Source organism: Coloeus monedula (assembly GCF_965178545.1).
Source record: "Coloeus monedula genome assembly, chromosome: 19".
Classification (NCBI taxonomy): domain Eukaryota; kingdom Metazoa; phylum Chordata; class Aves; order Passeriformes; family Corvidae; genus Coloeus; species Coloeus monedula.
Window position 1 is genome coordinate 5746464 of NC_138799.1, and position 57638 is coordinate 5804101.

The 57638-nt window shown below is 58.6% G+C and overlaps 5 protein-coding genes across 5 annotated transcripts; 4 read left to right on the forward strand and 1 right to left on the reverse strand.

The window, feature by feature from the left end:
- Positions 1-1092: 1092 nt before the first annotated feature.
- Positions 1093-15433, reverse strand: RAB37 (RAB37, member RAS oncogene family; the record flags this gene model as incomplete). Its single annotated transcript, XM_082293904.1, has 10 exons — positions 1093-1198; positions 1308-1384; positions 1648-1704; positions 2434-2499; positions 2984-3036; positions 3121-3187; positions 3333-3374; positions 5382-5492; positions 9638-9748; positions 15374-15433. The coding sequence occupies 10 exons, from the start codon at positions 15431-15433 to the stop codon at positions 1093-1095; spliced, it is 750 nt and encodes a 249-aa protein (XP_082150030.1).
- Positions 15434-28056: 12623 nt separating this feature from the next.
- On the forward strand, positions 28057-29148 carry LOC309580309 (CMRF-35-like molecule 4; the record flags this gene model as incomplete). The annotated part of the gene is made up of 3 exons (XM_082294195.1): positions 28057-28096; positions 28209-28547; positions 28889-29148. The coding sequence occupies 3 exons, from the start codon at positions 28057-28059 to the stop codon at positions 29146-29148; spliced, it is 639 nt and encodes a 212-aa protein (XP_082150321.1).
- A 3188-nt stretch (positions 29149-32336) lies between these two features.
- Positions 32337-33430, forward strand: LOC309580310 (CMRF-35-like molecule 4; the record flags this gene model as incomplete). The annotated part of the gene is made up of 3 exons (XM_082294196.1): positions 32337-32376; positions 32489-32827; positions 33171-33430. 3 exons carry the CDS (start codon positions 32337-32339, stop codon positions 33428-33430), a joined length of 639 nt encoding a protein of 212 aa, XP_082150322.1.
- A 337-nt stretch (positions 33431-33767) lies between these two features.
- LOC309580311 (uncharacterized protein) lies at positions 33768-37965 on the forward strand (the record flags this gene model as incomplete). The annotated part of the gene is made up of 7 exons (XM_082294197.1): positions 33768-33807; positions 33920-34258; positions 35006-35141; positions 36162-36268; positions 36848-36900; positions 37416-37550; positions 37831-37965. The coding sequence occupies 7 exons, from the start codon at positions 33768-33770 to the stop codon at positions 37963-37965; spliced, it is 945 nt and encodes a 314-aa protein (XP_082150323.1).
- Positions 37966-41953: 3988 nt separating this feature from the next.
- On the forward strand, positions 41954-54504 carry XYLT2 (xylosyltransferase 2; the record flags this gene model as incomplete). The annotated part of the gene is made up of 11 exons (XM_082294325.1): positions 41954-42088; positions 47002-47473; positions 47925-48100; positions 48409-48611; positions 49014-49094; positions 49247-49463; positions 49854-50030; positions 50855-51117; positions 51217-51412; positions 51837-52170; positions 52538-54504. 11 exons carry the CDS (start codon positions 41954-41956, stop codon positions 52858-52860), a joined length of 2577 nt encoding a protein of 858 aa, XP_082150451.1. The 3' UTR covers positions 52861-54504.
- Positions 54505-57638: the final 3134 nt, after the last annotated feature.

The following is a 57638-nucleotide window of genomic DNA, read 5'->3' on the forward strand; positions in this document are numbered from 1 at the left end:
CCACCAGGGATGTCCCTGAGCCCCACCAGTGCCCAACGGAGCAGTGTTTGCTACTGAAGGCTCTCAGGCATCTATCTGCTCTCCAGAAAGTGGGTTCCAGCTGCTATTTGCCAGCAGCAGGAAGGCAGAGTTGTATTACATGGGCAGTGATAGGAGACAAACCCAGCCTGGTCTGGGAGGTGGCAGGGCTGGAGCATCACCCCAGGTGATGCCACCATGAACATCTCCTGCACGAGCCTGGAGATGGTTTAGTCTGGAGGGACTGAAAAGAAAAAGGCTTTTCTTGTTAAAAAAAAAAAAAAAATTCTTTAATTCCTCTGGCTACAATGTGGGGGAAGGAAAGTTTTTCCAAATTGCTGTGTGTACCAGAAGTGCCCCAAGCATCACTCGGATGCTCCCAGAGGAATTTTACTTCTCACACCAGCTGTGTGGGCAGGGAGCAGGTTTGGCTGGACCCTTCCCCATCCCAGCCCTTCCCTCGAGCAGAGACGGGATACAATGGGGACATCACTGCCTTCGTGGTGGCAGGAGGATAAAAGCCAATGGCAGCAACTGCAGAAATGAGGAGCCACAGCCGAGCGTGGGCATCGGGGTGTGGGGGAGCCCAGGGGCAGAGCTGAGGTTCCTTGGAGGGAAGCCAGAGCCTGGCAGCACCAGGGACACAGAGGCTGGATCAGGCCCTTCCAGTTGGACAACAGCAGTGCTGTGAGCAGGGATAGCTGCAGGGGAGGACAGGACTGGGGGCTGCAAGGGGGCTCATCCATGGCACAGCCCCTCCAGTCACTCCAAGGGTCCCTCAGTGAGGTGTTTGTGTCCTGCACCCTGCTCATGTGATGGAAGTGATGGATCACCACAGCTCGCTGGCCAGGCTGGTAGTCACCACACCATAGTGATTCCCACAGGTCTGCAGGCCAGCAGGATCTGAATCCTGGCACCAGGACAAGGGCCCTCCTCATGCACTCTGCTCCACTGTACCGTCCCGTCCACCTTGGCTTGTCAGAGCATGGTTCCCTCCAGTGCTTGAGGGCAGGATTGGGCCCCACTCTGCTTCCTGCCTGGGCCCCCAGGCCTGCCAGCTCCTCTGGGCCACCCTCAGGAGAAGGCACAGCAGCTGGACTTCTTCTTCTGTGACTCGATGTAATCATGGATCTGGAAGCGGGGCTCATCCAGCGGCTGCACCGCGCGCTGCTTCAGCTCCCTGGAGTGGTGGGGCTGTGTTACTCCCTGTCACACTGTGCTGGTGTGTGGGAGGTGGTGGGGCTGCAGGGGACACTCCCTTGCTCAGTCTCCTGGCCCCAGGTACTCACTTGGCAATGGCGAGGAAGGCCAGCTCCACGTTCATGCCTGTCTTGGCACTCGTCTCCATGAAAGGCACCCCGTACTCCTGCAAGGGCAGCACGGCCCCATCAGTGGCCATCCCCAAAATGCCCTCGGGGCCCTCTGAATCATCCCTGTAGCCTGGCCAAGGCTTGAGGGTCATCCCCTTGCCTTGCCCCAGGTTTTGCATGCAAGTGACTGCCATGCTGCCTCTTTAAGAGCCTGGCAGGTCTGGGCACCCAGAGGGGATGGCACGGCTGCATGGGAACCCTGAGTGACATGAAATTGTCTGGGGATACCAAAGTCAGGTTAGACCCTGGCACAACTCACCCTGGCCAGCGATGCTCCATCCTCCGTCCTCACAGCCCTCTCACTGCTCACATCAGCCTGCCAAGGGAAGGAAAAGGTCACCACATACCATGCCAGCTGGCACCTGGGGGCATCTGGCAAGCCAGCAGTGTGGAATTCTCAGGGGGCTGACAGGAATGAGAGGCATCACAGATCCAGAAGTATCCACTGCCCAGAGAATCTGGGATGTGTGGAGCAGCTGGGACCTGGTGGCATTGAGGATGTCAGGGGGCATCTGCGGCCACTGAGGACCTGGGGCAGCACCTGAGGGCATCCAGGACTCAGGGAGGCTCTGGTACCCTGCTGGGCATCGAGTACGCAGCATCATCCAGGATCCAGGGGACATCCAGTCCCAGGGGAAAATCCAGTATCCAGCTGGGCACTGGGCACCCAGCAGCATCTAGCACCCCTGGAGAGAATCTGGGACCCTGTTGGGCCTCCAGGGCTTGGGGTTACCTGAGGTCCAGGGGTGCATCCAGGCTTGGGTGGGCGCCCGAGAGCCAGTAGCATCCCATACCGAAGCATCCCATACGAGGACCATCCCGGACCTGAAGCCTCAGCCTGGTGCTGCCACCCGCTGGCTACCGGGCATACTGCCCTCCCCGACCCCCCAAACCCCTGGGATCACCTCTGGCCTTGGCTGAGCCCAGAAAGCAGCAGAGCCCGGCCGAGGGTGCAGGCAGAGCCCCATCCTTGCACAGCCATGGGGATGGCAAGGGCACGGCATAGCACAGCAAACCCCAGGGTGGAGGGGGACCCTGCACGCACCTTATTGCCCAGCAACATGATGACCACGTCCTTCTGGGCGTACTCATGGATCTCTGTCAGCCAGGCCTGTAGGGCAGCAGGACAGTGTCGGGGTGAGGGGTACTCCTGTCCCTCCCAACTCAGCCCTCAACCCCTAAGTACCCCCCTCCCTTCCCTCTAAGCCTTCACACCCCCTCAGCACCCCCATCTCTCCCCCACGAGGACAGAGATGATGACTTTTTTTTGGCGCAGGAATTATTCCAGCATCACAGACAAGCAGCCCTAAAAACGCCCTGTCTCCTGGCTACAGCCCAAGCCGTAGTTCACATCCTTCCCAAACCACGTTTTCTCCCTCAGGCATTCACCGTGTTCTTAAACAAAACTCACCCAGCCATGCAGCACCCAGCCAGGCGCCCTGGGATGAGCTCCCAGCTGGCTGGGTCTGGCCAGAACAGCCAGTGCTTACAGGTAAAACAGGCTCCCAACTGCCCCAAACACCCAGCCAGCCAAGTAGGGCACCCACGACCCCAGTCCCTGGGGAGAAACACTCCCAACCCACGGTGGGACTCACACGGATGTTGTCAAAGGACATCTTGCTGGTGATATCATAGAGCAGGAGCAGGGCTGGAGGGAAGAGGCAGAGGCATTTCTACACTGCAGGGATGTGCTCTGGATGGCCCCCCCATCCCCACCGGACCCCAAACCCACCTTGGGCATCCCGGTAGTAGGCGTGAGTGACGCTGCGGAAACGTTCCTGTCCTGCTGTGTCCCAGATCTGCCGAGAAACCACCTGGTGAGAGCAGGGAGAGGAACCTCCCCAAGCTGGGCGTGCTCCTGTGGCTCCCAGCCCTGCTGGACCACCATGCCCAGCCTGAGGTGGCTTTCCATCTGGAAGTTTCTTCCCCCCTCCCAAAGCTCACCTGCAACTTCACTTTCACACCATCCACAGCCACCACTTTGTTCTGCAGAAGACAAGGAGAGCACATTCATCAGCCCAAAGCATGTCCTGGTGCATGTGCCAGCCAGCCCTGGCACAGAGCTGGCATTCCACAGCCCCTCAGCTTCTCTCCCCAGGCCAGTGGGATGAAGCCAGGCTGCCCGTGGGGCTGGACACTGAAGCCTCATTGCTTCAAACAATGATCCTGCTTGCTTAGCAGCTACAGGGACACCCCAGAGCAGCAACCCCTCGAGTCAGGGTGAAGAGCAGAATCAGTGGAGACGAGATCCCAGCCTGCCTTGTGCCCGGTGCCTCGTTCACCTCCTACAGCCAGTGTCCCTGTCCTGGGGCTCCCGAGTCCCCTAACGAGTCAGTTAATGATGCTGGCTGTCCAGCGAACCCCGGGAACACCGACCTGCTCTGACTCCTGCCGGGAAGCTCCGGGATTGCAGCAGGGAAGTTTGGCAGAGCTGGGGAAGCAGGGAGGTCTGGGTGAACCGCACATAAATTTGCATATATTAATAACAGCTTGGTGTGCTTTTATGCTTGCTCTCCAAAAAGCCCTGATCTTTCTGACGGGACTCTTCAGCTCCATGTGCTGAGGAACCACTGCTGCACTAAAATTTAGCCTGTTTGCAGTAATTTAAGGGCTTTGGATGCTACAAACTGCCTGGGCAACACGCACTGGGTTATGCTGGGTGTCCCACTCGGGTTTCCTTGCTGGTGGAGCCTTGTTTGGTTCTTAAAGGTGGCTGTAAACATTGAGCTGGGGGAGTTGCATGTAGCACACAGCCATATCCAGCATGGCAGGAGGAAATCTCCTGGGTCAGGATGGTTTGCAGCTAGGCTGGGCTGGAACCAGGAAAGGAAGGAGGCATTTCCAACTGAGCTGGGAAGGCAGCTATTGAGGCTTAAGCAATCGCTGTTCTCATCTTGGAAGCGCAGGGGCTTCTCTCCAGAGGCCAGAAGAAAGAAAAGCAAAAAGTACAGAAAAGCTATTTTAAGACTCTTAAAGAATCATACTCAGAGTCTGGAAAGAGAAGACCCCTATAAATAATTTGGTTGCCTGGAATTGTTTGAAATGGAAATTCAGCCCATGTGGAGATGACAGCATTTGAGCAAATGGGCTGGATAAAACAAAAACGTGCCCTAGGAGACTCTGGAGATTACCTAGAGCAGTGAGCCATGAGCTGCTGCAGGGGATGCTTGCACGAGGCAGAGCCGGTACCTACGGGCTGGCAACACCTCTGGCGACACCGGCACTGAGCCCAGCAGTGGGACACAGCAGATTTTCCTTCTTTCATGACTTTATCATAAGGACAGGCCTCAGGGCCCCTTCAAACCAAACCAAGCTCTCTCTCTCTCTCTCTGCCAGCCCCCACTCACCAAGCCCCCAGTTCCACCAAAAGCCAAACGCAGCCAGGGCAGCAAAAGTGGCAGAAAACTGGAGCAGCTGCAGCTGTGGGGGCAGAGGAAGCACTGACCGCACTTGACACGTGTCAGTGGCTGTGGGCAGAGCCCTGCCTGGGGACACCCCCGTGACTTCCTGCCTGCTCTGCCTTGTGCTGCGAACAGCTGTGCCTCCCTGGACACCCTGCAGCTGAAATTTGGTGAGCAGAGAGCAGCATGGGGGTTTAAACAGGATCTGGTAACCCTAACGACTTCTCAGCAGCCCATTTCAGCCCTTTCAAGGCATGAAATTACAGCAACCAGTGTTTGTATCCCCCCAGCTGTTGGCTTTGGACTGCGTGGTGGAGCGTGCTGGCTGCCCACCACACACCCCCAGCCCATGAACACAGCTGGGATGGGCTAAACCCAGGCTGTTTGCTGATTTAAAGGCAAGAAGTGACAGTACCAGTGGGCCCTTCTGTCTTCCACACCAGGGAGGGGTGGAAGGGTTCCAGCAAGCACCTGCGGCTGGTTGGCAGATAACTGGGGGTACAGAAACGCCCTGTTCCCGCTCCCCAGCACCCCATCCTGGCCAAGGTGGGGGTCGAGGGAGGCGAGGGGCTGGCAGCCGTGGTGGTCTCACCCGGAAATCTATGCCCACGGTGGCTATGAACGTCCCGGAGAGAAAGGCCCCGTCTTTGAACTGGAGCAGGAAGCAGGTTTTCCCCACGCCCGAGTCTCCAAGTAACATCACCTGCAAGATGGGCGCAGGGAGAGGTGTCAGCAGGATGGGGAGGGAGCAGCACCCCTGACTGGTGCTGAGCCCTCCCTAGTTCCTTCTCTCCCTTCCTTTCTTTCCCCAGGGCTGGTCCTGATGAGTCTGGGAAGCCCCGTGGGAGCTGGGTGTGGGATGGGACCCCTGACGGTGCAGCCAAGTGGTGCCCCAGAACAGGAGAGCAGGCCCCAGACACGAAAGAGAAGGAGAGATGGTGTGAAAGCAGGTACTGCAGCAAGAAGAGATATCTCCTGGCCAGCCCCTGGCCATCTCCCAGCCCAGGAGGCTCCTGGAGAACCAACCACAGCTCCCAAATACGTGGAGCCACCTCCACCCAAGCTTTGCCTCTGACCCGGGTGTGCCCAGCCCGAGGGCTGCTGCATGGCTTGGGCAAACCCTGCATGTCCGGGACTCTCTCCCTGTCGGTGCCTGCTGCAGACACCAAAGCAAACACGGTGCCTTTCCCCTCCTGCTAAGCAAACAGGATCAGCCCAGGCACTCCGGCCACTCTGGCACTGCCAGACCCAGGCAGGGAGCAGCCAGGACCAGTGCTGGGCTCCATAAGCACAGCCTTTCCTGATGCTGTGCTCTTCCTGCCTACCTGCAGCAACCTGTTCCTGCCCAGCAATCATTAACCTGACTGCGTCTGGCTCCTGATGAAAAGAGCAGTGAGCAGGACTTCAGCAGGAAGCTCCATGCCTGCATGCCCACCTTGCCAGGATGCTGGAGTTTGCAAAGCAAATCCCCGCAGCCCCGCTGCCTCTGGGGCAGGCAAACACAGCGGGCCATGGCCACGTTCCACAGGGATGGCACAGCAAATGCCAGAGCTGGTGGCTGGAAATGCTCTGCCACCACTTGGCTGATCAAATCCTTCCCCAGGACTTATGGGGAGCTGGGAACACTGGGAACACTGGGAGCACTCAGTTCTGCCTCCACCTCAATCTAGACCAAGCTAAAAACTGGTTTTCTCCCTCAAACTCAGAAACTGCCCTCCACTGAGAGGAGTCAGAGGGGGGAACGATAAAGGCAAAGGAATAAAAGCAGTTTAGGGATGGTGGAAGCATGCAGGACCACTTTGGAGCTGGCTCAGCAAGGCAGCAGGAGGTGTCGGGGCTGACACCATCAGTGCTGGGCTCAGCCTGGGGCTGCATATTAAATATTGGGAGTAAAGGTTTCATCAATCCTGTGCCTCCGCTGAGCTGCTGAGGAAGGTCCTTCCTGGGGCAACCCTTGCCCGGGCTGGGATGGCGAAGAGGGGGTCACTCAGCAAGGAGGGCTCCCCCCTGCCCCGAGGCCTGGCAGGGATGCAGACATTCACAAGCAGCGTGCTGCAGTGTGGGTGAAGGGGGACCCCGGGCTGGATCCGGGGCTCAGACGCTGCTCCCTCCTTGGAGCCCTTGTGGTGCTGTGATGGGCTGGATGGGGTCCTGCTCCCCCTGCCCTGTGTCATGGAGGGCACTGCTGCAGGGCTGGCAGGAGCCCCTTGCCCTGGCAAAGGTCTGGTGGGCTTTCAGGGGGCAGAGCTCGGCCATGCCCCCCCTTCCCCCGGGAGCCCCACAAAGCCCTGTTCCTGCAGCTGGTCCCTCCCATCGCCACTGCCGCCAGGGACACCGCTGGGGCAAAGACTTTCCCCCCCCCCCCTTCCCGGGGAGGGAAGACCCCAATCCCCGCACCTGCTGCACCGGGGAACTCCCGGGGCAGAGAAGGGCTGGGGGGATCAGCTGGGGCTGCCGCCTCCTTCCCCTTCTCCTTCCCGGTCTCGCGGCCGCTTCCTGGGCGCGATCGCAGCAGCGGAGGAAGCGGGCGGCCCCCGGGACCCTTCCTAAACCCCTCCTTGTCTCCCCCGAGCCGGGGGCCGAACGCAAACCTTCCCCTCTGGTAGAGCTTGGAGGGTCCATCCCTGCTCACCCCGCGCCGCCTCCCACCTTGCCGGACAGTTCGTAGTCCCGGGGCAGCGCCGGGGGGTCCCTGCCGCCCTTCGGGGGTTCCCCGCTCCCCGCCGGGGGGGTCTCGCTCCCCGCCGCCCCATCGGGGCCGCCCATGGTGCGTCCGAGCGGAGCCGCCGAGCCCCGGCGCCGCGGGGCCAGCGGGAGACGCGGCCCCACCCGCCTTCCTCCTCCTCTTCCTCCTCCTCCCCCCCCGACCGATGCCACCCCCGAGGCCGTGCGCCGGCCGCCTCCCTGCCCAGCCCGGGCACGGGATGAGGAAGAAGAGGCTGAAGAGTGGAAACCTGCCCCACTGCACCCCCCACACCGGGGACCCTGGGTTTGCCAGGGGCACGGCGCGCAGAGCCCCCGCACATCCCTCCGGACTCATGGGTGGGGAGAGGAGGAACTGCTCGCCCCACAGATGAACAGCCACCCCGTCCCTCACGGAGTGTGGGGATGGAGACCCCGGTGCTGCCAAATCCCACCCTGCCACGCCGGGACAGTGGGGACGGCAGCTCCCGCTGCCACCCCCCCAGCCCGGCCCAGGGTGGGGGGTTTGCCCCATCAGCTGCAGCTGCGCCCCGGGTGAGCCCCGCGGCGCAGGGAAGGCGGGAGGGAAGCGGAGCAGGAGCCGCTAGCCGGAAGCCACGAGTGTGTCGAGGCGGTTCCGCGGCGCCTCCGTCTCATCCGGGATGGCTGCCAGGCCTCCCGCTCCCCCGGCTGCTCGCAGCCCCCTGCATCCTGCACCAGCCATTGGAGCGCAGCTCATACTACACTTCATTTGGGAAAAGGCCGAGCATGGGGATGCGGGAGAAATCCCTGGAGAGGGATGTTGTGTTACCCAAAACCCCTCCCTGTAAAACCCCATCCACGTCCACGCACTACAGCTGCTCAAGGTCTTCAGCCTTACAGGCATCACCTCATGTACAGGAGCCTCGAGCCTTCCCTGATCTATTTTCCCTGGAATATCCCATCTCTCCCACATCAGGGTTAATCTCAGGGCGACCCCCATCCCTAATCACACCACTGGGACCCAGGGGTGCAGGGGCTCCAGTGCAGAGCTGTGCCCCTTGCTGCCCTCCAGGTGAAGGCCATGCGTGGCTGCAGGAGGTCCGGTGGCAGAGATGCCCTCCGGAATGGCATCCACCATCCACCATCCACCTCTGTGCCTCCTGGGGCTGCCAGCTCCTGCACCAGCCAAGCCTTCCTCTGCCCCCCGGGAAATAGAACCTGTATTTCCAGTCCTGTTACTGCGCTCAGACCCACACGGGGGATTTATAGTTTATATATGCTCTTTGGCCAGGAAAGTGCCCAGAGCTGGCGGCTGGAGGCACTTGGAGCTCCTGGAAGTGGCTGAGCTTCCCGGCAGCAAGATGGGGAGGGGGTTGGAAGGATATGGCAAACCGTGCTGGAGCTCATGGAGTTGCCTGGGCAGGAAAAACGCCTGGCTGAGCATCACTCCCACAAGCTGGCTTTTGCTGTGGGAAAAACGAGGCAGCCGGGAGCTGGCAGAGAGCAGTGGTGTGGCTGAGCCTCCTCTGCCTGCCCAGGGCTCAGCAGGGGCACCCTTGGCTGCTGGTCCCTGGGCTGCTTGGCCCTAGACAGCCCCCACTGGTGCCACATTTCCCTGCTTCCTTGGCCTGGACTAAAAAGAAAATTCCTGTGGGTAATCACATCCCCATGGGTACCAGCCCTTGCTGAGTTCCAGCCTTGTCACGATGCTGAAGGGATGACAGGCTCTCTGGAGTAAGGTCCCGAGCTCCCTCAGGAGAGGGAACACACATCAGAACCTCTTGAGACCCCACGGCATCTCTGCAAATAGCTCTGGATGGCAGCCGAGTGCTTTTTCCCAGGCACCATCACCATCTGCCTGACTTTTCACCAGGGCCCCGGGCTGGACACAGGCAGGACACAGGCTGGCATCTCCCTGGCAGGGCAGGGCTGCTCCAAAGGCTGCACTCAGACACAGCCCCACCAAGGGTTTCGGAATATGGAGCTTTACCCATCCTCCATCCCTCCCAGCAGCCCAAAGGATGCCAAGAAGAACACAGCCAAACCAGACCCCTCATCCAGCAGCACCAAAGCAAAGCATCCAATTCTTTGTGCTTACCACGGATTCATAGATTCTGATTTCCCAAATAAAGCTGCTCCCTAAGGGTGAGTGCACAGCCCAGGGACAAGGGACTGGGCTCTTACCGTAAACCCAATGCCCACGGTGGCAGAGAAGGAGCCAGGAATGAACTTGCCCTGGTCAAACTGGACCAGCAGGGACGTCTTCCCCACACCGCTGTCTCCAACCAGGATTGTCTGCAAGGACCAGATAAAGAGGCATCAGTGCAGGTGATGAGGAAGCTGCAGGCACAGAGTGCAGCTGGGGGCAGACATTTGGGTAGGGGTGCTGGAGGGATGCAGCAGAAAATGCAGCAGGATCAAGAAGGACCCACCCAGCCCCTGGATCTGTCACTTTTGGTTCTGCTATTTGCCCAGAGAGGAATTTCCATCCCTTTGTCCATCTCTGTAATTAATGAAATGTGGTCTGGGATGAGCTTTCAGGCCTGAGCCCCACTGTGCCCTGTCCGAGAGGAGAGATGGAAGGGAAAGCAAAGCACAGCCTGTCATGGAGAGTGAGCAGGAGAGTCGCTCCTACCCCAGCTCGGGAAGCTACTGGGAAGAAGCAGCCTTGGCTCACACAGCCCTGTTGGAAAACCTCTTTGGGAGGACTTTGGAGTCACTGGATTAAGTCCAAAACTATTTAGTAAAGAGAGCATCTCCCGCAGCTGCTGCACACAGCTGCTGCCACAGCCATGCAGCCTCACCGGGTCACTGAGCTGTCTTTGTGCTGCCTTAATGCTGTGGACCCACAGCACTCCCTCCTGCAAAGTGATGGGTTTGAAGTCCCAGACTCTGCCTCTGCCTCTCCAGCCTCCACGGGAAGCCCCAGATCCCTGAGCAGAAGGGACAAGGGAGCAGTGTGGGTGTCAGAGCTGTCACCTCTTGGGCAGCTCCCACCCTGCCAGCCCACGGCCCTAGTACCCACACTGCATCCCTGGGGAGCTCATCTTCCCTTCTGCTCCTGCCCACATCCCTCAAAATCCCTGACCTAAGAGAGACCTGCAGTGCAAACAGGACCCCTCCCTCCCCTCTGCCGCTATCTGGGTTTTGTTTGCAGAGCCATCTGTGCAAACATTCCCATCCTTTCAGGAAACCCAGGCACTTTCAACCCTTTTGCAGGACACGAGGTAAAATAAACACTCTGCTACCAGGCTTCTTGCTTAGAAGTAGTTTTGGCTTTGTCTTTCGGGACATGGGCGTTTCTGAAGCTGCAGTTCCGGCAAACACTGAGTGTCCCCTCTGTCCCTGGTCCCCTGTCCCCCCTGAGGCTGCAGGGATGAGCCAGTGAGGTGCTGGGGCTAAACCTCCCCACTCTGCATCCACCTCTGCTGCATCTGTTTGCCCCCTGCTTGCTTTGTGTTTGTGCAGCTCCGGCAGCCTTGCTCCATCCTGTGACACTTCAGTCCTTTGTCTCCACCCTGAAGGTGCTTCAGTACCTCCCCGATACCCAGAGGGGCCTCTGTGCACATCCGGTCCCATCCCTCTCCTGTCCCAAAGTGCCCTGGGGTGTGACCAACCCTGGCACCACTTCAGGCACTGCACTTGCCCTTGTGAAACAACAGGATGAGTGTGAAGGAATGTGTTTAATCAAATGCCTGAACAGCCCCAGCAGATCAAGGCCTAATTCCACGGCCTGGGAGGCTCTGTGGGATCCACAGCACCTGGCACCGTGGTTCCTGCATCCCACAGATCCCACAGAAGTGGGCTGAAACCAAAAGCCGAGGAGCTTGAGGACCACAAACAATGCAGAGATGTGGAGTGGCAGGAAATCAGCATCCTGCCCTACAAAAAGCACCACCCCACAACCTGCCTGGAGCCTGCTCACACCGATACACTTCAGTGAATGCTTGCCTCAGTGAATCAGCACTTTTCCTCGGAAAAAAACATCCCAAACACCGAACCTCTCCTGGGAAAAGCCTGACCTGCTGAGCAGAGCTGTTGGCAGGAGGGAGCCCTGCACCTCTGCCAGATGCAGGCTGCAGCACAGACCTGTGTGCTGAGAGGCAGCAACCTGTGCCCAGATCCACAGCCAGAGATTTCTCCTTCCTCCCTGCCTGGGCTCTTTGTAGGTCACTTGTATATTCAGAGCAGCCTCATGAGCTGGGAACCTGCACGGGATCTGGACGGATGTTGGGAGGCAGAAATCCCTGGGCCAGAGGATCTGGGTCACCCCTTTCCTGGGGGAAATTTCCCTGCCCAAACCCCTCTTGGCTTTTCCCTAGGGCCCAGAACCCTTCCCTGTGCAGAGAGAAGGATAGGCCCAGGAGCAGCTGGATAGGAAAACAATCCAAGAATTCATTACCATGGGGCTCCTGCACCTCAGTGCTGTATATTTTGGTGTTACACACTATTTCCAGGCAAAATCCTGGTGCTGGGATGTGCAACAAGACAGGGTGCACCCTGCAGTGCTGTCTTTGGGAGCAGTTAATGCAGAGAATATCATTAATTATGGAGGGAGAAGAGCTGGTTGGAATGAGCACCAGAAAGCCTCCAGAGCCCAGGGTTTACAGAGAACATGTATAAAAGGCAGATTCCTCTATTAATAATTTAAATAGGATTCATAATAGAGACAACTCATGAATCGCTTCATGACTTAGTAGTAAAAGTTGGCCTGGATCAGCCAAGAGATATTCCTAATGACTTTAGGAAAAGCTCATGGGCTCTGTGGAGGGACAGCAGAGTGGAAATCACTGTGGCCTTCCTGGTTACCAAATAAACATAAAACAAGAACAAAAAACCCACTGTGGGGAAGATGTGGCTAGTTCACCCTTAAAACCCCAGGCTGGACACGACTGAGTCATGATAGCAAAAAGCCTTCCAGTGACAAAGTTCCGTAGCTGTCCTGACTCTTCCCCCATCCTCAGCCACAGACTGACCTCCCCCGCACCTTCTCATATCCCCAGGTTTTCCCAGGTTTGATTTTTTTTTTTTTTTTGCATGGGAAACTTTGGTAAAATGTTGCAAGATTCCTTTTGGTGTTGTCGTTCTTCTCTGCCTGGTGGTGTGCAGATGGAGCAGTGCTTTGCCAGGGCTGGGCAGAGCACAGAGGGAAACCTTCCTGAGACCTGGAGACTCACTTGGTGACAGTCCCACATCACCACTGCTGAGCCCCAGCACAGCCAAAGCAATCCTTGTTTCCAGCTAAAGGAAATTATTTCCAGTAGGTGGGCAGAGGTAACCTGACTACTCCACCACCCCACAGCCCCACAGAAAAGTGGGTACAGCTTGTTACACCCTCCTGAAAAAGGCTTTTCTGCCGGTTCTGCCTTAGGGGAAGAGCAAATATCCCTCCCGACACCTTGAGTAAGTTTTGGGGCTAATTCAGACATAGATGGATCACTTTCAGTCAAAATCATCGCTGGCTTGGCATGGGCTGCAGGGACAAGGCAAAACAATTCAAACTTCCTGTACTCAGGCTGGCGGCCAGCGAGCAAAAGAGATATTTTGGTCTAACCTGCTGAGGGAAAAGAGGTTTTGCACGGCTGTCAAGGCAGTGCAGGGAGGCGATGGCTGCAATTCCGGCGCCAGCCAAGCGGGAGGAGATCTGGGACAGCGCGTGTGGGTTGAGGTTGTCTTCCCAGTTCATTTCCGAGATTTAACATGCAGAACCCGGACCTGAGCTAAACATAGCTAGTGAAAGCCTGACAGGGTAAAACACCAGTCAGAGGGATGCAGGGAAGGGAGAAGTGCCCTCCACAGGCTCTGGTGCTGCTCTCAGGGAGCTGCTGGAGCCCCAAACCCACAGGTTTGTGCCCAGGTGAGCAGGATTTTTCACAACAAATTGTGGCAAACGTGTATGTGCCCCCCAGCACAGCTGCCTGCAGAGCTCAGCTGGGACATGGCACTGGGAGAGGTCTGAGGGTGAAGACATGGCTGCTTTCAGCCTGTCACCACCCTACTCTCGTGGCCTCTCAGGCCAAGTCTCAGTCCCTGAGACTTATTTTTAACCTGTTCTTTATACAAAATTGTGCTGCCTCCCCCCCGCTCCAAGAAGTGCTCCAGGGATGGAGTTGGATGCTGCTAGAAGCTGTTATGTGCCACAGGGACAGTTCAGGGCTGTCCCCACCTGCCCAGGCACTATTTCACCACGGCCAAGACCCTTACACTGGCTTGAGAGAGAGCCTGGAGCCCTCTGCCAGCCTGGCTGGGCCCTTGCCCTTGCAGAGGCTGTATCTCAGCCCTGCAAACATGAGCTCTAAGGCTGTGCATCAAGCAAAACCTGGCTCAGATCGTGCAGGAGATAGATCCCTGTTTGCAACCCGCTGCTAACACCTTGGATCAACCACAGCCAAGGAACACATCCCTCTGCCTTTGGGTCTTGTTCCAGCTAAATGGATCCAGGAATCACACGGGAGGAAGAATGATCTGGCAGTGGGTCAAACCACCTGAAAGCAGAATTCATTATTTTGTATCAAGCAAAACTTTTCTGGAATAGCCCAGAACAAACCTCTACTCTTCATGCTTTGGTTTGCTCCTGGCCAGTTTCCTCCCCAGGACTGGGTTTAGCCACCAACCAGAAATCATTTAATCCTTGTCTCCAGACTGGAGAGCTCTCTTGGGGTTTTTCAGCACATCTGAAATGTGATTGCTTGCTCAGACACAAGATCTAGTGAGGTATTTGCTGCCTCACTTCCCTGGAGTGAGAGCAGCATTGTTTCTGCAAGACAAGCAGCCCAGCCAGGAGATGCAGAAAAATACCAAGAGGAACAGCAGGGAGCATGAGACTGGGATGGTTATTTGCCTGGGCAGGTCTTCTGCCCAGAGCCTCATTTCCACCAATGTCATTCCTTAACTGCAGCAGCTCATTCCTGGAGGAGAGAGAGTTAAGGCTTTGCAAAGAATCAGAGTTTCTCAAGTCATCCCTGGTGGCATGTCCTACGTATTGCGTGTACAACAGAAATGAGAGCTGCTAGTAATTGATATTTTTCTGCTAATCAAGGGCTGGGCACCTTACCCTGAGTACAGCAGGATACAGAACAGACTGGGATTTGTGAAGAGGGATCCACAGAACCCCAGCCCTTCCCCCGTCCCGTCGCTGCTTTTCCCGAGGGTGCCAGTTCCTGCACAGTCACTGGGGACTGCAGGAAAGCAGTGTGAGGACAGCAGGAAGGCGTGATGGGTGGATCTGTCATAAATCAGCATCTCCTCCGTGACTCCAGGAGTTGCAGGGTAGTGCCTGACTGCAGAGAGCAAAAAGCTCTGCTGCTGCTGTCCCCGCAGGAAAGCTTGAGCGCCCCACATCCTGCAGGGACACCACCAACCCTAACCACCCTCCGTGCAATTGGAGTTACAAAACACAGTCCCAGGAGTTAAAAAACCACAGCCCCAGGAGCACCGCAAAAGAGAATTTCAAAGCAAGAAGGTCAGGAATGGACGTCTCTGGGACGCAGCTATTTCATGGCAGGGAAGTCCCGGCTCATTAACCTGCTTCTGGCAAACAGAGCCCCGGGGTCCAGCTGCCCCCGACCCGCCCTGAGCCTGCACAGGGCAGCGGGAGCGGCTGAAGGGCGGCTGCGGGCTGTGCCGCGGGGCTGGCCCCGTTCCAGCAGTCCTGGCTTCCCAAACATGCCGAATCCTGCCACCCCCTGCCCACCGTTAGCCGAGATGGGGCTGGGACCGGGGCCAACCCCTGGGGGCTGTCCATCCCCACGAGGAGGAGAGAGCTGCCGCCGCACCGGGATGGGGGTGACAGACGGACCCCGCCGGGAGACGAGGAAGGCAGAGAGACGGAATTTGTCGGGAAGTTCAAGCAGGAGCCCTGTCCCGTATCCCCCCTCTGCAGCCCCCTCCCCGGTGCCCCATCCCCATCCCCAGCCATACCTTGTGCAGCAGCGCCTCGTTGTAGCCGTCCCCCCCCGGGCCGGCGGCGCGGGCCCCCATGGCCGGGGGGGTTTGGGGTGCCCGGGCCGCCCCTGCAGCACCGCGGACAGCGCCCGCCCCGCTCAGCACCGCGGGCAGCGCCCGCCCGGCCCGGCCCGGTTCGGCCCCGCCCGGCGCAGCCCGGCCCGCTCGCTCAGCGCAGGACAGCGGTGCCCGGTGCTCGTCGCCGCCGCTCGCAGGGTTCCCCCGCCCGGAGGAGGCGGCGGGGGGGGGGAGCGGGGAGAGGCCTGTCCCGCCCGGGGGCGGGGAGGCGGTGGGAGCGTCCCCCGCGCCGGCGGAGCCCGCCGGACTCTCCGCACAACCGCTGGTCCCTCCTCACCTCCCCCTCCCCATCTCTGTCCACCGTGATAGAGCCCCCGGCTTCGCAGAGCCCGGGGGTTTCTCCTGTTTCTCGTTTCGTTTCTCCCCTCCGCCCACGGGGCACGGCCAGCTCGGGCAGAGAGGTTTTCGGTACCAGCTGCGATCAGTGCCGAGCTGAGAGCGCCGAGCCAGGTCCGCTGCGCTGCTCCAGCCCGGATTCACAGCAGACTCGTTGGCACTTAAGGAGCCTCATGCCCGCACCGAGGCTGCTCCGGCTGATACCCCTCCAGACACCAGCCCACAGAGCTGCGTGGTCACCGGCGTGTCACCCCAGGGAGGGACAGCAGCTCGTGCTAGCCAGGCCATTTCAGCTTCTTTACCAAACTGGTGCTGAGCCTGGTTTACCCCAACAGGTCCCCTTTGGGATCCCACTGCATTTACAGAGCCCAGTTAGGACCCTGCTTGGATTAAAAAAAAACGTTTTTAGAAACAGGAGGAAGTTGTGCCTAAACCTGGAGGTGACAGTCAATATTTATTGAGATCCTTTTCTTTATGACTCCCTTTAGAGCAATCTAGATGTGTCGATTGCACTGGAAATAAATTAATCTTTACTCAGAAGTTTATTTAAGAGAGACTCAATTCAGTCTCCAGTTCCCTCAGTCTCCAGTTCCCTCGTTCCAGATCAGCAGATGGCCCCAAGCCAGAGGAACAGACCATGCTTCCAAGAGCCATCTGCACCCGTCCGATTGCTGTTTGACTGCCTGGGCCTGACATTACTAATTATATCTGCCCATTATTTCCTCTGACTGCAAAGATGGTTCTGCTGGGTCAGACAATTGGACTCAGAAACAACAGCCAGAAAAAATTTAAAAAGCCAGTAGGGATGGTGGGGTTCATGCTTGCCTGAGGCCAAAAAGCCCAACCCAGCCCAGACCATCCTGCAGCCAGACCATGGCCTCATGCACTGGAAGACAATCAACAGCACAAAAAGAAATGATATCACGAGCCCTGGTGTCTGGATCAGAAAATTAACAACTGGTTCAACATAGTGCACACATCCCACAGCAGGCAGGCCCAAGAAGAAGAGAGCAGCAAACCTCAGGGGGTTTGCCAGGGCAACTCCTAAACACACCAAGAACTCGTCAAAACTCCGAAACTCCCATGGATGCCAGAACAATCCTTTCTGTGGATACCCCAGTGCTGTCAAGGCCCCTTGAGGATGGAGACTTCATGGCACCATCCTGAGTGCATGCTCAGTCTTCTCCTGCCCCAGAGTTGGGGCACTGCCTGACCTGAGCTGCCTGCTGGGCCACGGAGACCCAGATCTGCTGCAGGGACTGCACGGCTCTGCCCTGGGCACCCAAACCGGCCAGGTACGGAGACAAACCTCTCTTGGAAGGTGGGAATGAAGAGGAGAGTAAGCCCCCCACAGCCCACTGAGTCTGAGGCTCCAGGTGTGCTTATCCCTGGATGGGAACTTCTGGCAGGTCCCTGCTGCAGGTGAAGCTCTGAGGCTCGGAGAGCATTCTCTGACTTTTTAGCTCCAGCAACATTTGTTAACTATCCTGAATCATAAAGGAGAGCAGGGAGGGGCTGCTGCTGACTGGGAAGAGCCTCACAGAGCCAAGTGGTCCATTCCCTGTGCAGACACTAGTGTTGCACCAGAGACACACTTCGCCCTGCAGGTTTAGCCACATTCAGGAGGAAGACAATTTTCCTGTCTACCATGATATCTCCAAATGTAATGCAGTCTAATGAGACAACACAGATTGCTGGTAAAACACAGCACCAGCACACCCTGGCCCTGCTCCAAGGGCTTTATCCCACTTTATGATGCTGGAGGACTTAACCCATCGCAGATAAGTGATATCAGCAGCTTTATCAGAGCCCAATACCTGCATCCCCTCACGCACCAAGGAATGCATTTCCCCACTATCCAGAGCAAACCACTCGGTCTGCCAGGTCCCCCAGACCCAGCAGTGGTTTCTGGCAGCCAGTGAGCAGTTTATAGCCCCAAGCAAGTGCTGACCAGCTGAAATCAATGCAGAGCAATGAAATCAGAGGAAATGACCTGTAAACAGCAGGAGTGATTCCAAATGAACCTGCAATTTAGATCCATTGTTTGGTCTGTTTGCTGGTAGACTGTATATGTGGTAGCTTAATTACTTGTGTATTTGCCTTGAGAAGTACAGCTCTAACAGTGGAAGATTTAAATCCAGCTCAGGAGTTTCTGCTTCACTGTCCTCCTGCTTGTTCTCTGCTGCCCAACCCCATTAACTGCTGTAGTATCTCCCTGGATTGACTGTACAACACATTTGGGGGAAACTGGAGCCTTGCTGGAGTCATTCCTTCCCTGTGAGCTAGGAAGGAATCAGAATTTCATCCTCTGAATCCACTGAGTACAGATTCTTAATTTCTTTGCATTAAATAACCCCTGCCTTAGGCCCTTCTGGCTAAGTCCAGCCTCAGGCAGAGCCCAGAGTAAATCCTCCACCACCACAAAGTCGGCAAGTATTTTTTACCACTTTTACTGCCTTTGCTAAATTGGGAGATCTGGGAATGATCAGGACTTGGTTATCTGAGATGGCAGCAGAAAAGAGAGATCAGACAGTGCCTGCTCAATCAGCCAGCACTAAAGGAGCTACGTTATTTACTCAGCCTTATCTCCTAAGGACAATTTCACCAAACTTGCTACATCTGCCCAGGAAGAACAGACTGAAAGGGCTCGATTATTTTTCAAAGGCCCTAGATTAAATAACAGAATTGGGGATTGGAAATATCATTGAAGTCCAGAGCAGACAGGACTCTGGAAAGGCTCAGCTGTGGTGGTGGGTAATACAGTGAGATGAGAACTGGGGACGATCTGTTCTTTATGGGCCTTGAACCAAGGAAATGCATGCACCGATTGACTCAATTACTGCCTGTCTCAGGAAGGCTTTCAAGGCTTTTTCTTAGGATCAACACCAGAGAGTAAACCCAGATTCATAATCTTGCAGAACCAGAGCAAAAGCAGTGTCTGATGGTGTCGTGCAGTGTCCTGTCGCTGCTGGGCAGGGACTGGGAGCGCTGCCCAGGGGCAGGCAGGGGGCAGGGGCTGCAGGGGCGCAGGTGTCAGCTCATCTCATCTCATCTCATCCCCTGTGCCGTGCCCACATCACATCACGATGGCGCTGCCGGGGCTCTGACACACTTTGCTCGCTGATGCGGCCACCGAGCCACGCGCGGGTCCTCGCTCCAGCCGCGCGTGCGGCGCAGATGAAAAGGCGAATTGATGTGCTCCTGCCAGGGTGCATCCGCGGCATTCCTGAGAACCGTTCCAGCAACGCTTCTTCTCTCACAGAGCAGCTTTGCCTTGCACTTCCCGGGCCTCTTTCTGCCAAAAGAGAGAGGTCTTGGCTTGCAGGACCCTGCCACAGCCCCTCAGAGATGCTGGTGAGGAGCAGAGCACCTTCCCCTGCCCTGTGCAGGGGGCTGTATTTATCCATCCCCCCCGGGCTTCTGGAGCACCCCAGCACCCGTGCCCTGGCTAGAGGGTGTCGGGAGGCTCTCAGCAGGGCTCTCTCCACTTTAGACAGAGTGATTCCTCATCACACTCTGTTGCACTGGTTTGTGCCTGAATTGCTCTACTCCCTTTCTGGTTTGCCTTTCCAACTGACGCTCACTTTAATTGGGATAAACATCGCAACTCCTCCCACGACAGGCTTCTGTGTCAGCACTCTGGGGTTCCTCTTTCCTGCCTGCTCTCATCTTGACCTTCCCCTCCAGGAGGATGTTCACACGCTGCTGTTGGTTTGGGGCTGAGGCGCTGAGCTGGAGTCATCCCCTTTGCAAACCCCTCATTGACAGCCCCTGGTCAGTGTCCCACTGAGCCAGGGCCCCTTCACACAGCAGGTGGGAGGAGAAATATCAGAGTAAAACCCCACGTGGGAGTCACAGTGCTGATGTTGGGTGACTGTAAATCACTGCTGTATCCTCAGGGGCTGGAAGGAGATGTACCTTCGGTCACACAGAGTCAGGAGCTCTCTGGGGTGTAACATGGTTCTGGGGACTGCCATGATGGGGAGGAAGTGGCCTCAGTCTGTGCTGGGAGTCCCAGCCCCTGCACTGGACTGGGGAGCTGCTCATCCTGCCCAGGAACCAAACCTGGGAAATAGGCAAATGACACCCCACATCTGACGGTTATGTGATGGTGATGTGATAGTAATGACACAGCATGGATTTGGCCTGAAAAATTCCCCAGCAACTCGACCAAAGTGGCTCTTCTGTCTGCTTTCAGGTAGCTGAGCTGCCCTCGAAATCCTCATGCAGCAAATACCTTTGTAGGCACCTTCCCTGTGCACGTTCCATCCAGAGCCTCTACCTCTACCTCCAAGCCACTTCTCCCAATCATCCCCTCACTCCAAGGGAAGGGTGGGAAGGATGCACTGTGATTTTCCAGCCAGTGGCAGGGATGCATCCCCGAGGAAGATGAGGTGACTGGAGTGGGAAGCTTCTCATCACAAAGCAGGTTTGCCATCTCCAGCCACTTTTTGAATTTAGATCTTGCTGTTACTTCCAGCAATTTGGCTCACACCGGTCAGCTGGGAAGGAAGGGGTTACTTGATGACCCTAAGGAAAACCCAGAGCTTCCTCTTGCCATGGCAAGGCACTGAGAGGGAAGGAGATTCTGGAGGTTTGTGCTTTCTGCTCTTTCCAAGGGGCATATTGGAAGAAAGTCATTGACAAGGCAGCTGCCAGGGAAGCAGCTTTGCTTTGTGTGTTTGTGTTTCTGAAACTTTTAGTGGAAGCATTTAATTCTGGGGAAAACCAGCATTGTCACTCAAAACCCCACAGCTGTGCCAGAAAAGGTGGTTTGGGGAGGAAATAAGACACTTCTTGAGAAAACAGACAAAAGCAGCCCAGCTGAAGCTGGCAGCCCACTCAGGAGCCAGGGAGCAGCAGTGCAGGGGAGTTGGATGGCTGTCCATTTTCCCAGTCCCTCAGAACTGGGAGAGCATCCTGGCATCCCAACCAGTCCATCCCCAGGGCCTGACCTGCACTCACTCTACCCCAGTCCCTGCATCCCTGCTCTGGCCTGGCCCCTCTCAAAACTTCCCAAAATCCTGTGCGCTCTCTTTGCTCCCTGCTGGGATGGGGATCACAGTGAAGGAACCTGCTGTGTTTTGGTGTTTTCCTGGGAACGCAGTGACTATTTTGGAGAAAAAACAGAGTCTCTGTCATGGAACACCCCAGGGTGAGTCACGATCCCTGGGTGAAGGGAAGGAAGTGACGGTCTTAAAAAGAAGATATCTAGGGTCTCTGGGTAAGCACTGCCCAAAGTGACAGGAGAAGGCAGCTTGGAAAACTCTTTGGATGCCCATGTGCATGTGGGCCTGGCTGCATCCTGAAGGATTCTTTGTGAAAAACCACGGGGAAAATTCCAACTTGGGAGCAAGAAGCTGGAAAATGAGGATTTTCTTGGTTTGGACCCTTTTCCTCGTGAGAGCCACAAACACAGGTCAGGCAAATCCATCTCAGGGGTTCTGGCAGAGCTGTGGAGAGGCTGGGGCTGAGGCAGACCAGGAAGCTCACTGTGGTCATGGCAAAAGCCCAAACTTTTCCTCTGGCAGTTTCAGGGTGGGATCTCTGAGATCTGCTTGTTCCCTGCCGTGTGAACGCTGGGAATAAGGCTTTTCACTCTCTTAATAACATACACTCGTGATGGGGGGTCTTCTATAACGACTGGGGACATCTCACCTCACCACTGCTCACCAGCATAGTGGGTGCACAGGCAGAGCCTCCCTCGGGCTGTACCCCCAAGAAACCTTGTGGGGTACACAAGGGGGATCCTTCATGGTTCCCTGAGGCAATGCCAGGATGGGTTTACAGCACCTCTCTCTGTCCCCTGCAGGTGGCCAGGCAGTGACAGGCCCCAAGCAGGTGACAGTTGAGCAGGGCAGCTCGCTGGCAGTGTCCTGCAGCTACAAGCCACGCTACAAGCTCAACTCCAAGTACTGGTGCCGCAAAAACTTCCTCCGGTTCTGTTTGACCTACATCCAAACCAATGGCTCAGAGGTGACAGTGACGGGGGACAGGGTGTCCATCAGGGACAACCACACAGCACACACATTCACGGTGATGCTGAGCAGTGTCACACTGGAGGATGCAGGCCGGTACTCCTGCGGGGTGAAGAGGAAACTGGGGATCAACCGGTGGCACAGCACCAAGGTGATGGTCTCTGCAGGTAACACAAGGCTGGGAGCAAAGCTGGCTGTAAACTTCCCCCTTTTTCCTCTTCCTCCTCCACAGTGCTCAGGGTGTTGCCTGGATAGCTCCATCTCCGCCCCCTGCACCTTCATGGTTGAAGTCTCAGGGCAGAGACCCCTGGGCAGGGTGCACAATAGGGGGTGTGGGGGTCTCCAAATTGCTCTGATTCTGTTTCCTTTACAGCTGTTTCAAACACAACTGAGGACAGCAATTCGAGCCCAGTGACAACCAACCCTCTGTGCCCCAGGGACTATGGGGAGATTCCAGTGCTGTGAGTCAGGGCTTGGGATCTGGGAAAGTCCCCAACAGCATCCCCTGGCCAAAACATATTTTTTCCATGCACGTATCTCCCAGCTTGGAGCCCCCAAAGAGCATTCTGGGGTCAAGCCATGCAGCTGGCAGACATACAAGTGCCCCAGTCCCCATCCTCATTCCCCAGACCTTACTAAAGCTCTAGCATAACCACCTTTCTCCTACACAGGTCCCAGCTCAGTGTCATCCACTTGCTGCTGCTCCTCAGCGTCAAGGTGCCCACGGCACTGGCTGTAGCTTGTGGGGCAGCCTGGATGAGGAGCCGGTGTGGGAGCCGTGGCCAGGAAAACCCGCAGCTCTTGGAGGTGTGTGGCAGCACCAGGGCTCGGGGCTGCCCACCCGTCGCAACCACCTCGGAGCCCCAGGGATGCCCTCGTGCCCCCCCGGGCCCCGCCCTGCTGGGGCCGTGCCACCCGTCACAGCCGCCCCGTGCCGGGAGGTGCTCGGCTCCGGGTGCTGCTGCCCTTGGAAAGCCTCGGCCCCTCCTGGCAGCCCCTGCGCTGGAGAGGGAAGGGTTTGGGGTGCAGAGAGCCTGTGTCTGTTGAGCTGCAGCTGCCAGCTGAAGACAATTTTGCAATAAAGGCTGGGTATCCTGCAGGACCTTGTCTGCTTGTCTGTCTGTCCATCTGCTCCTTCTTTCAGCTGCAGCAGTGCCCGGGATGCCCGTGGCAGCCGATGCTGATGCCCACACCTGTGCGGGGACATGCTGCATTGTGGCTGGGGGGGGCATGGGGTCACAGGGGCCGAGCAGGCACCTGCTCCACCATGGCCCAGCTGAGCTTCGTCACGGGGAGAGGAGCCCTCAGCCCCAGGAGCCTCAGCCCTGCCACCTCTGCCTGATCCACCAAATGCCCATCTCCAGCTGAGCAAGAGCCAGGGAAGAGTGTCCTTCCACAACTGTGCCCCCCCCGCAGCAGCTGCAGGCATTGCAGACACAGGGAGAGGCCTGGAGGGACCTGATCAGAGCATGGGGCTCCTGAGCCACAGAGGGGCTGTGCTGGGAACAGCCTGGGGCATGTGCTGGCAAGAGAAGTGGCTGCTCACGTCCAGCTGCAGCGGGATGAGAGGCTGGGGTTCCCCATTGCATTCCCATGGGAAGGACAGGGTGGCCATGCAGGAGCACTGCCCAGCCTCGGGGATTGTCTGGGGTTCAGGTGCTCCCTGTGCCGTACTGAGCTACCTCCCCCCCGGAGTGCCCTGCCTGTCCAGAGGGGCTGGGCAGTGTGGCAGTGAGAGGCAGGCTGTGTTCTGGCATGGGGGCCATGCTGGAGGAAGAAAGGGGAGCCCCTGAGGGAGGGCACAGGGGACAGTGCACAGCAAGTGCTCTCAGTGAGCAGGAGAAGCTGAAGCTGTAGGAATCAGGAAGCGCCACGATCTTGCAGAATCTCCAGCGGTAACGGAGGTCATAGCAGGGGCAAAAGAGGAAGCAAAGCCCCAGAGACACCAAATGAAGAGGAGCAGCAGGGCTGTCCCGATGCATGGCCCAGGCTACCCTGTCCATGTGGCTCCTGCTGCTGTTTGCCTGGGCACTGCTGCCAGGGAGGGCTGAGTGGGCTGCCGGGGCTGGAGCCCCACACTGGATCCACCAGAAGGAGCAGGACGTGTCAGTTCTGAAGCGCTCCTGTGAGTCTGTGTGTCTCCCCAGGCTGCGGGGCAGTGACAGGGCCTGGCATGGTGCTGGGATTCCTGGGGGAAACCCTGTCGGTCACCTGCACGTACCAGACCTGCCAGGAGACATTGTCAAAATTCTGGGGCAAACCTGCTACAAGTATTCCTCCTACCTGTGCTGAGGACTTTGTCATCAGCTCGGAGTCGAAGCCTGAGGTGCAGCAGGGCCGGTTCTCCATTCCGAACAACCACACACACTGGGCATTCAGGGTGACTGTGGAGGGTCTGACCAAGAAGGACACAGGCACCGTCCACTGTGGGGTGGGATAGGGATTATTGCAGTTTGATGAGATTGCTGAGGTGGAGGTGATTTTATCCCCAGGTCAGTTCCTGCACATTCCCTGCACAGCAACAATGACCACAGGGTTGGGGGGCTGGGGGCCAACTAAGGCAGGAGGTGTCACCCTGAGTGTGGGGGATGGAGAGGGACAGGGTCTCCATGTGGCACCTGCTGCATTTGTCCCTCCTTATCATCTCCAACCCAGACAAGCACACACACCTGTTGTTCATAGTGGCTGTGGAGGGTCTGACCAAGCAGGATGTGGGCACCTTGTGGTGATGGGTGTGAATGGGAATGTACCTGCTGGATAAGAATATTGCTTTGGAGGTGATCGTGTTCTTATGTCAGACTCTGCACGTCTCCCTCTCAGCAACAGTGACCCCCAGGCTGGGGAGCCGGGGCCCTACTGTGGGAGGAGGTGTCACGCAGAGTGTGACAGGGACACGGTGCCCGTCTGGCACCCGCTGCATCCATCCTTCCTCCGCATCTGCAACCCCGACGCTCTCGCCGGACGCTGCGCAGGGGACCCGCGGCACTTTCCGCTACTTCCCAGTGCTGGCCGGGCTGCAGCTGCTGGCGCTGCTGGCCATGAGCGCGGCCGTGCTCTGGGTCAGCCTGCGGGACCGCTGAGCTTCCGCCGGGACGCCACGGCCGCGGCCGGTGCCGCTCAGGCCGGGATTGCCCCGGTCCCGACGGCGCGGGCGGCAGCGGCAGCAGCGGGGCCCCTCCGGGCCCTTCCTGCCTCTCCCGCCCCCCGGCTCCAACAAACGCTCCCCGACACCGCCCTTTATCCCCGCCTCCTCTCTCCGGCGGCCCGCACTGTCCGGCAGCCCCGGGGGTTCCCCGCGCTCCACCCCAACGGGGCGGACGTTGCCGCGGGGGCGGCGGCGGGAGGGGCCCGGGCTCCGCCGAGAGGAACCGGGAGCGGCAGCAGCCCGCTGAGCCCCGGCTGAGTCCCGGAGCGGCCATGCAGCTCCTGCCTCTGCTCGCCTGGGCGCTGCTGCCAGGTAAGGCTGCGCCGGAGCTCCCGACTGCCGCAGCGGCCCCGAGAGGGCGGCCCCGACGGGGGCAGGTGTGGCAGCGGCGGCAGCACTCCCGCGGCTCCGCGTGTGTCCACAGGCTGCGGGGCAGTGACGGGGCCCGGCACCGTGCAGGGATTCGAGGGCGGTTCCCTCTCGGTCACCTGCGCGTACCCGCCGGGCCAGGAGAAGAAGCCGAAATTCTGGAGAAAACAAGAACACTTTTTGTTGTATTGCTGAGGGCAGCGGCGTTGCGGGCTCCAAGCCCGTGGTGCAGCGGGGCCGCTTCTCCATCCGGGACGACCGCACACACCGGGCGTTCCCAGTAACTGTGGAGCGTCTGTCTCAGGAGGACACTGGCACCTTCCTCTGGGGCGTGTGAACGGGAATTTACTTGTTTGATGACAGCTCTGCTCTGAAGGTGATCGCGTTGTCAGGTCAGCATTTGCGAGTTCCACAACGTCCAGCCTGGTTGTGTCCTCTTACAAGTGCTGGGGGCGCAGGCTGTAGTGGGGCAGGCTGGATGAGGAGCCGGTGTGGGAGCCGTGGCCAGGAAAACCCGCAGCTCTTGGAGGTGTGTGGCAGCACCAGGGCTCGGGGCTGCCCACCCGTCGCAACCACCTCGGAGCCCCAGGGATGCCCTCGTGCCCCCCCGGGCCCCGCCCTGCTGGGGCCGTGCCACCCGTCACAGCCGCCCCGTGCCGGGAGGTGCTCGGCTCCGGGTGCTTCTGCCCTTGGAAAGCCTCGGCCCCTCCTGGCAGCCCCTGCGCTGGAGAGGGAAGGGTTTGGGGTGCAGAGAGCCTGTGTCTGTTGAGCTGCAGCTGCCAGCTGAAGACAATTTTGCAATAAAGGCTGGGTATCCTGCAGGACCTTGTCTGCTTGTCTGTCTGTCCATCTGCTCCTTCTTTCAGCTGCAGCAGTGCCCGGGATGCCCGTGGCAGCCGATGCTGATGCCCACACCTGTGCGGGGACATGCTGCATTGTGGCTGGGGGGGCATGGGGTCACAGGGGCCGAGCAGGCACCTGCTCCACCATGGCCCAGCTGAGCTTCGTCACAGGGAGAGGAGCCCTCAGCCCCAGGAGCCTCAGCCCTGCCACCTCTGCCTGATCCACCAAATGCCCATCTCCAGCTGAGCGAGAGCCAGGGAAGAGTGTCCTTCCACAACTGTGCCCCCCCCGCAGCAGCTGCAGGCATTGCAGACACAGGGAGAGGCCTGGAGGGACCTGATCAGAGCATGGGGCTCCTGAGCCACAGAGGGGCTGTGCTGGGAACAGCCTGGGGGCATGTGCTGGCAAGAGAAGTGGCTGCTCATGTCCAGCTGCAGCGGGATGAGAGGCTGGGGTTCCCCATTGCATTCCCATGGGAAGGACAGGGTGGCCATGCAGGAGCACTGCCCAGCCTCGGGGATTGTCTGGGGTTCAGGTGCTCCCTGTGCCGTACTGAGCTACCTCCCCCCCGGAGTGCCCTGCCTGTCCAGAGGGGCTGGGCAGTGTGGCAGTGAGAGGCAGGCTGTGTTCTGGCATGGGGGCCATGCTGGAGGAAGAAAGGGGAGCCCCTGAGGGAGGGCACAGGGGACAGTGCACAGCAAGTGCTCTCAGTGAGCAGGAGAAGCTGAAGCTGTAGGAATCAGGAAGCGCCACGATCTTGCAGAATCTCCAGCGGTAACGGAGGTCATAGCAGGGGCAAAAGAGGAAGCAAAGCCCCAGAGACACCAAATGAAGAGGAGCAGCAGGGCTGGTTCTCCATTCCGAACAACCACACACACTGGGCATTCAGGGTGACTGTGGAGGGTCTGACCAAGAAGGACACAGGCACCGTCCACTGTGGGGTGGGATAGGGATTATTGCAGTTTGATGAGATTGCTGAGGTGGAGGTGATTTTATCCCCAGGTCAGTTCTTGCACATTCCAGACACAGCAACAATGACCACAGGGTGGGCGGGGCTGGGGGCCAACTAAGGCAGGAGGTGTCACCCTGAGTGTGGGGGATGGAGAGGGACGGGGTCTCCATGTGGCACCTGCTGCATTTGTCCCTCCTTATCATCTCCAACCCAGACAAGCACACACACCTGTTGTTCATAGTGGCTGTGGATGTGGGCACCTTGTGGTGATGGGTGTGAATGGGAATGTACCTGCTGGATAAGAATATTGCTTTGGAGGTGATCGTGTTCTTATGTCAGACTCTGCACGTCTCCCTCTCAGCAACAGTGACCCCCAGGCTGGGGAGCCGGGGCCCTACTGTGGGAGGAGGTGTCACGCAGAGTGTGACAGGGACACGGTGCCCGTCTGGCACCCGCTGCATCCATCCTTCCTCCGCATCTGCAACCCCGACGCTCTCGCCGGACGCTGCGCAGGGGACCCTCGGCACTTTCCGCTACTTCCCAGTGCTGGCCGGGCTGCAGCTGCTGGCGCTGCTGGCCATGAGCGCGGCCGTGCTCTGGCTCAGCCTGCGGGACCGCTGAGCTTCCGCCGGGACGCCACGGCCGCGGCCGGTGCCGCTCAGGCCGGGATTGCCCCGGTCCCGACGGCGCGGGCGGCAACGGCAGCAGCGGGGCCCCTCCGGGCCCTTCCTGCCTCTCCCGCCCCCCGGCTCCAACAAACGCTCCCCGACACCGCCCTTTATCCCCGCCTCCTCTCTCCGGCGGCCCGCACTGTCCGGCAGCCCCGGGGGTTCCCCGCGCTCCACCCCAACGGGGCGGACGTTGCCGCGGGGGCGGCGGCGGGAGGGGCCCGGGCTCCGCCGAGAGGAACCGGGAGCGGCAGCAGCCCGCTGAGCCCCGGCTGAGTCCCGGAGCGGCCATGCAGCTCCTGCCTCTGCTCGCCTGGGCGCTGCTGCCAGGTAAGGCTGCGCCGGAGCTCCCGACTGCCGCAGCGGCCCCGAGAGGGCGGCCCCGACGGGGGCAGGTGTGGGAGCGGCGGCAGCACTCCCGCGGCTCCGCGTGTGTCCACAGGCTGCGGGGCAGTGACGGGGCCCGGCACCGTGCAGGGATTCGAGGGCGGTTCCCTCTCGGTCACCTGCACGTACCCACCGGGCCAGGAGAAGAAGCCGAAATTCTGGTGCACTCACGGAGCAATTTATACCTGTGATAAGGACATCGTCATCACCTCGGAGTCGAAGCCCGTGGTGCGGCGGGGCCGGTTCTCCATCCGGGACAACCGCACACGCCGGGCATTCACGGTGACCGTGCATGGTCTGTCCAAGAGGGACGAGGGCACCTTCCGCTGTGGGGTGCGACTGGGATCATTCCGGTTTGATGCCAGTGCTGTTGTGGATGTGATCGTGGTCTCAGGTCAGTCCCTGCACGTTTCCCCCATGGCAACTGTGGACACAGGGTTGGGGGGCTGGGGCCAATCTAAGGCAGGAGGTGTCACCCTGAGCGTGGGGGTGGAGAGGGACGAGGTGCCCGTCTGGCACTCCCTGCATCCATCCCTCCTTCCCATCTGCACCTCGGCTCTCCAGCCGGAATAAGCACACACAGCCCTGTCGTTCCCAGTGGCTGTGGAGGGTCTGACCAAGCAGGATGTGGGCACCTTGTGGTGAGGGGTGTGAATGGGAATGTACCTGCTTGATGCGAGTGCTGCTTTGAATGGGATCGTGTTCTTGTGTCAGACTCTGCATGTTCCCCCAAAGCAGCGGTGACCCCCACGTTGCGAGACTGGGGACAGACTGCAGAAGGAGGTGTCACGCAGAGTGTGACAGGGACACGGTGCCCGTCTGGCACCCGCTGCATCCATCCTTCCTCCGCATCTGCAACCCCGACGCTCTCGCCGGACGCTGCGCAGGGGACCCTCGGCACTTTCCGCTACTTCCCAGTGCTGGCCGGGCTGCAGCTGCTGGCGCTGCTGGCCATGAGCGCGGCCGTGCTCTGGGTCAGCCTGCGGGACCGCTGAGCTTCCGCCGGGACGCCACGGCCGCGGCCGGTGCCGCTCAGGCCGGGATTGCCCCGGTCCCGACGGCGCGGGCGGCAGCGGCAGCAGCGGGGCCCCTCCGGGCCCTTCCTGCCTCTCCCGCCCCCCGGCTCCAACAAACGCTCCCCGACACCGCCCTTTATCCCCGCCTCCTCTCTCCGGCGGCCCGCACTGTCCGGCAGCCCCGGGGGTTCCCCGCGCTCCACCCCAACGGGGCGGACGTTGCCGCGGGGGCGGCGGCGGGAGGGGCCCGGGCTCCGCCGAGAGGAACCGGGAGCGGCAGCAGCCCGCTGAGCCCCGGCTGAGTCCCGGAGCGGCCATGCAGCTCCTGCCTCTGCTCGCCTGGGCGCTGCTGCCAGGTAAGGCTGCGCCGGAGCTCCCGACTGCCGCAGCGGCCCCGAGAGGGCGGCCCCGACGGGGGCAGGTGTGGGAGCGGCGGCAGCACTCCCGCGGCTCCGCGTGTGTCCACAGGCTGCGGGGCAGTGACGGGGCCCGGCACCGTGCAGGGATTCGAGGGCGGTTCCCTCTCGGTCACCTGCGCGTACCCGCCGGGCCAGGAGAAGAAGCCGAAATTCTGGAGAAAACAAGAACACTTTTTGTTGTATTGCTGAGGGCAGCGGCGTTGCGGGCTCCAAGCCCGTGGTGCAGCGGGGCCGCTTCTCCATCCGGGACGACCGCACACACCGGGCGTTCCCAGTGACTGTGGAGCGTCTGTCTCAGGAGGACACTGGCACTTTCCTCTGGGGCGTGTGAACGGGAATTTACTTGTTTGATGACAGCTCTGCTCTGAAGGTGATCGCGTTGTCAGGTCAGCATTTGCGAGTTCCACAACGTCCAGCCTGGTTGTGTCCTCTTACAAGTGCTGGGAGCACAGGCTGCAGTGGGGCAAGCTGGATGAGGAGCCGGTGTGGGAGCCGTGGCCAGGAAAACCCGCAGCTCTTGGAGGTGTGTGGCAGCACCAGGGCTCGGGGCTGCCCACCCGTCGCAACCACCTCGGAGCCCCAGGGATGCCCTCGTGCCCCCCCGGGCTCCGCCCTGCTGGGGCCGTGCCACCCGTCACAGCCGCCCCGTGCCGGGAGGTGCTCGGCTCCGGGTGCTTCTGCCCTTGGAAAGCCTCGGCCCCTCCTGGCAGCCCCTGCGCTGGAGAGGGAAGGGTTTGGGGTGCAGAGAGCCTGTGTCTGTTGAGCTGCAGCTGCCAGCTGAAGACAATTTTGCAATAAAGGCTGGGTATCCTGCAGGACCTTGTCTGCTTGTCTGTCTGTCCATCTGCTCCTTCTTTCAGCTGCAGCAGTGCCCGGGATGCCCGTGGCAGCCGATGCTGATGCCCACACCTGTGCGGGGACATGCTGCATTGTGGCTGGGGGGGGCATGGGGTCACAGGGGCCGAGCAGGCACCTGCTCCACCATGGCCCAGCTGAGCTTCGTCACGGGGAGAGGAGCCCTCAGCCCCAGGAGCCTCAGCCCTGCCACCTCTGCCTGATCCACCAAATGCCCATCTCCAGCTGAGCAAGAGCCAGGGAAGAGTGTCCTTCCACAACTGTGCCCCCCCCCGCAGCAGCTGCAGGCATTGCAGACACAGGGAGAGGCCTGGAGGGACCTGATCAGAGCATGGGGCTCCTGAGCCACAGAGGGGCTGTGCTGGGAACAGCCTGGGGGCATGTGCTGGCAAGAGAAGTGGCTGCTCACATCCAGCTGCAGCGGGATGAGAGGCTGGGGTTCCCCATTGCATTCCCATGGGAAGGACAGGGTGGCCATGCAGGAGCACTGCCCAGCCTCGGGGATTGTCTGGGGTTCAGGTGCTCCCTGTGCCGTACTGAGCTACCTCCCCCCCGGAGTGCCCTGCCTGTCCAGAGGGGCTGGGCAGTGTGGCAGTGAGAGGCAGGCTGTGTTCTGGCATGGGGGCCATGCTGGAGGAAGAAAGGGGAGCCCCTGAGGGAGGGCACAGGGGACAGTGCACAGCAAGTGCTCTCAGTGAGCAGGAGAAGCTGAAGCTGTAGGAATCAGGAAGCGCCACGATCTTGCAGAATCTCCAGCGGTAACGGAGGTCATAGCAGGGGCAAAAGAGGAAGCAAAGCCCCAGAGACACCAAATGAAGAGGAGCAGCAGGGCTGGTTCTCCATTCCGAACAACCACACACACTGGGCATTCAGGGTGACTGTGGAGGGTCTGACCAAGAAGGACACAGGCACCGTCCACTGTGGGGTGGGATAGGGATTATTGCAGTTTGATGAGATTGCTGAGGTGGAGGTGATTTTATCCCCAGGTCAGTTCTTGCACATTCCAGACACAGCAACAATGACCACAGGGTGGGGGGGCTGGGGGCCAACTAAGGCAGGAGGTGTCACCCTGAGTGTAGGGGATGGAGAGGGACGGGGTCTCCATGTGGCACCTGCTGCATTTGTCCCTCCTTATCATCTCCAACCCAGACAAGCACACACACCTGTTGTTCATAGTGGCTGTGGATGTGGGCACCTTGTGGTGATGGGTGTGAATGGGAATGTACCTGCTGGATAAGAATATTGCTTTGGAGGTGATCGTGTTCTTATGTCAGACTCTGCACGTCTCCCTCTCAGCAACAGTGACCCCCAGGCTGGGGAGCCGGGGCCCTACTGTGGGAGGAGGTGTCACGCAGAGTGTGACAGGGACACGGTGCCCGTCTGGCACCCGCTGCATCCATCCTTCCTCCGCATCTGCAACCCCGACGCTCTCGCCGGACGCTGCGCAGGGGACCCGCGGCACTTTCCGCTACTTCCCAGTGCTGGCCGGGCTGCAGCTGCTGGCGCTGCTGGCCATGAGCGCGGCCGTGCTCTGGGTCAGCCTGCGGGACCGCTGAGCTTCCGCCGGGACGCCACGGCCGCGGCCGCTGCCGCTCAGGCCGGGATTGCCCCGGTCCCGACGGCGCGGGCGGCAGCGGCACCAGCGGGGCCCCTCCGGGCCCTTCCTGCCTCTCCCGCCCCCCGGCTCCAACAAACGCTCCCCGACACCGCCCTTTATCCCCGCCTCCTCTCTCCGGCGGCCCGCACTGTCCGGCAGCCCCGGGGGTTCCCCGCGCTCCACCCCAACGGGGCGGACGTTGCCGCGGGGGCGGCGGCGGGAGGGGCCCGGGCTCCGCCGAGAGGAACCGGGAGCGGCAGCAGCCCGCTGAGCCCCGGCTGAGTCCCGGAGCGGCCATGCAGCTCCTGCCTCTGCTCGCCTGGGCGCTGCTGCCAGGTAAGGCTGCGCCGGAGCTCCCGACTGCCGCAGCGGCCCCGAGAGGGCGGCCCCGACGGGGGCAGGTGTGGCAGCGGCGGCAGCACTCCCGCGGCTCCGCGTGTGTCCACAGGCTGCGGGGCAGTGACGGGGCCCGGCACCGTGCAGGGATTCGAGGGCGGTTCCCTCTCGGTCACCTGCACGTACCCACCGGGCCAGGAGAAGAAGCCGAAATTCTGGTGCACTCACGGAGCAATTTATACCTGTGATAAGGACATCGTCATCACCTCGGAGTCGAAGCCCGTGGTGCGGTGGGGCCGGTTCTCCATCCGGGACAACCGCACACGCCGGGCATTCACGGTGACCGTGCATGGTCTGTCCAAGAGGGACGAGGGCACCTTCCGCTGTGGGGTGCGAATGGGATCATTCCGGTTTGATGCCAGTGCTGTTGTGGATGTGATCGTGGTCTCAGGTCAGTCCCTGCACGTTTCCCCCATGGCAACTGTGGACACAGGGTTGGGGGGCTGGGGCCAATCTAAGGCAGGAGGTGTCACCCTGAGCGTGGGGGTGGAGAGGGACGAGGTGCCCGTCTGGCACCCCCTGCATCCATCCCTCCTTCCCATCTGCACCTCGGCTCTCCAGCCGGAATAAGCACACACAGCCCTGTTGTTCCCAGTGGCTGTGGAGGGTCTTGACCAAGCAGGATGTGGGCACCTTGTGGTGAGGGGTGTGAATGGGAATATACCTGCTTGATGCGAGTGCTGCTTTGAATGGGATCGTGTTCTTGTGTCAGACTCTGAGTGTTCCCCCCACAGCAAGAGTGACCCCCACGTCGCGGGACTGGGGACAGACTGCAGAAGGAGGTGTCACGCAGAGTGTGACAGGGACATGGTGCCCGTCTGGCACCCGCTGCATCCATCCTTCCTCCGCATCTGCAACCCCGACGCTCTCGCCGGACGCTGCGCAGGGGACCCGCGGCACTTTCCGCTACTTCCCAGTGCTGGCCGGGCTGCAGCTGCTGGCGCTGCTGGCCATGAGCGCGGCCGTGCTCTGGGTCAGCCTGCGGGACCGCTGAGCTTCCGCCGGGACGCCACGGCCGCGGCCGCTGCCGCTCAGGCCGGGATTGCCCCGGTCCCGACGGCGCGGGCGGCAGCGGCAGCAGCGGGGCCCCTCCGGGCCCTTCCTGCCTCTCCCGCCCCCCGGCTCCAACAAACGCTCCCCGACACCGCCCTTTATCCCCGCCTCCTCTCTCCGGCGGCCCGCACTGTCCGGCAGCCCCGGGGGTTCCCCGCGCTCCACCCCAACGGGGCGGACGTTGCCGCGGGGGCGGCGGCGGGAGGGGCCCGGGCTCCGCCGAGAGGAACCGGGAGCGGCAGCAGCCCGCTGAGCCCCGGCTGAGTCCCGGAGCGGCCATGCAGCTCCTGCCTCTGCTCGCCTGGGCGCTGCTGCCAGGTAAGGCTGCGCCGGAGCTCCCGACTGCCGCAGCGGCCCCGAGAGGGCGGCCCCGACGGGGGCAGGTGTGGGAGCGGCGGCAGCACTCCCGCGGCTCCGCGTGTGTCCACAGGCTGCGGGGCAGTGACGGGGCCCGGCACCGTGCAGGGATTCGAGGGCGGTTCCCTCTCGGTCACCTGCACGTACCCACCGGGCCAGGAACAGGAGCCGAAATTCTGGTGCACTCCAGGAACAATTTATACCTGTGGTAAGGACATCGTCATCACCTCGGAGTCGAAGCCCGTGATGCGGCGGGGCCGGTTCTCCATCCGGGACAACCGCACACGCCGGGCATTCACGGTGACCGTGCATGGTCTGTCCAAGAGGGACGAGGGCACCTTCCGCTGTGGGGTGCGACTGGGATCATTCCGGTTTGATGAGAGTGCTGTTGTGAATGTGATCGTGGTCTCAGGTCAGTACTCGGCGGTTGCGGGTCCCCCAGGTCTGGCATGGATGTGTCCCCCTCCAGGTGCTTGCAGCAGGGGCTGCATTGGGGGCAACCTGGAACTAGTGGGTGCCCTTGCAGGTGGGACAGCCCCGGGATTTTTCACCAGAGTGCAGTAGGTGCCACCATCACTCATTCCCTATTCCCAGTTCTCTCCAGAGCCCCTTCTTGGCACCCCAGGATCAGTCACCTCCATTACTGAGGTGCACTGTGCTCTCTGTGTCCCATTTTCTGCCTCATTAGCTCTTGCTGGCCTTGTCTGTGCCCTCCTTGCCTTACTGTATAACACTGGGGAGTTCCTCACCCCACTGTACTGCCCCATTTCCCTCTTGGGACAGGCAGTGCCTATGACACCAGGCCCTGGGCTTAGGGAACATCCCTCTCCGTTGCCTTGCCAGGGATCAGCCAGCATGGCAGCACAATATGTATGTGGGGTTGTTGTGTTAGTACTAAACTGGGCATGGGGTGCCCAGACCCGCTTTCTGCAGCGTGAATCTGTTTTGTGCATGTTTTGGGGGGGACTGAGACTGAAAAGCCTTTTGGGCAAGGGAAAGGTCTTACACCCCCACGACCTCGAGATGTGTCCTCTGGATGTGGCAGAGGGGACCCAGCTTCTCCTGCTGTGACAGTATATGGGTCACTTCTGACTCACTGCAAGACCCACAGCATTTTTCCCCACAGGGACCAACCAAGCCTCTCCTCTTTTTGTTACAGCTTCTTCCACACTCCCGTCATCAACCTCCACCACCACCACATCCCCTGATCTCTCTCACTCTGTAACAGGCGGCACACAGGCAGGTTCCCAGGAGGGAATTGTGCCATCGACATCAAATCCCTCCACCCCTCACCAGTGAGTAGCAGCTCCTGCCTACAGCAGCCACTTTCCTCCATCAGCTCTTTGGTGCAGCTGGAGCCCTGCAACCATCGGGCTCTTCACACTTCCCTTAAGGATCCAGACCTCCTGTTTTTGCCTTTAGAGACCACTCCACATGGAAAAATTCTTCCCTGTGAGAGTGGTGAGGTCCTGGCACAGGTTGCCCAGAGAAGTTGTGGATGCCCTATCCCTGGAAATGTTCAAGGCCAGGCTGGATGGGGCTCAGAGCAATGTAGTGGAAGGTGTCCCTTCCCATGGCAGAGGGTTGGAACTGGATGATCTTTAAGGTCCTTTCTGATCCAAACCATTCTTTAATTCTGTGACAGTAATTCCAGTGCCTCTAGTCACATGGCTCTGGCAAAGCCCTGTTTGTCCCCTGTCCATCTTGCAGCTTAAGCAAGACATGAGTTATTGCCATGCAAGAAGTGGTTTCTGCCTGCAGCACTGACTCCATTTCCTTCCCCAAAACTCAGTGAGACTTTTTGTGGGAAGCCAAGTGCTGCCAGTGCCCTGTTCTTCTTTGTAGTTACACACAGCCCCGCAGAGATAGTTAACAAAGTGTGAAACCCGAGTGTTAGATGTTCCCCCCTTCTCTCCTGCCTGTGGGAGGTGATGCCAGCAGCAGACAAAGCTGAGACTCCCCATCAGCACACTCAAGGGCATGCTGGCTCACTGACCTTTCCTGCTTACCCATTACCAACAAGGCTAACAAAGAGTGGAGTTAAAACAGAGCAAACGCAGGAACCCATCCTTAAATCACTGAAGACGCAGCAGCTCTCAGACCCGAGCGTCGTTTTGCTTCTGCAGTTTTTGGTTTGCTCTGCTCCATGCCCAGCTGGCAGCCTGACCATCCCATGCCTGCTGTTCTCCCTCTCAGGGCAAGCCCTGCCGTGCACAGCTACTCCCTGTGTCACCCACAGCCACTTCCTGCAAACCCTGCTCCGGGCTGGTTCCTCCTGAGAAGCGTGACAACATAAACACTTTCTTTTCTTGCAGCTTGAACGTGGTTGAGCACATCCTCACTCCAGCCATTGGCGTGGTTCTTTTTTTGCTTGCAGTGGCTGCTGGTGTTCTGGTAATACTCTCCAGGAAGAAGAAGAAGGGTGAGTGAAGTTGTTATGGCCACACACATCCTGTTTCTGTACCAGAGCCTGCTCTGCTTCACTTATTTTTCCCTCTGTATTTCATTTTTCCCCCTCATTCCCTTCCTGATCCATCCAGTTCCTCAGTCCATCATTGCGACCTCCACCAAGGAGGGAACAGTGTGACCACCCCATGGGTGTTGTTCCTCGAGGGAACAGTGTGACCACCCCATGGGTGTTGTTCCCTGGGAACAGGGAATGCCAGCCTTTGGTGTGGCTGCTGCCCAGCACAGAATCTGCTTGAATTTGTCTGGGCACCATCAGCTTCTCCAGATGGGCTCACTTGCATGGGCCAGGCTTACACTAGGCTTGGTGCAAAGTTTAAGGCCAGTGTGAAAGATGGGGAAGGACGGGAGGGGACATTGCCAGCTGGCAGGTGGAGCTGGCTTTATTTGAAGAAGTGGTCCAGTTTAGACGGCTCATGGAGTGTCAGGTTCTTGTCCTGCTTTATGGCAAGATTTGCAGTGGCAGTGCAGTTTCTCATTATGTTTCTTTTCCTCTGTTTTCACTCATGTCCAACCACATCCCTGCTTCATCCAGCCCTTTCCGGAGCAGCCATAGAGATGGACAGGACTCGCAGTCTGTCGCTTACAGTAAGGAAAACCTCATAAGTTCTTGGGATTCTGTGCCCCAAGTTCACATGGAGAGGGGAAACCTTGCACCCTGAGCTGCCAGAGCTGCTGCTTTCAGCCAGGTTCATGTTGCTTTAGGCTGGGAGGGATCCTGACTATTGCTGAGTATTCCCTGGAAAGGAATTTAGGATTGAACTGAGAGGTTTCTCTCCAAGCCTCTCCAAGGGTGGGAGCTGCTTCTCTGGGTGAAACCTGCAGCAAAGCACACCTGAAGTGGCTGCAGGGTAGCTGCTCCTTGCTTACTGCTCGGAATATATTTTCTGGTATTTTCTGCTGGCTTTTGAGGAGGGGCTGGTGTCGCTAGAATTTCCCTGGGAAATGCTGAGCCAGCCCTTGCTTCAGTTTTTATTTCCACCCAGTGCTCCTGCAGCCATCTCAGCACCCATCAGGAAAGGCAGCAGGATGGGAGATACTCCCACCCCTGTGGATGCAGGCAGGGAGTGGCAGCAGGGTAAGAGCTCATCCTTCTCCATCAGAAAGCAGATACCTTGAACTATGCGGACATCAACCACGACACGGGCACGGCTGAGAGCCAGTACAGCAATGCTGAGGCTTTCCGCTGCCTGGAAACCCCCCCGACAGAGTACATGGAGGTCAGGCAGAGTGCTCAGGTAGGAGAATACCAAGCACTGCCAAGCAGGAGGTGGTGGGAGGAAGGCTGGGCTGGGTGGGTGACAGAATGGTCAGCAGGATGGGCTGGGTGGGGAAGGAGAGGGCTGCAAAGGGAAGTGCCAAACCGGGGTGCAAGTGACCCTGGCTAATGTGGGTTCCTTCTTCGGTCCCTGTGGCTGCTCCTGGGTGCTTAAGCATCCCAGAGAGGTTCTAGCAGACAGTGTTTATCTGGATGTGTTTGCCCCACAAAGGATGTTTTTTATGTCCCTCATTTCCCAGCCTTTGGAAGAGGACAGAGAGGCATTATATGCCAGGGTGCAGAAGCCCGTGCTGCGGCAGGAGCAGATCTACACCAATGTGCCATCAGCTCCACGGGCCAGTGAAGAGCTCTACAGCACTGTGTGCAGCAGATGAGCAAGCACCCAGCCCCACGGGCTGTTCCTGCTGCCAGCAGCACCAGTGGGACTTGCACAGAGGACATGGGGTTGGTGTTCTGCTCAGGAAGGAGCCGGCTCGACAGCAGAGCTGCTGCTCTCCGAGACTTGGGTGTTTCTTTGAAGCAACGTCAGAGAGGATGAGGTTGTGTGGAGGCACAGAGAGAATTGAAGATAAAGTCATCCCTTTGCACTTGGAGTCCTCATCCATACAGCAGTGGTGCTGGGAATAAAACTCCCCCTTGAAGTGGGGTAGTCCAGACCAGAGATCCACCAGGCAGGGTGTGGGAGAGGTGGGCAGGGAAGGTGAGGCTGGGCTGGGGGTTGTGGGTGGGCTGGCTCCCTGTGCTGACCACTCATCCCACTCACTCCTTTGGCTGCATTGCTCCTGTGGGCTCATGCTCCCAAACCCACTGGTCGCCTCAGATTGACATTTTTTCATGCTGATGCCAGCTGGCAGCTCCTGGGAACCACGACTGTGGGAAATGTTATATCCAAGTGCATTTGCTCGTGTGGAGGGTGAGGTGTATCAGGATCTTGGTACAGAAATGGCATCTCCCCCAACTGCTGGTCCCACAGCCACTCGAGGGGTTTGCTCCTGCTCTTTCTCTCCCTGCACCCCCAAGGACCCCCAGCCTGGAGCACACAGGTGGATCACCTTGCTCTTTTCTGCTTTGCTGGTAACTATTTTTCTGGCACCCACTAAATACCTTCTGTGTGCAGTGTCGCTGCTTTATCAGTGACACCGAGAATCTGATAGCATTGCCCGCGGTGTGTGACTGTGTTTGTACAGCAGGTTCCCACCTACTAAGGGGTATATTGTAGAGTGTCACTCTGAAAGCAGGTCCTGCCCCTTGCTGGTGCCCAGCTGGGCTCTGGCAGTGTAAGAACTCAGATCTCTAAAGACAAGGAGTCTTGGGGCTCCAGCACAAACCCACAGCCCCGCCACCAGCTGCTGCTGCAGCATCACTCCACACTGGAACACTCCATGGAGTCTTGCCCCTGGCATGCTGGTGCTCCTGCTATGAATGTTCACTCTTCTCCTGCCCAGTGCCAGGCAACTCATCCATCCACTCCTATGAAATCCATAGGGATGGATGTCCATTTGTGATGGGCTGGGAGCAGAAAACCTGAGCTCTTCAACATACATAGCTGTGTGCAAGTGGTTTTGCACAAAGAGGTGAATTTTCCTTTGCCAGTGGGAATTTGGGCACTGTCACTCTCTGCAGCCAAGCTGGTTTCAGGGCAGGCATGCTGATTTACACCACAACCAGGAGGAAGTTGAGGTGGGAACTTCTCACTCTCTACAAATACCTGACAGGAGGTTGTAGTCAGGTGCGGGTCGGTCTCTTTACCCACATAACAAGCAACAGGACAAGGGGAAATGGGGCCACAAGAGGAAACAACTCCACGGGTTGTGCCAGTGGAGGTTTAGATTGGATATTAGTGAAAATTTCTTCACCAAAAGGGCTGTCAAGCCCTGGAACGGGCTGCTGAGGGAAGTGGTAGAGTCACAATCCCTGGAGGGGTCTAAAAGATATGTAGATGTGGTATTTGGGGACATGGTTTAGTTGTGGCCTTGGCAGTGCTGGGTTAATGGATGGTCTTGATGTTCTTAGAGGTCTTTTGCAACCTAAAGGATTCTAGGTAGGGAGCCTTTTCCTGCTGGTGTGGAGATGCTGAGGCAATCTTGCAGCCTTTAGCCCTTGAGGCATGGACCAGATTGCTCCTGTCAAAGGGGAAGCCCTCCCAGAGCTCAGCAGGCTGCTCAGAGCCCTTCTGCAGCCTGGGAAGACCCCTCACCAAAACCTCTTCCTCTTAAAACCCTCAGGAGCATGGAGGCTGCAGTGTTCCCTTGGATTTATCAGCAGAATTTGCCCACAAAGTTCACAGGGGATCATGGAACTCCCAGAAACTGCTATCGCCACCCAGCCACTGCTTCCTATTTCCTCTGCTGAAGTACTTCACCCCCAGTAGCCTTTACAGGGGAAAGGCTGAGAGAGCTGGGTATGTTCAGCCTGGAGAAGAGAAGGCTCTGTGGAGACCTCATAGCCCCTTCCAGTGCCTAAAGGGTATCCAAGAGAGCTAGAGAGGGACTTAGGACAAAGTCTTGGAGTGCCTGGACAAGGGGGATGGCTTCACAGTGCCAGAGAACAGGGTTAGATGGGATATTGGGAAGGAATTGTTCCCGGTCAGGGTGGTGAGGTCCTGGCACAGGGTGCCCAGAGAAGCTGTGGCTGCCCCTGGATCCCTGGAAGTGTCCAAGGCCAGGCTGGACAAGGCTGGGAGGAACCTGGGACAGTGGAAGTTGTCCCTGTCTGTGGCAGAGGGGTTGACACCACTGGCACAGGCACAAACTGCAGTGCATGGGTGGCCACACCCCAGTGCACACACACACACACACACATCCCAGGGCACACTCACATCACTCACAGTCCCCCACACATTCATTCACACTCTCACATTGCAAGGTGCGCACACACACATATTCACATATTCACTCACACTCACTCACATTCTCACACACTCATTCACACTCACATTCATTCATTCATGTGCACATTCACTTACATGCTCACACTCACATTCATGCACACACACTCACCCACTCACACTCACTCTCACATCCATTCACTCATATTTACTGACACGCTCACACTCATCCATTCTCACTCATTCACTCACACCCATTCACTCTCACTCACACCCATTCACACATCTACACGCTCACACTCATCCGTTCTCACTCATTCACTCACACCCATTCACTCTCACTCACACCCACTCACACATTTACACGCTCACACTCATCCGTTCTCACTCATTCACTCACACCCATTCACACATTTACACGCTCACACTCATCCATTCTCACTCATTCACTCACACCCATTCACTCTCACTCACACCCATTCACACATCTACACGCTCACACTCCTCCGTTCTCACTCATTCACTCACACCCATTCACACATTTACACGCTCACACTCATCCGTTCTCACTCATTCACTCACGTTCATTCACTCACACCCATTCACACATTTACACGCTCACACTCATCCGTTCTCACTCATTCACTCACACCCATTCACTCTCACTCACACCCATTCACACATTTACACGCTCACACTCATCCGTTCTCACTCATTCACTCACACCCATTCACACATTTACACGCTCACACTCATCCGTTCTCACTCATTCACTCATGTTCATTCACTCACACCCATTCACACATTTACACGCTCACACTCATCCGTTCTCACTCATTCACTCACACCCATTCACACATTTACACGCTCACACTCATCCGTTCTCACTCATTCACTCACGTTCATTCACTCACACCCATTCACACATTTACACGCTCACACTCATCCGTTCTCACTCATTCACTCACACCCATTCACACATTTACACGCTCACACTCATCCGTTCTCACTCATTCACTCACGTTCATTCACTCTCACTCACACCCATTCACACATCTACACGCTCACACTCATCCGTTCTCACTCATTCACTCATGTTCATTCACTCACACCCATTCACACATTTACACGCTCACACTCCTCCGTTCTCACTCATTCACTCACACCCATTCACACATTTACACGCTCACACTCATCCATTCTCACTCATTCACTCACGTTCATTCACTCACACCCATTCACACATTTACACGCTCACACTCCTCCGTTCTCACTCATTCACTCATGTTCATTCACTCACACCCATTCACACATTTACACGCTCACACTCATCCGTTCTCACTCATTCACTCACACCCATTCACACATTTACACGCTCACACTCATCCGTTCTCACTCATTCACTCCCGTTCATTCATTCGCGGTCTCAGGCCCCGCCCCCTCAGGCCCCGCCCCCGCCCCGCAGCCCCGCCCCCTGGGTGCCCGCGCATGCGCGGTGGCGGCGGCGCGGCGGGGCCATGGTGGCCGGCGGGGCCATGGTGGCCGGCGGGCGGGCGCGGAAGCTGGTGCGGCGCTACCGGCTGGCGGCCGCCACGGCCCTCGCCATCCTCCTGCTCCAGGGGCTCGTCCTTTGGAGCTCCGCCGGCCTCGACGAGGAGGGCCCGGCCGAGGTGCGCCGCGGGAGGGAGGGGGGGCGGCCCGGGGCCTGCCGGGGGGACGGGGAGGGGAAGGGGCGCGGGGCGCTCCTGAAGGACGGCGATAAAGGGGCTGGGGGCGCCGTGAGGGGGCTGAGGACGACGCGGGGGACAGGGGAGGGCTGAGGGGCTCGGGGTGGGCTGAGGGCCTGGGGGGTCATGGGAGGGCGGTGGGTGCTGGGAGGGGCTTTTGAGGGGGAGCCCTTGAGAGGAGCCGTGCCCTGGGGGGCGGGAGTGTCCTCTTGCTCAGGAGCTGGGGAGGGGACAAAGGGGCCGGGCTCTGGGGGGTTGGCAAGGCCCAGACCCGGGATGGGGTTCCTGGGGTGGGGGGTCCTGCAGCCTCAGGCTGCTGGAGATGTTGGCATCGGGATGGGCAGCGGGATGGGCAGTGGGATGTCGCCAGGGGAGCCTCTGGCTGCAGCAGTGCAGGGTCACAGCACCTGAGAAGGGGAGCTTGTGGCCCTGGGGGGTCTGTTTGGGGTCTGGCATGGAGTGGGGAGTACGGGGGGTTTGATGGGGGTCTTGCACTTCTCTGTGGTTTGGGAGATGTTGTGGGAAACTGGGGTCAGGGACACTCAAAGCAGAAAACTTGGAATTCAGAGAGCTGGGAGGTTTGTGTCAGCTCCTGTGTAGCTGTTCTGGTGAGGGGTATCCCTGTGAAGTGGAAGAGTACAAGGACCTTTTGGAGTCGCTGATGCCTTTGTAGCAGAACACCCTGCTAAGGCCAAATGCATCACTTCTTTCTTGTGAGCGTGGGGAAACTGAGGCATGGTCTGGTGAAGGAGTTTGCCCAAGGTCAGACACAGAGCTGGTATCAAAGAGGACCCAGGCTGCTGAAGCACGTTGCTGCCACCTTCAAACAAAGCTCACACCCCTGGGTTGTTAATTTGGATTTGTTTGTTTGTTGGGAACTGCCCCGACTGTGTCCAGGTCTGCTGTGTCTGGGTGGACCAGTGGCTGAAGCCTCCTGGTGCCTCCCTGGTGTGGAGGGTGATCCCATGGTCAGCAGGTCTAGAAAGCTTTCCTTGAGAGCAAAGAGGTGAGAAGGGGAACAGGGCAGTGTCTTGCAGTGGGGAGGGTCTCTAAAGTAACACCACTCACTCAGCAGGTGAATTCCCAGCCTCAGGCCTCCTGGGCCACAGGGAATGGCCATGAGCACCCTCATGTGCTGCCATTCACCCATCACCAACACAGAACCAGGGAATGAATGTGGCAAGGAGAGGATCTGGATGCACTGGAAGCGTGAGAGCAGACTGATCTGGCGCCAAGGAATGCCCAACTGCTCCTTCCCCTGTTCTGTGACCTTGATCAAATTACTTCACCTGTCCCGGCTTCTCCTTCCCTCTGCACCATCCTGCACTGCTTGTCTGCTGTTTTCTGCTCCTGCCCTTCATGGCCTCCTGGGTTGGCTCATTCTGCCTCGGTCCCTGCCTGGTTTCCCCATGTCTCATCCCAAAAATGAGCTGGGCAGCTGAACAGGTTTGGCCGTGGCTCCCCTTTCCTGGAGAGGGGTTGGTTCACCACCAGCAGTCCTGAGAATTGACAAGCCTCATTGGAGAAGACAAGAACCATTCTTAACTTCACAGACAGCCTAAACCCATTAGCAAGCTGGGAAAAGTCCAATTAACCTTTATTTCCTATAAATTGTGAAGCTCTTGGTTTCTGTGCCCTCCTGCAGCTTCTGATTTTGGCCAGACCTAGAGGAGACACCATTCCCCTAAGGGCATTTCTGGTAAAGCCAGAGGAACAGTCCCAGGAGAGTCTGACCTTGCAGGCTTGGAAGTTTGGGATTCCTTAATTGCCAAAGTAAATGGCTCCTTCCCATTAATGCACACAGCTCGTCCCCACCATGAATGGGCTGTGACTGGCTGTGGAGAAGGAAAGAGACACTCCAGTCCTGGAAGCGCTGTGGAGCTGGCTGTGCCTCTTGGATCCATCAGTTCTCTTCCTAAGCTTTATTTTGGGGTCCTGCAGGCTCCCTGTATTCACCAAGCAGATGCTTTATGGGGTGTGGACCAGGAGTATCTGGATCTGTCTCCATCTACCCAAGTCAATACTGAGTCTCCTACCTCCTGGAAACCAAATTAATCTTGTTCCACCGGGATCAAACAACACAATCCCTGTCCAGACTGATGAATGAGAGAGGAAATTCCCGTTCCTGCTGCAGACTGCATGAGAGTCTCCCCACACAAGCAGAGCCCGAGGGACCAGAGTGATCCTGCCTCTGTCACTGTGACACCGACAGCTCCTGAGTGAGCACATGAGCTTCCTGAAGCTCTTAGTCCATGGTGGAGCTGGCACCAGGAAAACCCAAACCACAAAGTTTCCTTGTGGGTGGAGAAGAGGATCTGTCACTGCAGTGTTTTAGCCACTTGGTCTCCTGTCTTTGTCTTTCCAGGCAGGAGGTGGCACCTCTCTGGGGCCTTTGTGTTCGTGTCCTCTGTGTGCTGTGGCCACCAGAGAAGCTTCCTATGAAGTTTCTTTTCTTCCATAGAAGAGATTCCTTGATAGTTACTTTTCCTGCCAAAGAGCTTGTTTTTAGGGGACTTAGTCCAGCTATTTTTACACGGGATTCCTCTGATGACTTTGGACCATTTTGGTGCTGGCTTTGCCTGATGAGTGCTGGGATGTGGCAGACACCAGAGTGAGACAGTCAGAGAGGGAATCCTGCAGAACACCAGGTGCTGTTAGCTCTGCTCCTCCCAGTGGCACCGTGGGACCTGTGCTGGGGATGGGGTGCAGGGGGATACCTGAGCCACGGCTCTGTGTCACTCTGGGGTGGCAGTGTCGCTTTGGGGGAGGCAGAACAGGACAAGTCTCTCCAGTAACAAGCACCAGGACAAGAGGAAATGGCCTCAAGTTGTACCAGGGGAGGTTTAGGTTGGATATTAGCAATGATTTCTTCACCAAAAGGGCTGTCAAGCCCTTGAACAGGCTGGGTGAGGAAGTGGTGGAGTCACAGTCTCTGGAGGTATCTAAACAAAGTATAGATGTGGCACCTGGGGACATGGTTTAGAGGTGGCCTTGACAGGAGTTTAACAGTTGGGTGATCTTAGCGAGTCTTTCTAACCTAAATGATTCTGTGACTCTAAGCAAGCTCTGGCTGGTGCCTGGAGTCATCTGTGTGTGTCAGAAGAAGGGGATGGGGAGCCTCACTGACTGTCCCGCACAGGTCTTAAATACAGCAGAACCATGTGGCCGGAGCCGTTCCCTGCCAGGCCGGGGTGGAGGGTTCACTCTGCTGTGGTGCAGTAATGAGAAACCCTCGAGTTCCTTGGCTGGCAGCTCCGGAAGGGCTGGCGATGCTTCTAACAACTTCCCTGCTGGGAAAGGCAGCTAGGCATGCTCCTGAGCTGGGAACAGGGCTCCTTCCAGCGGGGTGAACAGGACTGTAACCACGGGTGGGCATCGAATGGGGGGTGTCCCGAGACTCAGGTGTGTTGGGGAGTGCAGGATGTGAGTGGATCAGTGAGTCTCTTCCTGTAGGAACAGGGCTGAGCCCATGGAAGAGACTCTCTCCTCACTTGTGGCCTCCCAGCTGCCCTCTCCTGTGGTGCTCTGTGGGGAAAACAGGTCTATAGCTCTGGAACAGATGGTCCTGCGTGGTGACTAATGAAGGGTTCACTGCCTGTCTCGGGCTGCCCCTGACGCCTGTCTGGGTGGAAGCAGACTTGGCTGATCCCTGCTGAACCAGCCCCTCGGGATTTAAGCAGTGGTTTGGCCATAGTTTGCAGGCTGTGCCAGCACAACATGGGTAGTTTGGGGACTCTGGAATGGACAGATTACCAAATGCTTTCCAGCCTTTTCATTGTGTGCTTTCTCCTGGCTGTGACCTTCCCAGCAGCTACACCCTCAGGGGAGTCTTGTGCCAGGGGCTAGTTCAGTCCTGCTGTCCTTGTGAGGCATCTGTCCATCCTTGTGAGATGCTGCTGCTCAGAAATACCCCTGGATGTTCCTTACAGTTCCCCGTGGTGCCTGGCACAGCTGCTGGGCAGTCAGGGTTTGGGGGAGCTGTGAGAGAGCCCTGGGAGGCTGGGCTGGAGCAGGCAGCTGCCTGCTGTCATCCAGGAGTGCCTGCGGTGGGCTGGGGCACATGGCCCCAACATCACGGGTACCACTCACTGGGAAAGTTCTTTCCCACGAGTGTGGCATCCAAACTTCCCAGCTCCCTGCTCTCCCCAAGGCTTGACTGTCTCTGCCGGTCAGCCAGCCTGGCAGAAGTAACGAAGCGTAATTAATTGCTCCCTTTACACATCCGCTTGGGTTTGTGACTGGATTTCTAGGGAAGGTGGTGATGGCAGTGCCTGCCCCAGCCCAGCACAGGGAGCCAGGGTCCAGGGAAGGGAGCATGGGCAGGGCCTTGGTCGATTCCTGTGCAGCCCAGAGAACACAGCTGTGGCTACCTGGGATTCTGGCTGTGCTGGGCTTGGGCTCACAGCATGGTCATGGCAGGGAAGAGCTGGTCCAATTGCCTCCTGGTGAAAAAACCATCACCAGCCACTACAGCCCAGTGCTCATCTCCAGTGTCAGGGGTGTCCCTGGGTGGGCAGGACCTCAGAGGGTGGTTGGTGCAGACACAACCCACTGTGTCAAATTAGTCTCCAGCGAGCCCAACCACAGAGAGTGAGACTGTCTGGGTGTCCCTATGATGGGGGCATAGGCAGGGGGCTGCTGTCGGGTCTTAGCCTGGGGTTTTAGGTGGCGAAAGGGCTGTGTAATGTCCTTTGCTGCACAGTGGTTGCTCCTGGAGCACCTGCCATGCTGCAGCACTGAGCTCTGTGGGGATGGGAACAGGGATGCTCTGAGGAGTGTGCTGACAGAGCTGGGGGAAGCAGGCCCGAGTTAACGCTGTCTGTCCTCTCTTTTGCATCCACATGGACATGCAACAGGAGCGGCAGAAAAAAGCGGGGTTTCCCGAGAGCAGCGACGGCTCCAAGGACTCGGACAGCTCTGCCGGGCGCCGGAGCAGCGCCAGCCGCAAGCACGGCCGATGGCGGGGCCGGCCGGACAGCCCCGGGGCCATGGTGTCCAAGGTGGTGAGAGCCGTCACGGCCAGGCACAAACCGGGATGGAGGCTGCCGGCCGCGCCGGACTCCTCCAGCCGCAGGAACCTGACGGAGCTGCGCGGGGAGGCCCAGCTGGCCATCTTCCAGCAGGGTGACACGGGCAGCGTGGAGGGGGCTCCCCAGCCCACCGAGAACAGCTTCACCCCCAAGTGTGAAATCACGGGCAAAGACGCCCTGTCGGCACTGGCCCGGGCCAGCAGCAAACAGTGCCAACAGGAGATCGCCAACGTGGTGTGTCTGCACCGGGCTGGTAGCCTTATGCCCCAGTCCGTGCCTCGCCACTGCCAGCTCTCCGGTGAGTCCTGCTGGGGTGCTCCTGGTCACCCTGGGCATCGGGAATATCCCAGGCAGGCTCGTAGGCCACCTTCCTTATGTCACCAAACTGTCCCACCTGGCAAACAGCGGCCTCAATCTGTCACTGATTCCCAGATTACCACTGCCTCTGTAATCCAATCAAAGCTGTGCCAGCCTTCTTGAGCTGGGCTGTTCATCCCAGCCTGCAGGGGTCAGAGCCAGGCCCAGCTGCATCTTCTGTTTTGAGGCACCAGAGGAGGACACCCCCTTTCCCAAAACCACCCATCAGTGTAACACAAGGGGCTGCATGTGCCACCATGCCCAGCACTGCAGCCAGTTTGGGGTTTGCCCGAGGCTGAGTGCTTCCCTGCTGTCCCCTGCCTTGCTTAGGAGCTCCAGGTAGTAGATACCAAGGCTGGGGGTGGCTGACACCCCTCTCCCTCCACATGCAGGCAAAGTCAGCCCTGTGATCCAGTGGGACGAAAGCCGGCTGCAGCAGGGGCCCCCCAGCAAGCCTGTGCGCATTGCCTACATGCTGGTGGTGCATGGCAGGGCCATCCGCCAGCTGAAGCGGCTCATCAAGGCTGTGTACCATCAGCAGCACTTCTTCTACATCCATGTCGACAAGGTGTGTGGCAGGGGTGAGGGAGTGGGTGCTAACAGTGCTCCATCGGTCCCTGGTCTGGGAGAGGGAGCAGAGCTGGGGCGCGGGTGGTGAGTGAGGAAAGTGGCCAGATAGGGTTAGTCCTTGCTGCTGTGGAGCTGTGACCCTCCCGCCTCTATTTCTGCAACCCCACGGAAGCAGGATCTGTCCCCCCTGCCCTGTTTGCTGCTTCCCTCACTGTGGAGGCTGCTGCAAGGGCTGACTCCGGGCAAGGAAAGCAGGGCCTTGGGAGGAGGAGCTCCTTGCTGAGAGCGAGCCATGTTCCCTGGCAGCGCTCCAACTACCTCCATCGCGAGGCCGTGGAGCTGGCCCGGCACTACCCCAACATCCGTGTGACCCCCTGGCGCATGGTGACCATCTGGGGAGGTGCCAGCCTGCTGAAGATGTACCTGCGCAGCATGAAGGACCTGCTGGAACTGTCCGAGTGGCCCTGGGACTTCTTCATCAACCTGAGTGCCACTGACTACCCCACGAGGTGAGGGCCTTGCTGGGGCAGGGGAGGGTGCTGGAAGTGTTGAGGCTGTGTGATGCTGCTGCAGCAGCCTTGGGAAGGGCAGGGAGGAGCGGGGAGCTGAGGGAGATGGTGTTAGAGATTGCACAAGTGTTGGTGATGATGCTCCAGGGCCAGACTGGACCCATGTGTGCAGAGCAGCCCAGCCAGTACCTTGGAGGCTGTTTTTTCCTGCGGTCTGGGTGTTGCAGAACATGCATGTGAGGTGCCAGACAGCAGAGGGGCTGTGTCTGTGTCTGCCCAGTGATGGGACAAGGGTTTGAGTCAGCAGCTTTCGGCTCCTTGTGTCTAATGGCTCTGGCAGAATGAATGTTTACCAGGCTGCTTCACCCCAGGGGCATTAATGATTCCTAATTTGCATCTCAGGACCAATGATGAACTGGTGATGTTCCTGTCCAAATACCGAGATAAGAACTTCCTGAAGTCACATGGCCGAGACAACGCCAGGTAATCTCAGCTAGAGGCAGAGCTGAACTGGAGGAACAGAAAATGAGGGATTTCAGAAAAGAACTGAAACAGCTGTGGCAGGGAGGGGAGGTTCTGCATCTGCTCTTAGCAAAGTGGTTGACACTTCTAACTCCTCATATCCCCATGTCCAGGTTTATCAAGAAGCAGGGCCTGGACCGCTTGTTCCACGAGTGTGACTCCCACATGTGGCGGCTGGGCGAACGCCACATCCCCGAGGGCATCGTGGTGGATGGGGGCTCCGACTGGTTCTCTCTGACACGCAGCTTTGTGGAATATGTGGTCTATTCTGAGGACCACCTGGTGTCCCAGCTGCGCCAGTTCTACACCTACACACTCCTGCCAGCCGAGGTGGGTGCTGGCTGTGGGCCACGGGACAGATTTTCTTCCCACTGTGCTTAACATCTCTGTCCCACTTCATCCCTGCTCTGGGTAGCTGCAAAGGGTGTTGCTGGTTCTGCTCAGGCAGTTTTGTGCCTTCCCTTTTCCAAACTCAGGTATGAAAGAGGGAAGAGAGGAGCAGACAGGTCAGACAGCCCAGCTTTAGGTCCAGTCACCCTCTGGGCCAGATAAGGACTGGAGCAAGCCTGGTCCCTTAAGTGTTGCCCTGTGCTGGGAACGGAGTTAAGTTTTTGCTCTGGAACAGTTGAGATCTGTCCTTCTGCTCTGTGTGTGGAGATCTCCATTAACCACCTGTCCTCCATCCCACTGGGTGTCCTGTCCCTTTTCTGCCTTGTGCAGTCCTTCTTCCACACGGTCCTGGAGAACAGCCATGCCTGCGAGACGCTGGTCGATAACAACCTCCGAGTGACCAACTGGAACCGGAAGCTGGGCTGTAAGTGCCAATATAAACACATAGTCGACTGGTGCGGGTGCTCCCCAAATGACTTCAAACCCCAGGACTTCCTTCGGCTACAGGTGAAAAAGATCCTCCTTTCTCTTCCTGCTCTCTCCCCTCCTCCCTGTCCTCTCCTCTCTGAGCTGCCCTGTGGGTACCCTGGGCAGCAGTGCCAGCTGCTGTATATGTCCCCACAAGAGTCTGGAGCAGGGTCAGGTCACCCAGTGGGGCTCAGTGTAGACGTGCCTGTAAACAGGCAGTGGGATTATCCGGACTATCCTGCCCTGCAGCCAGGCTTCTGCTTGCAGCATTGCTCCTATTCCCAGACGTTCTCTCCTGTTTTCCTGCTCTTTCCCTTCAAACCTATCACTTGGGGCAAATACCTTTTTAGTAAAACCCTTTCAGAGTGCTGTTTCTTTGGCAGGTCAAAATGCCTTGTGACAAAACGTCTCCCATGCTCTCAGTGCATGGAGGGGTGGACTGAACACAGGAGGTTTGGGGGAGATAGAGCCAGCCCTGAAAAGTGCAGTTGTGGCAGGATTTTCCAGCAGTCCCAGGATTGCAGAGCCCAAGGCCCTGTTCCTGCAGGCTGTACCACATGGCCAGGGCTAATGCAGGGCTCAGCAGTGGCTCTGGTGGGTGGGAGCCCATCAGAATAGAGATTGCAGCAAAGGAGCTGGATGACACATGGCTGCTTCTGGGCACAGAAAGGGGGAGGCAGTGGGACAGATGGGGACCCATCTGCATTCCAGTAACTGCTGGTGTGCTCCCACTGATCCTGTCATAGAGGATCCCACATTCAGGCTGGCTGTGCTGCTCCTTAGTCTGTACCCTCAAAGTGGGCAGGAGTGGGAGGGCAGAGTGGGTGCAGCCAACATTGTTAGAAACGCCTGTGCTTTTCCAGCAACTCTCCAGACCCACCTTCTTCGCCCGCAAGTTTGAGTCGACAGTGAATCAGGAGGTGCTGGAGATCCTGGACACGCACCTCTACGGCAGCTACCCCGCAAACACCCCGGCCCTCAAGGCCTACTGGGAGAATGTCTACGACCGTGTCGATGGGCTCAGTGGTCTCAGCGATGTCACCCTCACCTTCTACACAGCCTTCTCCAGGCTGGGGCTCCACAAAGCCGCATCCATGCCAGCAGCCAAGGCTGACAAGCTGTGCAGGTAGGGTATTTGCCATGGTCTCAACCAAATGGTGGCCTTTATCTTGTGCTGGGAGGGTGCTGATGCTCAGATGTGCAACCTCTCTGTCTATCTCTCCAGATTTGAGCCTCGAGGCTTCCCCTCCAGTGTGCACTTATATTTCTATGACGACCGTTTCCAGGGTTACCTGGTGATGCAGGAAGTGCAGAATTTGGCAACTGGGCAGGCAGAATCCTTGGAGGTGTGGATGATGCCCCAGGGAGCTCTGAAGCTGTCAGGTCATGGAGGGCAGGCAAACCGCTTGCAAAACCTTGAGGTAAATGGGGCGCTTTCCTCCCTGGCTTTCCTGCACCATGCTGCCGTTCCTCCTCTCCCCCACCTGCATGCCATGGGGACAGAGGGACACAGTGCTGGACCCAGGACACCACAGTGCTGCTGTGTCTGAGAACAGACCTTTGTCTGGGAGTCTTGTTTATTTGTGAGGAGCTGATCATTGGAGAACAGGCCTTCAGGGGAATCTTTCAGAGGCAGCTGAGGCTGTGGTGCCCAGCACCTGCAGCTGCAGGAGGCCCTGCACAGCTGAATTAGTGCTGGCGTGTGATCTATGGAGGGTGGAGTGTCCATTGCTTTGGACACCAAAGTTTATGTGTTCTCTTGGTCTGGGGAGGTGAAACACAAAACCTCAGTTGATACTGTCTCCTTCCCCAGTGTCCCACTGCTTGTGCCTTCTGTCCCATCAGGTGGGCACAGAGTGGGACCCCAAGGAAAGACTCTTCCGCAATTTTGGAGGCTTGATGGGGCCTTTTGATGAGCCAGTGGCCATGCAGAAGTGGTCACGGGGCCCCAACCTGACGGCCACAGTGGTGTGGATTGACCCCACCTACGTCATTGCCGCCTCCTACGACATCACGGTGGATGCTGAGGCAGAGTTCACCCAGTACAAGCCCCCTCTCAACCACCCCCTGCGCCCTGGCATCTGGACCATCCGCCTCCTCCAGTTCTGGGAGCCTCTGGGGGAGAACCAGTTCCTGGTGGTGCCCCAGACCTTCAACCGCAAGCAGCCTCTCAGGAAAGGTGAGGATGCTCGGGAGTTTGGGGCTGGATGGGAGGGTGTCCCTGTGGGCAGTCTGAAGTGCTTCCCCCTGTGCTGGCTCCTGGGCTGCAGCTGATGACCAGACTGGAGCCATTTTTCCACTGGTGTCCCCTTGCCCATGTGAATCCTTACACTGGGCTGTCCCCTGGGCAGCTGTGGAGAGCCCATTGGCAGGTCAGTCAGCTCCTTTCTGCAGTAGCGTCCTTTTCCTTGTGCTGGAGGGGAGCTGGGGTTGCAAAGGGATGAGGTGCTGTTCCCCAGCTGGAGTTGGGGATAGGACCTTCAGGGTGCCAGAATGTTGCTGCGCTGCTCATCCCTGTCTCTCTTTTCTCTCCCTGTCCTGCCCAGATGACAGCAACTGGCTGCATGGTGGCCCCCCCCGCAACGAGTACATGGACCAGAACTTCCAGGGGTTGGGGGGGATCCTCAGCCTGCCACGCTCCGAGGCGGCAGAGGAGGATGCGGTGCGGAAGGCGTGGCTGACGGGCAAGGAGCTGGAGGACTGGGCGGACGCTGCCGTTGGCACCTTCTGGTCCGCAGCGAATGTCTGTGTCAGCAGCCCCTCCGCCTGTGCTTCCCTGGAGACCTGCAGGAAAACCTCCTGGAGCTCCCTCTCCCCGGACCCCAAATCGGAACTGGGGCCCGTCAAACCCGACGGGCGGCTGAGGTAGCAGGAGCAGCCGGAGGGCGGCCTTGGGAGCAAGGAGCATCCTCCATTTCTGGTGTGGGGGGTGTCTCCGGACCACATCATCCTGTGCCATTTGCACCGTAGTCACTCGAAGAGAAAATGGGAACCTCCAGGCAGGGGAAAACCTTCTCCTGTGGAGTATTTTTGGCAGAGGGAGAGGCATGAGGTGGGTCTTGCCCATCTCTGCAGGAATGAGCCCTTGCTGGCCAGGGAGAGCGTGCTGGAGTGTCCATCCCTGTGAGGGCACGGCCGGCACCAGGCAAGAGCTGTGTGTTTGTTACTCCAGGCCTTGGAGGCTCAGGAAAGGGTGATGTGGGAGGGAGGGATGGCTGGTGGGTGGGCAGGCTCTGGACCAGCTCAGCATCCTGCCCAGCCCTGGGCTAGAACTTGGCAGGATGGGCCCTTGTTGCTGGCTGCTGCCCCGGTGGGCTGATGAGGGACTGGGGATAGGCAGAAGCAGAATGGGTCAAAACCTGCTGTGTGCACAGAGCTGCTGCTGGCCCAGGGCTTGCATCTCATCCCTTCACCCCAGCCCTTTAGTTTGTATTTTTATAAATATATATATAGAAATATATATGATGCAAAGTGCAATAGAGACGAGACCCCGCATTGGCCGGGAAGTCCTTGTGTCTCCATCTCCCCTCAGACTGTAACATACCTTGTTCTCTTGGGTGTCCTGATGCTACAGGACAGGGTGCTGGGTCGTTTACATGTTTTTTTAAATTTTTATTATCATTATTAATTATTGTTTTGCTGTTTGCCCATTTCCTGTTGGGGGCTGCTGGGGACCTGTAGCCTGCTGGCCTTGGGGCAGCATTGCCCCCAGGTTGTGGGTGTAGCTGCCCGACTATGCCAAATGTCTGGAGCCCTGGTGTGTTGTGTGACAGCGAGCAGGGAGTGCTCAGTGAGTGGTTCAAGTCCAACAAGCTGCGCTGTAGACCCCGCCACTTCTGTCTCCAGTTAAGCAAAAGGACTCCCTGATCCCCTGCCAAAATATCATCCACGGGGCCGACTTCCTGCTGTGGATGAGCCATGTGTGGAGGGCTGCCCTGTGCCACAGCTCCTTGGCCCGACCTTTTCTTTTCTCCCACGTCGGCAGAAGCTCTTGGGACCTGCTGCGCTTCCCTGGCCAAAAATCAAAGAGGTGAGAGAAGGTCTGGCCACCTCCATCTGGTCTCTGCTGTTTCTGCTTCCCACTGCTCCAGAGGGAAGAGGCGCCACCTCCTCTTGGGAAGGGTTGCAGTGGAGCATCCCCCTTCCCCGCAGTCCCCCCAGGATGTCCTTGGGGTCTGCCTCCAACATTCTCTCTAAAACTGATGCTGCCTGGAGAAGTCTGGGTTTGGTTTCACCCTAGGAAGACACTTCACAGCTGGGGACAATCTGGAGCCCATCTGACCCAACCCTCTGCTCAAAGCAGGGTCTGAGGAGCTGGTGGGGTTTTGCTGTCTCCATGGATCTATGCCATCCTAACTCTTCTCCCATGTCCCAGCTCTCTCCGCCTGGCAGGTCTGACACTCCCAGTCTCCAAATTTAAGGATGCGGGTGTTGCAAGATGTGTACTGTAAAAGGGAGGGGGCTGAGACCTCTGTGCGAGGGCAGGTACCTGCTGGCCCTCAGCCCTGCCGTCCTGCACCCACTCCTGCCTGGGGTGCTCCGGGGCTGTGGAGGAATGTGGGGGGAGGGGGCCACACAGGGGAGGACGCCAAAACTCTGTGTCAGAAGCATTATGTAAAGTTGTCTTAAGTATGCAACATCACAAATACATCTATATCTCTACAGTGTGGTGTGTCGATTTTTTGCGGTGTTCTGGAAGGGGTGAAGGGTGGGGGAAGCTTGGCTGTACCCAGCGAGGGTGTAAATCCCTGCTGGGCACCGGGGCAGGGGCTGTGAGGGTGTTGGGGCAGGGTCACCTTCCTCAGATGGGTGATGTGTGACCCAAAATCAAGCTCGGGGTTTTCAAAGCCTGGGGCTGGAGAGTGAGATCTTGGGAACGACCCGGAGCCGCGGGCTGAGTCCGGTTACACCGTAGCAGCGCGTGCCCTGAAGGTACCCGGGTACCGAGCGTTGACATGGCACCTAATTAAGGTGTTAATCAGCTAATGAGCGGGCACCTCCCGCTGCCTGCGGGGCCAGGAGCCTCCCGCGGCACAGCCCAGCTTTCCCTCCGCAGGAGCGGGGCAGCGCTGGGCTCGTCCCGTGCCCGCCGATCCCGGCAGTGACACGCGGCCTGGCTGCCGCTCGGCCGGGACCGCGGGGCTCCGGTAACCCCGGCAGGAGGCCGCGGATGAGCCGGGCTGGCCCTGACGTGTGTCCGAAGGGGGAGCCCCGGGAGCCCCGCGGCTGAGCCCGCCCGCCCCGGGCCCCGCCCCGCCCCGCCCCTCGCGGGCTGTGGGGCGCGGGCGGCGGGCAGGGGCTGCCGGCGGCGGGGTCGGGATGGCGCAGCCCGGGGAGGCCTCAGGCCACACAGCGACCGCCAGCATGGACAGCAACGTCCTGGCCATCGTCATCGCCGCCAGTGAGTGGCGGGCGGGGGCTCCGGCGGGGCTGGGAGCGCAGCGGGGGCGGCCGCCGGGCGGGATCGGCCTCTGCCGGTGCCTCCCGGGCTGTGCCGATGAGGCGATACCCGGGGGCGAGCGGGGGAGCGGCCGGTCCTAATCCAGGGGGGTCCCGCTGGCTCGGGGGAGTGGGGCCGGAGCGGAGCGGCGGCGGGGGCCGGCGGGGGCTGGCGGGGCCGGTGGGCTCCGCGGAGCCGCGCGTGGGCCGAGGGGGAGCCGCAGGTTCCCGGGAGACCGGAGCGCTGGCGAACCGGCGCTCTGCCTTGGTGCTGAGGGAGCCGGGAGCCCCGGGCGGGGTGCCGGTGCCGGTCCCCGCGGGTCGGTCCCTGCGGCCGCGGTCCGGGATGGGGTAAGCCCCTCCCGGCTCTGCAGATTGTTCCCGGTCTCGTAGGGAGAGAGAGATGCTGGGCGCAAAGGGGCTTTAGCGCTCTTGGTACGGGCAGCAGGTGGAACCGGCTTCTCAGGGGCTTCTCCAAGCCGCGGGGCGAGAGCAGGAGGCAGCCCGCGGGCCCATCCAACCACCGGCTCTCTCGCCTCTCCCGTCTCTTGGCAGCGGTGTCCACCTCCGTCTTCATCGTGGCGATCCTCATCCTGCTGCTGCTCCTGTACCACCGAGACCCCATGTGCTGCCAATTCCTCTGCTCCTGCCGCCTGTTCCAGACCCCCAGCCAGTATGTGAGTGTCTTCCAAGTTCTCCCTCTATTCTTCCTGCCCAGGAGTCCCCCTCTGGCCCCCAAGCTCCTCTTCCCTTGGGCTGGGTCTGTGGGGCTGCACCGCTTGGTTACCCTCCTGTAGCCTAGTTGGTATTGCTGATGGACATAGGCCCTCCAAGCAGAGCTGGGCTCTGCCACCTCCTTGCTCCCACTCTATCCCAGAGATCCATCCATCCACCCACCCAGTCCTGCCTGGCTGTGCCATTGTGGTTGTATCTCCAAGGCCTCACTAATAGGCTTCCCTGCTCCCCACACAGCTCAGGGGGGAGGTCCTCCTCCCCCTGCACAGTCATGTGTGGGGTCGGGCTCTGCTTTATAGGGAAGGGGCCCAGCAGGGAAAGGCGTTGGAAGCTGAGGGCAAAAGCAGACAAAGCCACTCGCATCCCTGACAATTGGCTCTCTTGTGCACAGCTCCTGGGGAAGGAGCAGTGAGACACAAAGCCCTTTCGCTCGCATCTGTAATTTCCTAGGGCTGGCTTTCAACTAGGGAAGCTGATGGAAAAAGAGCAGTGTGTGCAGCCAGCGCTGCTTTTGTGGCAGTGACTGCCTGGGGAAAGCTCAGCCTCCAGAGCTGCATGGATGGCTCTTGAGGGGAGGGCTGCAGGTACCACTCCACAGTCCTTGAGAGAAGAGTGGATGTTCAGCCTCACTAGCAAGGGATGGAGAGGCTTGTGCTGTGAAAGGCAAATCTAACAGTCCAGCACAGGCTGGGAAGTCCCCAGCAGAAATCACTGTGGAAATAGGCTGCACTGATGGTGTCCTTGTCTGATTCATTGTCTCCACTCCTTTCCCTCTCTTCCCTCCTGTTGCCTGCCCATGGCACACGTTGGGAGCGGGCTCTGCTGCCGTGCTCCCTTGCCCTGTAGAGCTACTCCCTGAGGCAGTGTGGGGTGCTCCCTGAGCTCTGGGGTGGGAAGTTCAAGCAGGCATCTTGCCTTTAGCAAAGGGCTGTGTTGACGGATGGATGCAAAGAATTACATATGGAAAGGGAACATATATAGAATGTATTTCTTTCAGAAAAAGTGAAGCAGTTGTAGTGTGTGAGGCAGCTTTTGGGCAGGAGTAGTTGCACTGGTTTTGCTCATCAGTTATTGAACCAATGGCTGGGTGCTGTTTTCCTGCAGCCTCTGTAGTTGTGCTGTAGGGCCAAGACAAACAGTTCCTTGGTTGTTGAGAGCAAAAGTAAATCCTCATAGTCCTCCCTGTGCATCCCTGGTTGCCCTGGGAGTCTCTGGGCTGGTTTCTGCTGGCAGAGATGGGGTTTTCGGAGAGCAAGGTACAGCCATGGCTCAAGTCCTGTCTCTGGCTCAAGGGGCTGTTCTCTGTGAACAGCATTTCTGCTCACTGTTGCTCAACACCTGGACAGGGAATCCAGTTTAACTGGAGTCAGACAGCTCCGGAATAGCACAGCGATTGCCCTGCAGATTTGCTTGCTGCATTATCCTGAAATGACAACCTCAGCAGATAAGAGCTTGCAAATTCTGTAACCCTGA